This window comes from Oryzias latipes (assembly GCF_053564925.1).
Source record: "Oryzias latipes strain Hd-rR chromosome 1 unlocalized genomic scaffold, Olatipes_Hd-rR_3.1 chr1_Y".
Classification (NCBI taxonomy): Eukaryota; Metazoa; Chordata; class Actinopteri; order Beloniformes; family Adrianichthyidae; genus Oryzias; species Oryzias latipes.
In genome coordinates this window covers 5,898,104-5,969,332 of record NW_027616335.1, presented here as the reverse complement: position 1 = coordinate 5,969,332, position 71,229 = coordinate 5,898,104, and the positions used below count along the sequence as shown (strand labels likewise).

Below are 71,229 nucleotides of genomic sequence, written 5' to 3'. Positions count from 1 at the left end.
CGAAAACTCGTCCTAGGGATTTTTATCGATCTTTTTGAAACTTCTCGGGCATCAATGGCAAGCTACTGTGGACAAAATGTTGGAATTAGAAGTTGTAGAATTTGAAACGCGTGCGCGTGGCGAATTCGCAACCGTCGCCATTTTAGCTAGCTCGCACATATTTTATCGGAATAGCCTGAAACTGAAATATGCGATACCCTGGCCCACACTGAACAAAACGATGTCACATACGACAAAATCGATAAAGGAATGTGGCCGTGGTAAACAAAAAACGATCGCAAAAAAAAGTGCTGACTCGGCAAAAAATTTTTTTTTCGGATTTTATTTTTAAGAATCGGCTAACGAAACCCAGATAACTTTGTCGGGTATATCCAAAGAAAGTTTTGAAATCATTACGTGATGGCGACACGACCTACGGTTTGGCGGCCATTTTGTGCCAAAATCTGCCATTTTGAGTTTTTCGCGTTTTTACACAATATGGAAAAATGAACTTTTTTTCGAGCGATTTTCACGAAATTTGACTCGCATGTCCCTAGCGTAAGTTTACATTCACCTCTGGAGTTTCGTCGACCTTTGACCTCGGGAAAAGGCGGCCATCTTGAATTTTCTATAAAAAACACCTTTACCACCGGATTCAAACGTAAACTTGTCGTTGGAATTTTCATCAATCGTCTCAAAATTTTTTGGGCATCAATGGCAAGCTACTGTGGAAAAAATGTTGGAATTAGAAGTTGTAGATTTTGAACGGCGTGCGCGTGGCAAGCTAGCAAAGTGGCGCAGTGTTATAACTCCCATGCATTTCAATACAATACAGTGAAAATTGAATGCATGCATTAATGCCTGAAACAGAATACATTGAAAAACACTGGATATGGACATATAAGGAATGTGGGCGTGGTTAGCATAAAACCCCTGTTGCTAAGGACAACAAAAAGTTTACTTTTACCGATTTGTCCGAAACTGACGTCAATCTGTTCGTCCTCCCGAGGGGACTAAAACATAAAATGGTTGCTATGGAGATAAAATCAACAGAAAAGCGGCCATTTTGGAAAAAGTGGTTTTTTTATCAACTTATGACATGTAGCTCTCACCAATGGAGGAATGTGTTTTTCTGAGTCAGTTGATGATGCAGATCGCTTTGCTAGCAATTTTAGCTATGTTAGCATTACTAGCATAGTTAGCATAATTAGCATTTTAGGTAATGTGTTTTTCTGAGTCAGTTGATGATGCAGATCGCTATGCTAGCAATTTTAGCTATGTTAGCATTACTAGCAAAGTTAGCATAATTAGCATTTAGGTAATGTGTTTTTCTGAGTCAGTTGATGATGCTGATCGCTATGCTAGCACTTTTAGCCACATTAGCATAGCTAGCATAGTTAGCATAATTAGCATTTTAGATAATGTGTTTTTCTGAGAGAGTTGATTATGCTAATCGCTATGCTAGGACTTTTAGTCACATTAGCATAGTTAGCATAGTTAGCATTATTAGCAAATCCAGCCTTGACTAGCTTTTAATTTGTGGGCGGTGAGGGCGGAGAGGGCCGCGGTGTTGCGTAGAATTGGGCGTGGAAGGCGGGTTGCGTCTGCGGGCCATACAACGCCGCTTGCGGCTTTAATTATGGCCCGCAGCAGTCATAGACTGCAAGGACCATATTGTAACTGCTACGAGGGTCGAACACTCAAAAAGGTCCAAAACGTCAAAAAAACGCGTCAAAACGCCAAAAAATGGGGTCAAAAGTCGCCCAAAGCACAAAACGACACGACAATTGTGTAACGCAACAAAAATACACACACACACGCACAACACCATCGCACAAACCTTAAAATTGTAGTCGCAAAAATGACGACAAAAACACAAAAAAGCCCAAAAAAGCCCTCAAAGAACGGGTTTAAAGCCAAAAAGACATGCCCAGCCTATAGTAAAAGACAGGCCGCATTGAAATACATAGGCCACCTGACTGCAAAAACTTCTATATTGTTTTTCGAATGTTTATTATTATGGCCCGCAGCAGTCATAGACTGCAAGGACCATATTGTAACTGCTACGAGGGTCGAACACTCAAAAAGGTCCAAAACGTCAAAAAAACGCGTCAAAACGCCAAAAAATGGGGTCAAAAGTCGCCCAAAGCACAAAACGACACGACAATTGTGTAACGCAACAAAAATACACACACACACGCACAACACCATCGCACAAACCTTAAAATTGTAGTCGCAAAAATGACGACAAAAACACAAAAAAGCCCAAAAAAGCCCTCAAAGAACGGGTTTAAAGCCAAAAAGACATGCCCAGCCTATAGTAAAAGACAGGCCGCATTGAAATACATAGGCCACCTGACTGCAAAAACTTCTATATTGTTTCTGCTTTGTTTCATTATTATTATGGCCCGCAGCACTCACAGAGTGCAAGGACCATATTGTAACTGCTACGAGGATCGAACACTCAAAAAGGTCCAAAACGTCAAAAAACACGTCAAAACGCCAAAAAATGGGGTCAAAAGTCGCCCAAAGCACACAACGACACGACAATTGTGTAACGCAACAAAAATACACACACACGCACAACACCAACGCACAAACGTCAAAATTGTAGTCGCAAAAATGACGACAAAAACCCAAAAAAGCCCCAAAAAGCCCTCAAAAGACGGGTTTAAAGCCAAAAAGACATGCCCAGCCTATAGTAAAAGACAGGCCGCATTGAAATACATAGGCCACCTGACTGCAAAAACTTCTATATTGTTTTTCGAATGTTTATTATTATTCTTCTTTCTAACGGATCCGTTGAGCTCAAATTTGACCCCCGCCACATACCCGAAAACTCACCAAAATTGGAACACACCTAGGATAAATTGAAAATGAATTTTCGGCAAAGAGAACATCACCCCCCCCACGATGATGACATCATGGCGTGCGTTCCCGTCAAAAAAATGAATGGGCCGAAATCTGTTTATGGGGCCAAAAAAATATATTTTGAAATACAGTTACGAAACAAAAACAAGCGTGTTGGAGATATCCCAAAGAAGTTATGAAATCATTATGCGATGGCCACACGACCTACGGCTTGGCGGCCATTTTGTGGCGAACTCAGAGAAATGGCGATTTTCGTGTTTTTTCACAATATGGGAAAACGACACTTTTGTTCAAGCGATTTTCACGAAATTGCATACACATGCCAAAAACACGATTTTACAATAACCAAAGAAGTTTTGTTGACCTTTGACCTTGGGAAGGGGCGGCCATCTTGAATTTTCATAAAAAAGCACCTTTAGTAAGGTATTCAAATGAAAACTCGTCCTAGGAATTTTCATCGATCTTTTTGAAACTTCTCGGGCATCAATGGCAAGCTACTGTGGACAAAATGTTGGAATTAAAAGTTGTAGAATTTGAAACGCGTGCACGTGGCGAATTCGCAACCGTCGCCGTTTTAGCTAGCTCGCACATATTTTATCGGAATAGCCTGAAACTGAAATATGCGATACCCTGGCCCGCACTGTACAAAATGATGTCACAAACGACAAAATCCATAAAGGAATGTGGCCGTGGTAAACAAAAAACAATCGCAAAAAAAAGTGCTGACTCGGCAAAAAAAAATTTTTTCGGATTTTATTTTTAAGATTTGGCTAACGAAACCCAGATAACTTTGACAGGTATATCCAAAGAAAGTTTTGAAATCATTACGTGATGGCGACACGACCTACGGTTTGGCGGCCATTTTGTGCCAAAATCTACCATTTTGAGTTTTTCGCGTTTTTACACAATATGGAAAAATGAACTTTTTTTCGAGCGATTTTCACGAAATTTGACGCGCATGTCTCTAACGTAAGTCTACAATCACCTCTGGAGTTTCGTCGATCTTTGACCTCGGGAAAAGGCGGCCATCTTGAATTTTCTATAAAAAACACCTTTAACACCAGATTCAAACGTAAACTTGTCGTTGGAATTTTCAGCGATCGTCTCGAAACTTTTTGGGCATCAATGGCAAGCTACTGTGGAAAAAATGTTGGAATTAGAAGTTGTAGATTTTAAACGGCGTGCGCGTGGCGAGCTAGCAAAGTGGCGCACTGTTATAACTCCTATATTTTTCAATGGACTACTGTGAAATTTGAATGCATGCAATAATGCCTGAAACTGCATACATTGAAAAACACTGGATATGGACACTTAAGGAATGTGGGCGTGGTTAGCATAAAACCACTGTTGCTAGGGACGACAAAAAGTTTACTTTTACCGATTTGTCCGAAACTGACGTCAATCTGTTCGTCCTCCCGAGGGGACCAAAACATAAAATGGTTGCTATGGAGATAAAATCAACAAAAAAGCCGCCATTTTGGAAAAAGTGGGTTTTTTATCAACTCATGACATATAGCTCTCACCAATGGAGGAATGTGTTTTTCTGAGTCAGTTGATGATGCTTACCGCTATGCTAGCACTTTTAGCTATGTTAGCATAACTAGCATAGTTAGCATAATTAGCATTTTAGGTAATGTGTTTTTCTGAGTCAGTTGATGATGCTGATCGCTATGCTAGCACTTTTAGCCACATTAGCATAGCTAGCATAGTTAACATAATTAGCATATTGAGCAATTTATACTAGCCTTTATCAACTTGGGCGGTGAGGACGGTGGTGCGGAGAGTTGGGCGTGGAAGGCGGGTTGCGTCTGCGGGCCATACAACGCCGCTTGCGGCTTTAATTATTATTATTATTCTTCTTGTCCTATAACGGCGTCTTTGAGCTTAATTTTGACCCCCGCCACATACCCGAAAACTCACCAAAATTGGCACACACCTGGGATAAATTGAAAATGAATTTTTGGCAAAGAGAACGCCACCCCCCCGAAGTCGATGACATCACGGCGAGCGATCCCGTAAAAAAAATGAATGGGCCAAAAATCGCTTATGGGGCCAAAAAAAAATATTTTGAAATACAGTTACGAAACCAAAACACGCGTGTTGGAGATATCCCAAAGAAGTTATGAAATCATTATGGGATGCCCACACGACCTACGGCTTGGCGGCCATTTTGTGGCGAACTCAGAGAAATGGCGATTTTTCGTGTTTTTTGACAATATGGGAAAACTACACTTTTGTTAAAGCGATTTTCACGAAATTTCATACACATGCCAAAAACACGATTCTACAACTACCAAAGAAGTTTTGTTGACCTTTGACCTTGGGAAGGGGCGGCCATCTTGAATTTTCATAAAAAAGCACCTTTAGTAACGTATACAAACGAAAACTCGTCCTAGGGATTTTTATCGATCTTTTTGAAACTTCTCAGGCATCAATGGCAAGCTACTGTGGACAAAATGTTGGAATTAGAAGTTGTAGAATTTGAAACGCGTGCGCGTGGCGAATTCGCAACCGTCGCCATTTTAGCTAGCTCGCACATATTTTATCGGAATAGCCTGAAACTGAAATATGCGATACCCTGGCCCACACTGAACAAAACGATGTCACATACGACAAAATCGATAAAGGAATGTGGCCGTGGTAAGCAAAAAACCGTCGCAAAAAAAAGTGCTGACTCGGCAAAAAAAAATTTTTTCGGATTTTATTTTTAAGAATCGGCTAACAAAACCCAGATAACTTTGTCGGGTATATCCAAAGAAAGTTTTGAAATCATTACGTGATGGCCACACGACCTACGGTTTGGCGGCCATTTTGTGCCAAAATCTGCCATTTTGAGTTTTTCGCGTTTTTACACGATATGGAAAAATGAACTTTTTTTTGAGCGATTTTCACGAAATTTGACTCGCATGTCCCTAGCGTAAGTCTACAATCACCTTTGGAGTTTCGTCGACCTTTGACCTCGGGAAAAGGCGGCCATCTTGAATTTTCTATAAAAAACACCTTAACCACCAGATTCAAACGTAAACTTGTCGTTGGAATTTTCTTCGATCGTCTCAAAACTTTTTGGGCATCAATGGCAAGCTACTGTGTAAAAAATGTTGGAATTAGAAGTTGTAGATTTTGAACGGCGTGCGCGTGGCAAGCTAGCAAAGTGGCGCACTGTTATAACTCCCATGCATTTCAATACAATACAGTGAAAATTGAATGCATGCATTCATGCCTGAAACTGAATACATTGAAAAACACTGGATATGGACATATAAGGAATGTGGGCGTGGTTAGCATAAAACCACTGTTGCTAAGGACGACAAAAAGTTTACTTTTACCGATTTGTCCGAAACTGACGTCAATCTGTTCGTCCTCCCGAGGGGACCAAAACATAAAATGGTTGCTATGGAGATAAAATCAACAGAAAAGCCGCCATTTTGGAAAAAGTGGGCTTTTTAGCAACTTATGACATATAACTCTCACCAATGGAGGAATGTGTTTTTCTGAGTCAGTTGATGATGCTGATCGCTATGCTAGCAATTTTAGCCACATTAGCATAGCTAGCATAGTTAGCATAATTAGCATTTTAGGAAATGTGTTTTTTTGAGTCAGTTGATGATGCTGATCGCTATGCTAGCACTTTTAGCTATGTTAGCATAGCTAGCATAGTTAGCATAATTAGCATTTTAGGTAATGTGTTTTTCTGAGTCAGTTGAAGATGCTGATTGCTATGCTAGCACTTTTAGCCACATTAGCATAGTTAGCATAGTTAGCATAATTAGCATTTTAGGTAATGTGTTTTTCTGAGTCAGTTGATGATGCTGATCGCTATGCTAGCACTTTTAGCCACATTAGCATAGCTAGCATAGTTAGCATAATTAGCATTTTAGGAAATGTGTTTTTTTGAGTCAGTTGATGATGCTAATCGCAATGCTAGCTCATTTAGCCACATTAGCATAGCTAGCATAGTTAGCATAATTAGCATTTTAGGAAATGTGTTTTTTTGAGTCAGTTGATGATGCTGATCGCTATGCTAGCACTTTTAGCTATGTTAGCATAGCTAGCATAGTTAGCATAATTAGCATTTTAGGTAATGTGTTTTTCTGAGTCAGTTGAAGATGCTGATTGCTATGCTAGCACTTTTAGCCACATTAGCATAGTTAGCATAGTTAGCATAATTAGCATTTTAGGTAATGTGTTTTTCTGAGTCAGTTGATGATGCTGATCGCTATGCTAGCACTTTTAGCCACATTAGCATAGCTAGCATAGTTAGCATAATTAGCATTTTAGGAAATGTGTTTTTTTGAGTCAGTTGATGATGCTAATCGCAATGCTAGCTCATTTAGGCACATTAGCATAGCTAGCATGGTTAGCATAATTAGCATTTTAGGAAATGTGTTTTTCTGAGAGAGTTGATTATGCTGATCGCTATGCTAGGACTTTTAGTCACATTAGCATAGTTAGCATAGTTAGCATTATGAGCAAATCCAGCCTTGATTAGCTTTTAATTTGTAAGCGGTGAGGGCGGAGAGGGCCGCGGTAGTGCGTAGAGTTGGGCGTGGAAGGCGGGTTGCGTCTGCGGGCCATACAACGCCGCTTGCGGCTTTAATTACGTTTCTTCTTTCTTACGGATCCGTTGATCGCAAATTTGACCCCCGCCCCATACCCGAAAACTCACCAAAATTGGCACACATCTGGGATAAATTGAAAATGAATTTTCGGCAAAGAGAACGTCACCCCCCCCATGACGATGACATCACGGCGAGCGTTCCCGTAAAAAAAATGAATGGGCCGAAAATCGCTTATGGGGCCAAAAAAAAATATTTCAAATTAGAGCAACGAAACCAAAACACGCGTGTTGGAGATATCCCAAAGAAGTTATGAAATCATTATGGGATGGCCACACGACCTACGGCTTGGCGGCCATTTTGTGGCGAACTCAGAGAAATGGCGATTTTCGTGTTTTTTGACAATATGGGAAAACTACCCTTTTGTTCAAGCGATTCTCACGAAATTTCATACACATGCCACAAACACGATTCTACAACTACCAAAGAAGTTTTGTTGACCTTTGACCTTGGGAAGGGGCGGCCATCTTGAATTTTCATAAAAAAGCACCTTTAGTAACGTATACAAACGAAAACTCGTCCTAGGGATTTTTATCGATCTTTTTGAAACTTCTCAGGCATCAATGGCAAGCTACTGTGGACAAAATGTTGGAATTAGAAGTTGTAGAATTTGAAACGCGTGCGCGTGGCGAATTCGCAACCGTCGCCATTTTAGCTAGCTCGCACATATTTTATCGGAATAGCCTGAAACTGAAATATGCGATACCCTGGCCCACACTGAACAAAACGATGTCACATACGACAAAATCGATAAAGGAATGTGGCCGTGGTAAACAAAAAACCGTCGCAAAAAAAAGTGCTGACTCGGCAAAAAAAAAATTTTTCGGATTTTATTTTTAAGAATCGGCTAACGAAACCCAGATAACTTTGTCGGGTATATCCAAAGAAAGTTTTGAAATCATTACGTGATGGCCACACGACCTACGGTTTGGCGGCCATTTTGTGCCAAAATCTGCCATTTTGAGTTTTTCGCGTTTTTACACGATATGGAAAATTGAGTTTTTTTTCGAGCGATTTTCACGAAATTTGACTCGCATGTCCCTAGCGTAAGTCTACAATCACCTTTGGAGTTTCGTCGACCTTTGACCTCGGGAAAAGGCGGCCATCTTGAATTTTCTATAAAAAACACCTTAACCACCAGATTCAAACGTAAACTTGTCGTTGGAATTTTCTTCGATCGTCTCAAAACTTTTTGGGCATCAATGGCAAGCTACTGTGGAAAAAATGTTGGAATTAGAAGTTGTAGATTTTGAACGGCGTGCGGGTGGCAAGCTAGCAAAAACGGCGCACTGTTATAACTCCCATGCATTTCAATACAATACAGTGAAAATTGAATGCATGCATTAATGCCTAAAACTGAATACATTGAAAAACACTGGATATGGACATATAAGGAATGTGGGCGTGGTTAGCATAAAACCCCTGTTGCTAAGGACAACAAAAAGTTTACTTTTACCGATTTGTCCGAAACTGACGTCAATCTGTTCGTCTTCTCGAGGGGACCAAAACATAAAATGGTTGCTATGGAGATAAAATCAACAGAAAAGCCGCCATTTTGGAAAAAGTGGGTTTTTTATGAACTCATGACATGTAGCTCTCACCAATGGAGGAATGTGTTTTTCTGAATAAGTTGATGATGCTGATTGCTATGCTAGCACTTTTAGCTATGTTAGCATAACTAGCATAGTTAGCATAATTAGCATTTTAGGTAATGTGTTTTTCTGAGTCAGTTGATGATGCTGATCGCTATGCTAGCACTTTTAGCCACATTAGCATAGCTAGCATAGTTAGCATAATTAGCATTTTAGGTAATGTGTTTTTCTGAGTCAGTTGATGATGCTGATCGCTATGCTAGCACTTCAAGCCACATAAGCATAGTTAGCATTGTTAGCATAATTAGCATTTTGATCAATGTGTTTTTCTGAGAGGGTTGATGATGCTGATCGCTATGCTAGCACTTTAAGCGACATTAGCATTGTTAGCATAGTTAACATAATAAGCAAATGCAGCCTCGACTAGCTTTTAATTTTTGAGCGGTGAGGGTGGTGAGGGCGGTGAGGGCGGTGAGGGCGTTGAGGGCGGTGGTGCGTAGAGTTGGGCGTGGAAGGCGGGTTGCGTCTGCGGGCCATACAACGCCGCTTGCGGCTTTAATTATTATTCTTGTTTCTAACGGATCCGTTGAGCTCAAATTTGACCCCCGCCACATACCCGAAAACTCACCAAAATTGGCACACACCTGGGATAAATTGAAAATGAATTTTCGGCAAAGAGAACGTCACCCCCCCGAAGTCGATGACATCACAGCGAGCGTTCCCGTAAAAAAAATGAATGGGCCGAAAATCGCTTATGGGGCCAAAAAAATTTTTTTTGAAATACAGTTACGAAACCCAAACACTTGTGTTGGAGATATCCCAAAGAAGTTCTGAAATTATTATGGGATGGCCACACGACTTACGGCTTGGCGGCCATTTTGTGGCAAACTCAGAGAAATGGCGATTTTCGTGTTTTTTCACAATATGGGAAAACGACACTTTTGTTCAAGCGATTTTCACGAAATTGCACACACATGCCACAAACACGATTCTACAACTACCAAAGAAGTTTTGTTGACCTTTGACCTTGGCAAGGGGCGGCCATCTTGGATTTTCAAAAAAAAGCACCTTTAGTAATGGATACCATCGAAAACTCGTCCTAGGGATTTTTATCGATCTTTTTGAAACTTCTCGGGCATCAATGGCTAGCTACTGTGGACAAAATGTTGGAATTAGAAGTTGTAGATTTTGAACGGCGTGCGCGTGGCGAATTCGCAACCGTCGCTATTTTAGCTAGCTCGCACATATTTTATCGGAATAGCCTGAAACTGAAATATGCGATACCCTGGCCCACACTGAACAAAACAATGTCACATACGACAAAATCGGTAAAGGAATGTGGCCGTGGTAAACAAAAAACGGTCGCAAAAAAAAGTGCTGACTCGGCAAAAAAATTTTTTTTTTGGATTTTATTTTTAAGAATCGGCTAACGAAACCCAGATAACTTTGTCGGGTATATCCACAGAAAGTTTTGAAATCATTACGTGATGGCGACACGACCTACGGTTTGGCGGCCATTTTGTGCCAAAATCTGCCATTTTGAGTTTTTCGCGTTTTTACACAATATGGAAAAATGAACTTTTTTTCGAGCGATTTTTACGAAATTTGACGCGCATGTCCCTAGCGTAAGTCTACAATCACCTCTGGAGTTTCATCAACCTTTGACCTCGGGAAAAGGCGGCCATCTTGAATTTTCTATAAAAAACACCTTTACCACCAGATTCAAACGTAAACTTGTCGTTGGAATTTTCATCGATCATCTCGAAACTTTTTGGGCATCAATGGCAAGCTACTGTGGAAAAAATGTTGGAATTAGAAGTTGTAGATTTTGAACGGTGTGCGCGTGGCAAGCTAGCAAAGTGGCGCACTGTTATAACTACCATGCATTTCAATACAATACAGTGAAAATTGAATGCATGCAATAATGCCTGAAACAGAATACATTGAAAAACACTGGATATGGACATATAAGGAATGTGGGCGTGGTTAGCATAAAACCACTGTTGCTAAGGACAACAAAAAGTTTACTTTTACCGATTCGTCCGAAACTGACGTCAATCTGTTCGTCCTTCCGAGGGGACCAAAACATAAAATGGTTGCTATAGAGATAAAATCAACAGAAAAGCCGCCATTTTGGAAAAAGTGGGTTTTTTATCAACTTATGACATATAGCTCTCACCAATGGAGGAATGTGTTTTTCTAAGTCAGTTGATGATGCTGCTCGCTATGCTAGCACTTTTAGCCACATTAGCATAGCTAGCATATTTAGCATAATTAGCATTTTAGGTAATGTGTTTTTCTGAGTCAGTTGATGATGCTGATCGCTATGCTAGCACTTTTAGCTATGTTAGCATAGCTAACATAGTGAGCATAATTAGCATTTTAGGTAATGTGTTTTTCTGAGTCAATTGATGATGCTGATCGCAATGCTAGCACTTTTAGCCACATTAGCATAGTTAGCATAGTTAGCATAATTAGCATTTTGAGCAATTTTGACTACCCTTTATCAACGTGGGCGGTGAGGACGGTGGTGCGTAGAGTTGGGCGTGGAAGGCGGGTTGCGTCTGCGGGCCATACAACGCCGCTTGCGGCTTTAATTATTATTCTTCTCGTTTCTAACGGCGTCTTTGAGCTCAAATTTGACCCCCGCCACATACCCGAAAACTCACCAAAATTGGCACACATCTGGGATAAATTGAAAATGAATTTTCGGCAAAGAAAACGTCAACCCCCCCACGACGATGACATCACGGCGAGCGTTCCCGTAAAAAAAATGAATGGGCCGAAAATCGCTTATGGGGCCAAAAAAAAATATTTTGGAATACAGTTACGAAACCAAAACACGCGTGTTGGAGATATCCCAAAGAAGATTTAAAATCATTATGGGATGGCCACACGACCTACAGCTTGGCGGCCATTTTGTGGCGAACTCAGAGAAATGGCGATTTTCGTGTTTTTTGACAATATGGGAAAACGACACTTTTGTTTATGCGATTGTCACGAAATTGCACACACATGCCAAGACCCTGATTCTACAATAACCAAAGAAGTTTCGTTCACCTTTGACCTTGGGAAGGGGCGGCCATCTTGAATTTTCATAAAAAAGCACCTTTAGCAACGGATACAAACGAAAACTCGTCCTAGGAATTTTTATCGATCTTTTTGAAACTTCTCGGGCATCAATGGCAAGCTACTATGGACAAAATGTTGGAATTAGAAGTTGTAGATTTTGAAACGCGTGCGCGTGGCGAATTCGCAACCGTCGCCATTTTAGCTAGCTCGCACATATTTTATCGGAATGTCGTGAAAATGAAATATACGATTCCCTGGCCCACACTGAACAAAACGATGTCACATACGACAAAATCGATAAAGGAATGTGGCCGTGGTAAACAAAAAACGATCGCAAAAAAAAGTGCTGACTCGGCTAAAAAAAAAAAATTCGGATTTTTTTTTTATGAATCGGCTAGCGAAACCCAGATAACTTTGTCGGGTATATCCAAACAAAGTTTTGAAATCATTACGTGATGGCGACACGACCTACGGTTTGGCGGCCATTTTGTGCCAAAATCGGCCATTTTGAGTTTTTCGCGTTTTTACACAATATGGAAAAAGGAACTTTTTTTTGAGCGATTTTCACGAAATTTGACTCGCATGTCCGTAGCATAAGTCTACAATTACCTCTGGAGTTTCGTCGACCTTTGACCTCGGGAAAAGGCGGCCATCTTGAATTTTCTATAAAAAACACCTTTGCCACTGGATTCAAACGTAAACTTGTCGTTGGAATTTTTATCGATCGTCTCAACACTTTTTGGGCATCAATGGCAAGCTACTGTGGAAAAAATGTTGGAATTAGAAGTTGTAGATTTTGAACGGCGTGCGCGTGGCAAGCTAGCAAAGTGGCTCAGTGTTATAACTCCCATGCATTTCAATACAATACAGTGAAAATTGAATGCATGCATTCATGGCTGAAACTGAATACATTGAAAAACACTGGTTCTGGACATATAAGGAATGTGGGCGTGGTTAGCATAAAACCACTGTTGCTAAGGACGACAAAAAGTTTACTTTTACCGATTTGTCCGAAACTGACGTCAATCTGTTCGTCTTCTCAAGGGGAACAAAACATAAAATGGTAGCTATGGAGATAAAATAAACAAAAAAGCCGCCATTTTGGAAAAAGTGGGTTTTTTATCAACTTATGGCATATAGCTCTCACCAATGGAGGAATGTGTTTTTCTGAGTCAGTTGATGATGCCGATCGCTATGCTAGAACTTTTAGCCACTTTAGCATAGCTAGCATAGTTAGCATAATTAGCATTTTAGGCAATGTGTTTTTCTGAGTCAATTGATGATGCTGATCGCAATGCTAGCACTTTTAGCCACATTAGCATAGCTAGCATAGTTAGCATAATTAGCATTTTTAGTAATGTGTTTTTCTGAGTAAGTTGATGATGCTGATCGCTATGCTAGCACTTTTAACCACATTAGCATAGCTAGCATAGTTAGCATAATTAGCATTTTAGTTAATGTGTTTTTCTGAGTCAGTTGATGATGCTGATCACTATGCTAGCACTTTTAGCCACATTAGCATAGCTAGCATAGTTAGCATAATTAGCATTTTAGGTAATGTGTTTTTCTGAGTTAGTTGATGATGCTGATCGCTATGCTAGCACTTTAAGCCAAATTAGCATCGTTAGCATAATTAGCAAAATCAGCCTTGACTAGCTTTTAATTTGCGGGCTGTGAGGGCGGTGAGGTCGGCGGTGGTGCGTAGAGTTGGGCGTGGAAGGCGGGTTGCGTCTGCGGGCCATACAACGCCGCTTGCGGCTTTAATTACGTTTCTTCTTTCTTACTGCGTCTTTGAGCTCAAATTTCACCCCCGCCACATACTCGAAAACTCACCAAAATTGGCACACACCTAGGATAAATTCAAAATGAATTTTCGGCGAAGTGAACGCCCCCCCCCCAAACCCGATGACGTCACAGTCGGCAAAACCGTAAAAAAAATGAATGGGGCCGAAATCTCAAATGGAGCCGATTTTTTTTTTTTCAAGATACAGTTACGAAACCAAAACACGGGTGTTGGAGATATCCTAAAGAAGTTTTGAAATCATTATGGGATGGCCACACGACCTACGGCTTGGCGGCCATTTTGTGGCGAACTCAGAGAAATGGCGATTTTCGTGTTTTTTGACAATATGGGAAAACGACACTTTTGTTCAAGCGATTTTCACGAAATTGCACACATATGCCAAGACCCTGATTCTACAATAACCAAAGAAGTTTCGTTGACCTTTGACCTTGGGAAGGGGCGGCCATCTTGAATTTTCTTAAAAAAGCACCTTTAGTAACGTATACAAACGAAAACTCGTCCTAGGGATTTTTATCGATCTTTTTGAAACTTCTCGGGCATCAATGGCAAGCTACTGTGGACAAAATGTTGGAATTAGAAGTTGTAGAATTTGAAAGGCGTGCGCGTGGCGAATTCGCAACCGTCGCCATTTTAGCTAGCTCGCACATATTTTATCGGAATAGCCTGAAACTGAAATATGCGATACCCTGGCCCACACTGAACAAAACGATGTCACATACGACAAAATCGAGAAAGGAATGTGGCCGTGGTAAACAAAAAACCGTCGCAAAAAAAAGTGCTGACTCGGCTAAAAAAAAAATTTTCTGATTTTATTTTTAATAATCGGCTAACGAAACCCAGATAAGTCTGTCGGGTACATCCAAATAAAGTTTTGAAATCATTACGTGATGGTGACCCGACCTACGGTTTGGCGGCCATTTTGTGCCAAAATCTGCCGTTTTGAGTTTTTCGCGTTTTTACACAATATGGAAAAATGAACTTTTTTTCGAGCGATTTTCACGAAATTTGACGCGCATGTCCGTAGCGTAAGTCTACAATCACCTCTGGAGTTTCGTCGACCTTTGACCTCGGGAAAAGGCGGCCATCTTGAATTTTCTATAAAAAACACCTTTACCACCAGATTCAAACGTAAACTTGTCGTTGGAATTTTCATCGATTGTCTCGAAACTTTTTGGGCATCAATGGCAAGCTACTGGGGAAAAAATGTTGGAATTAGAAGTTGTAGATTTTGAACGGCGTGCGCGTGGCGAGCTAGCAAAGTGGCGCACTGTTATAACTCCCATGCATTTCAATACAATACAGTGAAAATTGAATGCATGCATAAATGCCTGAAACTGAATACATTGAAAAACACTGGATATGGACATATAAGGAATATGGGCGTGGTTAGCATAAAACCCCTGTTGCTAAGGACAACAAAAATTTTACTTTTACCGATTTGTCCGAAACTGACGTCAATCTGTTCGTCCTCTCAAGGAGACCAAAACACAAAATGGTTGCTATGGAGATAAAATCAACAGAAAAGCCGCCATTTTGGAAAAAGTGGGGTTTTTTTATCAACTTATGACATATAGCTCTCAGCAATGGAGGAATGTGTTTTTCTGAGTCAGTTGATGATGCTGATCGCTATGCTAGCACTTTTAGCTATGTTAGCATAACTTGCATAGTTAGCATAATTAGCATTTTAGGTAATGTGTTTTTCTGAGTCAGTTGATGATGCTGATCGCTACGCTAGCACTTTTAGCCACATTAGCATAGCTAGCATAGTTAGCATAATTAGCATTTCAGGTAATGTGTTTTTCTGAGTCAGTTGATAATGCTGATCGCTATGCTAGCACTTTTAGCCACATTAGCATAGCTAACATAGTTAGCATAATTAGCATTTTAGGTAATGTGTTTTTCTTAGTCAGTTGATGATGCTGATCGCTATGCTAGCACTTTTAGCCACATTAGCATAGTTAGCATAATTATCAAATCCAGCCTTGACTAGCTTTTCATTTGAGGACGGTGAGGGCGGCGAGGGCGGCGGTGGTGCGTAGCGTTGGGCGTGGAAGGCGGGTTGCGTCTGCGGGCCATACAACGCCGCTTGCGGCTTTAATTAGTTTTAAACTTTAAAATTTGTTTAAGATCATTTCTTTACATTCTCTTATTGTAGCTTTGGTCTGAGTCTGATGATGTAATCAATTAAAATAACTTTATTTTAAGAAGTTTATTTGTTTCTAAACAAACTTTGGATAAAAATATTTTTTATTGAAAAAAGGATGTTTTTTAGTGACAAATCAATTATGAGCAGTAAGTCACATCTAAACCAGCCAAAGACCAGAAACCTTAAAGCGCCTCATGCAGTTTCCTGTCCTCTTCCAGGGGGGATCAGAAGGTCTCTGTGGTTTGCAGACAGAGGCAGTTCAAAGATTTCCAGCCACATCCTTGCTGGAATTCAGTTTTTCCAACACGGGTCCATAGTTTAGTCAGAGGTCTTTGCTTTTGGGTTAAAAGCTTAGCTAATTGGTGTAAAATCATTCACTTGAATGGAAGTCTGGAGTGCTGCATGTGTTATCACATGCTTTTCTTTCTGTGGTAGTTGGAATTGTGAAATGACATTTCATCAAGACTGAAGTGGTGATTGTTTCAGACTCTACTGACAAGGTGACCAACGGTGAGATGAGTCCTGCAGAAAAGAAGGAAGAGATGGAGCAGGAAAAGTTCCTGGAAGACTCCTCAGCAGCAGAGAACCACAGATGTTTGATGGAAAACTTCTGCTTCCCTCATTTGAACCAAGACTTTTATTTTTGTCAAGTAAATGGTAAATTACACCTGTTATATAAAAGCTCATGTTACTTTCCAATGATTTCTGTTCCTTAAAAGTTGCATCTTTTTCTTTTCTTTTTGGTTTTTGAACTTTAGAGGCCACCTGAGCATCTGGCTCACCTGCAGAGGTTGGCTGCTGTGCTGACACCACCTTTTCTAGAACTGGGTTCCAGATAAAGAGTTACTGCTCTGAGGTTTCAGTCCATGAACCAGCAACCCCCCAATGTACATTTGTTGTACTGTATATTATCTTATACCTTATAATGCTACTTACATAGTTAACCCACAGCAGAAATTAGTGAATGTGCAGAATGTTTGTGATCAGGAACCTGATTGGTCTGTTAGAGCTGTGCACTACCTGTTTTGGATTCATGGTTTTTCCTGCGGAATCTGCTCTGCCCTTCAGTTCATATGATCTGGAATTCATGAGAATGTCTGAACGGTTGCTGGATGAGCACTTTGATGGATGTACAACTAATGGTGGAACTGCCAAAGTCAAAGTTAAGGCTATTTCTTTTTAAACCATGTTCAAGTTTTCTTTTAAACATAGATGTACTTAAGACTTGTTTGTGTCTTGCAATAAAGTCAGTTGTATTCTTCTTAATACTTTAGTTTTGCAGAGAACATTAGTTTTTAGTGTATTTATACATTAGAAAACCAAAGATGTTGGCAGTTTTTGAAAACGGGAAATTTAACAGAATTTAAATCTAACATAACCTGAATGAATGTTTTGCTGTTGTTTAACAGTTGCAGTATAACAACTACTGAGACAAAGAGGATACTAATTCAATATCTTAACTTGAAAGTATTGTTGAGAACAACTGATGGAAAACCATCTAGATAATTCAAACGGATGGAAGTTTTTAGTTTAATAACATAAGTGTGTTTTTACAAAACGTTTTTACAAACTCCAAACTGCTGTTCGGCCCGTAAGCCGAAATCACAGTCGGAGACCTGTCCCCCACCCGGAGTCGGAGGGACATGACCCTCTCGTCCACCGGGATGAACTCCAACACTTGGCAGCTGAGATGCGGGCTTACGAGTAAGTCCACACCAGCCCGCCGCCTCTCCCCATGAGCAACTCCAGAGTGAGAGTCCAGTTTCAGAGCCCAGGCTATGTGTGGAAGTGAACCCAACTATATCTAGATGGTATCTCTCAACCTCTCGCACATGGATGGATGGATGGATGGATGGATGGATGGATGGATGGATGGATGGATGGATGGATGGATGGATGGATGGATGGATGGATGGATGGATGGATGGATGGATGGATGGATGGATGGATGGATGGATGGATGGATGGATGGATGGATGGATGGATGGATGGAATTTGACAAACCTGGCAATAAAGAGATGGCAGACGGCACACTTCTGTGTGAGGACTTTGTGTGTGAGCATAGGGTACAGCTTCTTTTCCAAGCAATCGTATTTGTGGGCCAGCCAGTAATGAGTAAAGAAAGTTAGGATTTTGAGATGTTCCTTTTTCACAGAATGTGGGTGGAAATCTGTCTCACATTCATGATTCCCCAAGAGCTGCTTTCAGTTGTGGTTAAGATTTGATGTCAGCTTCACTCTGGCTTTTGGGCATATACGCACTTATCCTGCGTAAATGCCTCCTGATGCAAAAACACCACCACCAAATAAAAGTCCAATGAGATCAAAACTAATTTGCTATGTCAAAAAGATTACTGTAGAAATTCTGGGTATAAAGGTTGTGATAATAAAATAATAAGTGAAAATAATTTTTCTAATCAAAATAGATTGATTTGAGCTGAAATAAAAAAAAACATGTTGAATGTGATGACATATCAGTGAAATTACTGTAAGAATCACAGAATTGTTTGCCTCAAACTGTCTTCACTTCACAGTTTTAAAACAAAATTAATATTTAACCCTGGCAGTTGCATTCTTTATACATTTTCTTTCTAGCAAATACTCACTGCTTCTAGCTGGTGTTCTACTTTACTTTCTTAAGAGCTAACAAAAAAGGTGGCTGAAGTGGCATAAAAGTCCAGCTGTTTTGCATCTGTCATAAGTTTCTTTTAGAATTACGGTCATCTAGTCGTGCCAATATTCACTGTGTTTGGGGTCATGGGGTGTATGTGTCAATGGAGGGGACTGGGGAGGGCAAAAGGGTGAGTGGGTGAATTGGTTCTAATTTAAACTTCTTTATTTGTTTACCTGTTTGTTTTTTTTACACACAAACACATGCATATACATATATATATGTATATGCATATATATGTGTTTGTGTGTGTGTGTGTGTGTGTGTGTGTGGGTGTGTGTGTGTGTGTGTTTAAATCTAAGGTGAGAAAGTCAACCAGAAGAATCAAGTGATAAACTTTGGATTTGCCTTTCAGGGTGGAAAATGGGGACCTACGGTGTGTGCTCCATAAAAAGTTTCTGCCTACAGACAGAACTAAATTAAGCGTACACAGACATCACACAAGTCAGGACAAATGCGGGTAGAGGGATGCTCTTATGGTAAATTTGGCCACAAAGATGAAAAAAAAAACTTTAACTGAAGGAGTCTGTGGCAGAATAACTAGTAAAACCAGCAGAAATAATTGCTTGGGAGGAAAAATCACATGCCTGCATGTGCACATAAATGTCATAACACCCATGCTGTTTGAGGCAGCAATATTTATGGTTCACTGCCTTTATCCTCATATACCTGCAGATGCCAGAACTAAGTACTCCTAAAATCAATGTTCTATGTAGAAAAAAGCCTTTTTATTAAGATTTTTTAGAATTTTGTATTTGTCCTGCTCAAATTATAATGTGTCGGGGAAAAGTGCTATAAAACTTTCACATACAGTTAAAGGAATTGTTCGTCAGGGCTGTCCCACCTTGCCCTTCATAGCTTCCTGTTTGATTTCCATTTGTGCTCCAGCTGAATATTGTGTGTTCAGTCAGTCAGAAGCTGCATTGTCTAGACCAACTAATCAGCAGTGATAGAGCAGGAAGACAAAGCAGGCTGATGGTTTTTGATGACCCAAAGGGGACACCTCCTTCAGTTATAAGCCACTCCCAACTTATATTTTTTTCTACTGCTAATTCAATGTTTGACTTTGACCGCTTATTTAAAGGGATCTTTGTACAGTTTTTTGGAGGGACTTAGTGTGTTTAGACACCAAGGCTAAATAAATGGAGAAAAAAGAAGTTTCATTTCAAGAAGTGAGTATAACGCTTTTTTTTCCTCAGTTATTTGTTTTTAATTGCCTTGGGAACAATTATTAATCATCTGTTGTTTATTTTATTGTTTTTATAATTCACTTATTCTCTTCTGCACTTGGAGGCTTCATTTAAAAAGTATTTGGATCAAACTTGCTTGCAAACCATCTAAAAGTCTGCAATGTTTTAAAATGTATTTTTCATCATCTCATGTTTTTGTTAGTATTTTTGAACCTTTCTTAGTTTAATTGAAGGCTTTATGCTTCCTTGATTCTCTGTTGAATTTGCATGTTGTAAGTTTGGCTTGAAAAATGTCTTATTTTGAGAGTCAGCGACCAAAAATTAAACTTATTGAGCTACTTATTGAGAAAATTTTGCATTCAAATTTAATATCAAAACAAGTTTGGGCGGAAACTGGAGATTTTTTCTATTACATCAAGTTAAACTGCACCCAACCGAATAAATGAGGGAAAACTATGTTGGCCACACATAATATGTGCAGCCAAGATGCACATTGCTGCACTGCCCTCATGGATTTGAAGTACGTTCAAGGTCGCATTTTGTTTTTGGCCGCAAGTATTAAAATTAAAGTTAAAGCCTCTTTATCTGTCACGCACCTAAGGTGTGTGAAATGTGCTCTCTTCATTTGATCCATCCCCTGGTGGAGCGGTGAGCCGCAGAAACAGCCACGCTCAGGAACCATTTGGAGGTTTAACCCTAACTGGAACCGTAATACTAGCCTTAACCCTTCCTCTTCCTTCGTGCAGCCAAGAAAAAAATCAGGGCTGGTTGCAGAAGAAAATATACTTTGCAAAAAAGTATTAAAAGTTATGTGATGTCTTTTTCTTTTTTTTTTAAATAAATTTTTGTGACACATTTCTGTGGCGTCTCTGGCAGGCTTCAACAAGCACATAGGCTACATGATGCATGGCTTGTCTAATATTTTCTGATATTTTTTTCAGGTGGATGTTTGTGAAGATGAAACGTGAGTAAAATGTAATGCAGTGATCAACAAACTCTGAATTACAGAGACCCTACTGGAATCAGCAGGAAAATTGGACATCAGAAAAGCTTCAAAGAAGCCTCGAACATTGTTTTCAAGTTCTTTAGCATGTGTCATACGAAAGCACCTGTATTTCTCAAGAAAACTATGCATACCCGTACAGTATACTGTAGTATGCTTTTGTCATTCATGATTGACAACACTTTGTCTCGTTTTTAACACAGATCAGCACAAATTGACCTGGAAACTGCACTGGAGGAGTGCACGGTTTCCCTCTATCACTTTCTGAACAACAGGTTTGCTGATTCACTTGCTGCTTTGAAACCTCGGTGAGTCTCTGGTTATCTTAAATACCTCTGGTTTTAATTGTTTTTGTCCTGATTACAATGCATATACTACATTTAGATGTAGCTGCTGTGTGTTTATTGTGTAATTCATGTTTTATCAAGGAAACATCGGTGTGAAAAAGAAAGCATTCTAAAAAAGTGTGCAGTTTAGATTTGCGCTGGACATTTTGGCGGCTATCTTTCCAAACTATCTTCAGGGTTATGGAGAACAGCAATAAAAAAAGGTTTCCTCCTAAATAACTGCTAATAATCTGCCTTCCACGGTCAGAAACGTCATTGCAGTTCAGGTTCAACAGCTGTTAGGTGACGGAGGTGACAGCGCACATGTCCACTTTGGAAGTGATTCTGTAGCATAATTAAAAATAAAAGTCAAAACCAGAAATGCTTTTTCATTTTCAAAATGAAGTTTCATTTTTTGACTCAAAATGAAAAGGAAAAAGCAATCCACCAAAATGCTTTTTCATTTTCTTCTTTAACACTGCTTATTCTGTCACTTAATTAAAATGATAAAGAAAATGGTATTTGACATTTCATTTTAAAATAGTTCGCTGGTAAATATGTAGCAAAATTCATTTAGAAATGTGTAATTTGACAATTAAATGGATTAACAGAAATGCTTTTTAATTTTCATAATGTAGCTGCAATAAAAAATTACTTACAAAATGCATTTATTAGTTTTATATAATACATAAAATCGACCTATGTAGGTGATCTGGTTTATAAAATAAGAAAAACTATTAGTTGCCAGGAACCAAAAACTTTGGATAATTAACACTGGCCTAAAAGATTAACTTGCAAATTTATTTTCTTGTACACCCGATTGCTACAGTCGGGTGATGCCGTTTTAAGAGCATTAGCACGACAAATACAGAAAATAGATAGATAAAAACTTTATTAATCTCCCAAGGGAGAAATTCAGGTGTCCGACAGCAAAACACACACAATAAATAAAAATAAAATAATAGTTCATAAAATAACAGTTCATATCAGGCAGATTTGTTTGAACAGCCGTACCGAACCGAAACGTATCGAACCGAGCCCTATGAAACTCTGAATCACATCGAATTGAGACTTTAGCTTATCGTTACACCCCTAATATTTAGTCAAGCAATTTGTGTGTATCTCTCTATGTGTGTGCTGTAGTTGTCCTTGAATTGAAGTTGAGGCTTTTTGACACTGAGGGCTTTTTTTTCTTTAGCACTTCTGAGATTTTGTGCAGCTTTTTTTTTTACAGCATTTTGGACACACCCTACATTTACCCTAAATAAAAGTGATTTCGAATAGAAATTGACCTTGCCTGAGAGAAAACTATTCAACTCTGACCCATTGCACATTTTGCGTCACTCCTGTGATGACCCTGCTAAGAACATTAAGCACAGGAATCCACATGAAAAGATAAAACAGTAAGGACCTTGAAGAGATAACAACCAATTCTTTAAAACCAATTCTCAATTCAAAGTAGAACAAAGTGGGCTCAACTAACACTTAATGCACACTTTGAAATAATTGTTCTCCTTTATCCCCCCACCCCCTCTAGGCTGCCCTATTACCTGATTAGTCTTTTTTTATTCTCTCTATTCGGAGAAGTTGGTCGTAGCTATAACCATTTGCAGAAAATATTGCGTTAAATTCAAAAGTATCTCCACTGTGTGTTCCATAAATCTATATTCACTGCTGAATCTGTGCTGTGTGTTTTTTAGAAAGAATACTAGTATGTACCATGCAGTGGGCTACAGCAGCATTCTGCTCATGCAGGCAGCCATGACCTTTGACCCAAAGGACATGGATGCTGCTATGACGTCGCTCAAGGATGCCCTGCATGTCTGCCAGAGGTAAGGCTGGATACTTACAACAAAGTGCTACTTTTGCTTTAATGTTGTGTTCACTGTTGTGTTTTTAAAGTAAATTAAATTAAATTTCAGTTGAAGTTTAGTATTGTGTATTTTGAAATCTAATGAATCATGGATTTATTCCTAACTTTAGATTTCGAAAGAAAACTGGACTAATGGAGAGCCTAGCCAATTTTTGGTATGGACAGCAAAATGAAACCTTGACAGAAGGTGAGCAAACATGTTAATGTTTGACAATAATACTTCTTAGAATAAATATGTGGGAATCTTATGTTGGGAGGTTATAAGAATCAGATGGCGTATTTTTACACAGGAACTTTATTTTTAAGTCTTTGCAAACAGTCACATGAGGACAGCACAGGTTCTTTTTGTGCTCTTGCTATTTGTCTCACATTGACATCTATTGGTCACATCAGAACACAACAAGGAACCATTAAAACAGATTTGAGTAACTAAAACAGATTATTCTAACATGCAGGTCATCTGTCCTGGTGCCTGGTTTATTATGTGCATCAGAGAAAGGAGATGTCTTATGTCTGTGCTGTTAAAGTCGTGCATTTTTTCCCCCCAGAGGAGATGCATGCAGAAATATGTTGTGCAGAAGTTTTGATGCAAAAAGCAGCACTTACTTTTCTGGATGAGAGCATAATCGGCTTCATTAAAGGAGGGATGGGAATGCGAAACAGTTATCAGATTTTCAAGTAAGTGGCTCTGCAGACCATATGACATTAGAAAATATTGAAAAATTTTGGAAGTGGATTGTTTGTGGGATTACTGAAGACGTTATGTCTCCAAATTAGGTATTGCCAGGACATGGAAAATGTGCTGACTGATGAAGAAAAGCAGAAAAGAACTCATGTTCATTTCCGGGGTGGCGTCAGCATGGGAATTGGATCATTTAATCTTGTAAGAACATTAACCGCATTGCCCCAAATTATAAGACACACTGACCTTTGCAGGAGTTAAATGATCATTGAAAAACCTCCTTAAAGTTACAGTTGTCTACAATTACTGTTCATTGTAAAGGTTGTATATTTCATTTCTTGGAAGGCCTGCCATAACATTTTGAAACTAAACCTGAGTTACTTGGAGTTTCTCAAAACAAAATCACTTTTCTGAACTTATTCGTTTATTACCTATTTAGAATTTTGTGCATATTTTCTTCTTTTTATGTTCTAACAAACTGTATGTTTTCTGTTTGTTGTCAGATGCTATCTCTTTTTCCAGCCAGAGTCCTCCGACTGATGGAGTTCCTTGGGTTTTCTGGAAACAGGGTGGGCGCTGTGACACTTTTTTTTTTCATTTAGGCAAAGCTTTTGTCAACCAATGTACATGTGATGTACATGAGTATCATTAGAATGAAGAAATATTTGAACAAAATTGCTACATTTAAAATGTTCAATGTAAATTCTGATTATTCTACAGGAGCTGGGTTTGGCAGAATTAAGAGCAGGGGCATCTAGCAACAACCTGCGCTCCATCCTCAGCACCATGACCATGCTGATGTTTCATCTGTACATCACAGTCATTCTTGGTGAGCAAACTGCATCAATTTCAATATGGAAAAGGGTTTCAAAAGTAGGCAAAGTATTAAATGTCATGGAATAAAGGAGTAAAGAATACAACACATAAACTCACAGTCATGTAAGCACAGCAATTGGAAAGCAGGAGCATAAAAAATAGGTTTTTGTGGTCAGGTAGTTGCCTCTGTTTGTCTTTTTTGTTTAGCAGGAAAATGTGTCTGGGTTTGACAGTTTTCTAGAAAACTTTTCCAAATTTGAAGTGTGGTGGCAGCAGTTTGGGTAATCCACTACGTCAGTGAAAAAACTACAGTCCAGTCTGAGTTTGCATGATTTTGTTTTAACTGGATTTATACCAGTGCCATGTGAGATCCAGCTGAACTGTAACTGCAGGGCTGGTCATTTTTTGTTTAACATTTGGTTATCCTTCAAAGATTTTTCTTCTGCATGGTCATTGAACCCCATGTGGTGTCCAAGTGCTTCAGTTCATTCACTGTAGTCAATCTGTTGTCCATATGTATTCCCCCTTTTTATTTTGTGTAAAAAAAAACACAATTACAGCTGTTTACTTACATATATTTTTGAATTGTTCTGAATTCATCTCCTCAGGCACTGGAGATGGAAACCTTGCAGAGTGTGAATCTTTGCTAAAACCTTATGCTGAGAGGTTTCCCAATGTGAGTGGTGCTGTAAATAATCATATTGCATTTTCAACTTGATAGATCGTTATTATTTAATAGAGACTTGTTCTTTTTTATCCTAAGGGAGCCCTAATGCTTTTCTTTACTGCAAGAATCGCTGTGCTCAAAGGGAACTTCACATTTGTAAGTCATCATTTAATATCTTACGATATTTTGATTAAAGGCGTCTCATTCAGTGACTTTGGACTTCCGGGCAGGCTCAAGAGAAGTTCTTGGCTTGTATCGCAGCACAGGAAGAGTGGCGCCAGATTCACCATCTTTGCTACTGGGAGCTGATGTGGACGTATTCGTTTGAACAAAACTGGAAAGAAGCTTATCGATACGCAAATCTGCTATCCAAAGAGAACAAGTGGTCTCAGGTAATTTGCTTCATTTTAGTCTTATGTGGGTATATTTTGGTCATAAAGTTGAAAACTACTGTAGTTGCTTCTTTCTTGTAGGCCATTTATGTGTACCATAAAGCCGCCATCCTGAGCATGCTCCCTCAGGAAGAAGTCTCTAAACTGGGAGAAAATGTAGTGACTCTGTTCAGGTCTGCAACCTATTTGACAATGAATACAAATATTCTTAAGTCATGCATTATAAAATGACTTGAATTTTTTTTATGTAGGCAAGTGGAGGGCCTCCGATTAAGAATTGCTGGCAAATCCATTCCAACTGAGAAATTTGCTGCAAAGAAGGCCGAGAGATACTCGTCCCCCAGCCCTGTGAAACTGGTGGTTCCAGCTTTGGTAGGAACAAGTTTGTCCTTTCATTAACCGCATAACTTAAAAAAAAAAAGTCTTAGTAAAAAAATGTCCTCTCACAGGAAATGATGTATGTGTGGAATGGCTTCACAGTAGTGGGCAAAAGACCTGACTTGACTGAAAGCATCTTGAGCACCTTAGAGAAAGCTGAGAAGCAGCTTCAAACCGATTTGGGTAAAATATTAAAACTTCAAAGAAATAAATACAATATTTCTCTGATATAAATATGTAACAGAGAGTTATCTTGCCTCTGCAGATCCCTCTGAATACCACTTGGATGATCAGTGTGTTATCCAGCTCCTTAAGGGTCTGTGCCTCAGAGAGCTGGGCTTCTTGGACCGAGCTGAGGACTGCTTCAACCACGTCATTTCCAGGTGAGGTCATCTGTCACTACAAGCAAGAATGGTCAGTAGGTAAAGAAGGAATAAACTGTTAACTGTTAGGCCTATTGCAATGATTTTGTTCTTAAATTCTAACTGAATTATGTGTTTTAAAGTGGTTTTCCCATTGTCCTTTTTGCAGTGAAAAGGATATCAAGTATGACAACTACCTGGTACCTTTTACCATGTATGAGTTAGGCCTTCTGCATAAGCAGACAGGAGACGTCAATAAGGCCATCGCAGTTATGGAAAGAGTGAAGTAAGTGTTTTTAAAGATAGGAAGAATTCTCATTTAAATGTGATATTGTCGGCTGGGTCAAATTGACCTCGAGTTATACAGTTAGTTTCAAACTGTTAAATCTAGATTTATTAATTTTTTTTTTTTTTTTTCCAAAATTTCATTTCCTAAGGAAATCATATGCTGTGTTTCTGTGCTGCAATCCATTTCTGAAGACATTTGAACTTGAATAATACTTTGTCTCAGTGTATCAGCTGTTGTGCAGCACACAGTGAGGTTTGTTCATCACAAATGTATTATGGTCAGATAAATCAGTTTCCCAATATGCTCCTTTTAATTTTCAAAGAAATGCATGACATTTTCCTGACCAAACTAAATCAGTAAAAAACCATGAAGCATCTGCAATGGAACACTGCGTCAGCACCCAGGGTGGAGGTTTTTTCCATCTGCAGCTTTTATGCAAAAAAGAGATTGAAATCATGTAAAGTCTTCATTCAGACCAGCCCAAAAACTATACTGGTCTGACTTAAGACATCACACCGAAGTCCCACTCCAATCATCTTTTGATCTCTTCTAACGGCTTTCCCAGCGGTCTTTTTCAATTTTAATTATGCCGTTTTAGCCCAAATTAAAAAACTGTGTTTTTCAGGTCATAGTTTCTGAAGACGAAGGAGAACTTAACCGAAGGAGTTCATTAGAAATCCTTAGTTGTGAGTGGGACAGTTGTCAAGTAAGCCTGGCACTACTTCCTGGCATTAATCTGTTTACACCCTCTCTTACAGCCCCTCACACCACTAACTTAACATTACCAGTGCAACAAAAATGACAAGCAATGTTGGAGATATCCATTTGTACAGTTTTCTTTAAACCAGATACCAGCTTGGACGAACAAAAGACGGACATGGGTCTCTTCGGCCACAAGTTGCTACATCAGAATGTAGCGGAGCAGGGACCTTGTGACCATAGTAGCTTCACTGCCACAAGCTTTTTCCAACGGCATTATTGCATCTGCTACTTATTCACTACAATCTGAACAAAGACAAACTTATAAATGCAATTTTAAGTTTAATATCATCCATCGTAAGAAAAATGCCACAAGAACAACTTGAAAGCACCAAAAACAGGATTTTTATGATGTCTATAATGACAATTTCAAAAGGGAAAAAATAATAACTGCCTCTTAGATTTGCACACTATAGAATATAATCACAGGGCGGACCAATGAGAAAGCTATTGTTGGACAAGCTTTCAAAGATAACATAATCTCTTTTTATTTTCTAAAATCACATGAAATTAAAACTTTTATAAGGTTCCTTAATAATTCATCTTCCACAAATAACTAACATGCTGTCTTATTTGCAGGATGAACTACAAAAACTACAGTATGGAGTCGAGGCTACACTTCCGCATTCATGCGGCGCTCAACACCATGGGCTCATTTGAAGCCAAACTCCCTCCTTCACGCACACCAGCTTAAGCCGTCGTGGCCGGAAAATGACAAATGAGGGCGGAACGAGACAGAAGATCTGTTCTGTTTACTGTGTGCAGTTTATACTGTAACCAAAGCATTACTCATACTATCACCCCTCTGTCCTTCATTTCATTTATAGCAAGGTCAAGTTTTAATAACAATATACTGTGTTTTAGACTGGAGAAATCTATTTGAAGATTAAGACTTGTTGTATACTATATTTTGTTGGTGACTTATAAATAGGTACACTGTAACTGTTATATTTAAAGCCAGTAACTTATATGTTGATGTGTAATCCATCTGCAGCGTTTCAGTTTTAGTTTTTAAGGCACTGATGGCTTTCTGACTAATTTAAAAGCCCTAGATTAACTCTCACTTTATTCAGATCTCACCCTTATAAAGTTATTCTATCTTGACACATAGAATTTCTAGTCTTATTTTGTCTTACATTTGCTCCCTTCAGGGGATTCATTCACCCACCTCAAACATTATATATTAAATGGCAATAATTTGAAAATAACATTTTAGTACAACATAAATGAATTTGTAAACCTGTCCTGTTACAAAGTGCCTTAGCAAAGGCATTTGAATAAATGGAATGGGCAAATCATCTGATTGTCAAACTCCTTTTGTTACATGAAAACAACCATATCGATGGGTAAGGAATGACAAATGTTGGTCCGTCAGAGCTGCCTTCATGATAGTTTCAAAAACATCCACTGTGGACCAGAAGGAGCAGGTTCTCCAAAGGATATGCTAAAAGCATTAAAACAGAAAAAGAAGAAAGTTCTTTTATCCAGACCAAGCACTTTGAAGAAGATTATGCTACAAAATGGAATTGTTAAAGTCCCACTCCTATCATCTTTTGATCTATTGTAAAAGTGGTCTTTTAAGTATGATTATACTGTTTTTAGATAAAATAAAAAAACGTGTCGTTTGCTAGAACTGATTTTCTGCAGAGTGGCAGAAGTTCATTAATTAATGTTAACATTGATGTTTCCACACTCTCCCACTATTACGGCCCCTCACAATTCCACCAAAACATTAGCACCACAACAAAAATGGCTAGCAATATCGAAGCTATCGAGCTGTACTGTTTTGAGCCAGATGCCAGCTCAGACGAAGAAAACAAAGATGTACATAGATCTAGTCGTCTACAAGTGGATGCATCAGAATAATGCGGAGCAGGGAGCTTGTGGCCCCCTGATTATATTTTCTATGTATCAGCTACAAGTTTTTCAAACTGCATTTTTGCATCCTGATTCACCACAATTTGAATTAAGACATGCTATTTTGAGCTTAATTTTGTGTGTGTGTATATATATATATATATATATATATATATATATATATATATATATATATATATATATATATATATATATATATATATATATATATATATATATATATATATATATATATATATATATATATATATATATATATATATATATATATATATATATATATCCATTTTAAAATTCCTACAAAAACATTAAAAACACCATGAACATATTTTCTATTGGAGTGGGTCTTTATTTGGTATATGAAATATTGTTTCGTGGGACTTGTTTTAGAAAAAATATTCGTGCTTTAAGTTAAAATTAGATTTGGTAGTGGTGTCAAAAGTAAGATTGCAAATGGCATGGTACTGAGAATCTATGTTTTAGCAGAAACCTGGCTACATTTTTGTGGGGAAACTTTGCAACAAAGTTAATGACCGTTTGTAATTGTGCATAAAACGTAATAGTCAATAATCTGGCTTCCCACAATGCATTACACAGTACATATCAACCAATGAGTTATATCATTGATATCAACCAACCAGTAGCTACTTTTGCAAATACACCATATCTGCCCATTTAGTGCCGTCAAGTTTACATTTGAAAAATGATTGAAGCTGCTACTATTTATTAAAACCTTATTGTGCTTTATCATATCTTTATTTTATTTCACTTTATAATTATGATGATGATTCTAATTATTATTATTATTAGTAGTATTATACTCTCAAACACAGTCATCTATGTTCATTAGGTTCCTTACGGAACACTTCCACTGCCCTCGCGGGTGACCACGTGGTGCGTAGAATGCTCAGCTGACTGACTGATGTGGGAGGAAGGGGGGAAAGAAGATGGAAGGCAACCGGGACGAAGCAGAAAAATGTATCAATATAGCGATCCGGTCGATTGAATGTGGGGACAAAGAGAAAGCGCTGAAGTTTCTCTTCAAGGCTGAGAAACTGTATCCCACCGACAAAGCTAAAGGTAAGGCCTTTTTGCGATTGAACCGCCTGTTTTAGCGTCTGACTTAGCTAGCATAGGAGCGGATATTGCTATCACCAGCATTGGAATCGACAGGTGTTTTCATGTTGCCGCTGTGAAGTAATGTCAATCACATCAGCACGGTTAATTCACACTGTGGTTAGAGTATAACCCACTTAACACTATTACTTAGATCAGGAAGAAGAAACTAGAGTTTGACCATATATGCTAGCCGTACGGTCTAGGCAGCGAAGTCGCTAGCCTGTGCTGTAGCTAAGCTAGTCAGTGTCTCCTGTCAGTTGCTTCGTATCAAGAAATCTCGGGTTGATTAGCATTAGCATCGCCAAAACACCGCATTAAAGGCATATTCTTAAGCTTCTCTTTGCCTAGCTAATGCATTTATGTCTGTTTTTTTGGTCTTTTGGTTACGTGTTGAAACTGTCGTTCCGCTTTCAAGGAACACAACATGATGATGATCGTGAGAAATCCATCAAAATGTATAGAATAGAAGTGCTTGACTGAAAGTGACTTTTGGTTTGAGCTGGTATTTGGGTCAGGGAAAGGATTTAGAGGGATATGGCCACATTATCCAGGCCATACAAGCAACTCTCAATCCTTTAATGAGGCGATTGTCCAAGAGTCTTGAAGAATAAGCTAGACCAGAGCACTGACCGATCTGTCTGACCTGCCGTTACTGCGAAAATGGATTCAGTTTGGGGGGATTTAGGGGATTTAGTAGCACAATGGGGCACGAGTGATGAGATCTCAGGACTTAATACAGAAAAAGAGATGCTCAATATACTGCCACTAAATGTATTCTATTACACTGTGATACAGTTACATACTCTTGAAAGACTCATTCAGAAATGGATAAACATACTATCTTTACTTTAAGCTTCCTGCACAAGTTAATGAAAGTAGAGAAATTCAAAGGGGATGAGAAATGCTTAAAAACCTGTAGTAAAAGCCAGATAGTTAACACATTTATGTCAACTTTTTTGTGCAAAAAATGCTTTAAATTTGGCGTTTGTTTATTGTTCATTTGATTATGTTTAACACCTAATTATTCAGCACAGAAATATTGTTGAAATATTATTCATTATGGATGTGGAAGGTGTACTTAGTAGTTTCTTATTTTGTTTACATCTTGCATTACCTATAAAAATGAATCCATCCATCCATCCTCCAAACCCACTTTGGTTTCTCTGGGTTGCTGGAGCCTATCCCAGCCACTGTTGGGTGAAGCTTGGATACACCCTGCATGGTTTGCCAGTCTATTACAGAGCCATGGAGAGACTTACAAGCACACACTCCTTAGGGAAGATATAGAATCCCTAATTAAGCTCTGAAGCCTTTGGACTGTCTGAGGAAACCAGAATGCCCAGAGAGAACCCATGGATGCACAGGGAGAACATGCAAACTCCGGGATTTGAACCAGGGCCTTCTCGGTATGAGGCAAGAGTGCAAACCACTACGCCACCACACAGCCCTTTGGTCATTCCCATGGTCTCAATTTTAAGTTGCAGTGGTATTAAAATGGATATAAATGTAAAATCTTAAATGCAATTACCCCGAATTTGTAGACTCTTTTGCGTATTTTTTTTTTTTTTTTGCTTTTTTACCGGTTCGGCTGCATCAGGACAGAACAGACAATATACGAAGAAATATTCTCATAATCGTGAAAAAAATGTAGCATTTCATTTGAGGTTAAAAGGTAGCTTAATGATGAACATATTTCCAAAAATTGTTTTCACTCTAATCTCTGAACAAAATAAAATACAGGGTTGCCGTCCAGGGTAAAACTCTCTGCCAAAAGCAAATGTTCAGATCTGTTAAAGCTGATTGGCTGTGGCGATCCCTAAAGGGATATGGCGAAAGGTGTGCAGTGTTCACTCTGAACTTGGCTGAATTTAAGCCCGCCCTCTTTATAGTCAAGGTAAAAATGAAAACTATCTCAACGTAAAAGCATTCAAACTCTTTAACTACAGTTCTAAACTAGTGGCATTTCTTTTTTTGTTTTATTTTCAATAGGTTTGTCAAAAATCCTGATACTGTTGCACCCATGTTTCTCTGATTTCTTTCAGACAGATAAAACTTGAAATTGATACTTGGCTTGGAGGGAATTAGTACACAGTAGGGCTGAACGATATAAAGAAAACTTGCGATATGCGATATGAGGGATTAATATTGCGATAACGATATCATTTGCGGTATATAAACAAATAGCCAAACAACCAAAAACATCACTCCCATTTTACTGCAACAGTTTAAGAATTGTACTCCAAATGACCCTCGTTGACATAGGATGGAACATCTAACATAAAAGGGCTCCATCTGATTGGTCAACAACGCTAAAGAGTCTATCCGATTGGTCAAATGCATAAAGGGATTTATTTGATTCGTTAAAAAATTTAAGCTGCCTTAAGATTGTTTTAGCACATTTAAGGTAACCATTTATTGCAATTTTTGCTGTGTTTTGCGATATGCATATTGCACAGCTTGATCTTGCGATAACGATAAATTTGCGGTATATTGTGCAGGCCTAGTACACAGCCAGTCATCTTAAATATTTTGTCACAGATCATTTTCCCCACAATGCAGCACATGCGTTTACAGGTGCTTCAGAACGGATGGAGACCCAAATGTCACAGTACAGTTCAAGAAAAGCCATGCTCTGATGTGGCCCTTTTGTTTGGCCACATAGGACGTTTGGGGAACAAAAGCACTTGTTGTCATACTGTTTGCTTAAAATGTACTTGTTCAAAACATTTGATTGCATGATTTTAAAAGAACTTCAAACAACTTTAGATATTTTTTATATTCTTTTACATTACATACTTTTATTCGTGTAGTAATTACGTATTTTGAATAATTGGGTAAATCCTTAAGGATTTTTTAAACTGCTTATTCTGATAGATTTATTTGGATTTGATATCTGCCTGTCTAAATATTTGTGCTGAAAGCCGTCTAAAAGAGAACAGAAAAGTGTGCTGAAAGACTTGCATTTGTGGATGCTGCTGTATTCAAAATAGTGTTATTGAATTAGTATGTTCATTCAGATTTGTACTCATGTTTGATCTGTATTTATACGTGACTCTCTGACAAAAGGTAAACCAGTGTGTGTCTCCTCATTTGACCTGAGATGACGCCTTCTTGTTTCCTGCCCCTCAGCTCTTTTGGAAGCATTAACAAAGAATGGGAGCTCAGCAGGAAACGGTGCGTATCGGCGGAAACCGGCAGAACAGTCGGAAACAAACTCTTCCCAGCCAGGGAGAGGGGGTCAAGAGTCTGAAAGAACCGAAGCGACGAAAGGTTTCACGAAAGACCAAGTAGAAGGTGTACAAAGGTGAGAGTTTAGATTTGCTCTGATTAGCTTTCATAAATTTATAGTCCCACTATATTTTCACAAGTGTCATTTGTGAGAATAGAGTAGTTTTCATTAAGGTGGATTACTTTTTCTTTTTTGTCTGCAACTAAAAGAGGACACTGCAGTCTCTGTAGTGTTGTGTGCACACAGCTGTTACTATGGGAACATCTCCATCTTTGAGTCCCACGAGGAGGCGGTGAGAGACATCTGGCCATGTGAGCTAGATAATAGGAAAACACCTAATGCTGTGATTCAGACCATGCCGGATAGAAATGGAGAGAACTACATTGTCCAAAATGAAATCACGGAATCACAAGGACAGTCGTGATGCTCACACCAACTCTCGTATTGTAGTCAGAAATAATTATCGTTATTATCTTACAAAAGCCGACAAAGTAAAAAATGTTAGCCAATGTCAGTGTGCAGTTTATTTCCTCATGTCTAGATTGTTGTTTTTTTTCCTGTCGTTTAGAATAAAACGGTGCAAGGACTATTACGAAGTGCTCGGCGTTAACAAAGAAGCTGGAGATGATGATCTTAAGAAAGCTTACAGGAAACTGGCGCTGAAGTTCCATCCGGACAAGAACCACGCACCCGGAGCAACAGAGGCCTTTAAAAGTAACTCCTTCAGTCACATTCAAATACATTTATGAAAAAAAACGACATTGTCTTTGTAACTATTAGACCGTGTCAATAAAATGATTCTAATGTCTGCACTAGAGGTGAAGCAGATCCCAAACGGCTCACAAAGTTTGGATCGTGTCATGGTTTTAGAGTCACGCTTTGGATCATTTATCAGATCCAAAAAAAGGGTCGAAAGAACAAGATAAAAGTTCACACTTCATTTTTTGAAAGGCCCTAAAACCAAACATATTTAAGAAACATATGTAACGTACTTAAGAACAGACAAACTATAATCCGTGGCAAACGTGTTTGCTGCACCGTGGCGAGGTTCAGCCATGATCCGTCAACCAACCTTCCCGTTAAGATCAAATGTTGACAAACTAAGCTAGTTTGGACTTGAGCCTTTCTATATAAAATCACTTGTAGGTTTTCCGGTATTATCAGAAAACATCAGTTAAGATGTCTTTATTTTTTAACTAGGTTTTTGGGTTCTCTCTTTTTTTTTTTCATCTTCCAAACAATACATCTGGGCAACGCTGTAGTTTCAGCTTTAGTTTTACAGCTGTTGTCGGGACAATTCAACACATTAATACCAACTACAATGTTCAAACGGAATGTTTCAATGTTGTTACATTTCAATAAGAGATCATTTTTTGCCAACCTTTTTCCTTTTGTTTCTCCAGAGATTGGCAACGCTTACGCAGTTCTTAGCAATCCGGAGAAAAGACGGCAGTATGACCTGACGGGAGGGGAGGAGCCGAGCAGCCCGAGCCACTCGCACAGAGGTGGCTTTGACTTCCACAGAGGCTTCGAGGCAGACATCACACCTGAAGACCTCTTCAACATGTTCTTTGGAGGTGGATTTCCACCCTGTAAGTGAGCAGTCAGATTATATTTCTTTGACTTTTACCCAATATGGTTAAGAAGACGATTTACTCCTGGTTCATCACATTTATTAAGCAGTGATGAAAGTCTTCCGGGAATTCCCGGAAATCCGGGTTTTTGAGCAAACCGAACGTACTTTCCGGGAAATAAAGACCTGATCTCTACGAACAAATCGCTTTCCGGATTAAAAAATGGTCTGAAATCAGCTAATTTTAGCTTTATTTTCTATATTTCTCCGCAGATCGCTTCCTCTATGGTCGTGGCCATCTCTCGTCTTCCCGGCCTAATTGACCAATGACGGGACGTTTTAGTTGCTTTCGGATGCGTCGACGGGTCTGATTGGCTCTGTCTGCACCACGTGGTCAGCGTGACTCGCTTCCCTAGAGACCAAAACTAGCGGACCCACGCTAAACTTTCACAAACACATCTGAAGAGTTTGCGATCAAATTTGTGTTAAAATAATGGCAGGCATCGTCATTATTGAGCGTGGTCACGACCTCAGTTGTGAGAAGACGATAAAAAACAAATTGAAGTGGTCTTGGCTGGAAAAAAAAGATTTTTAAGGTAGTGTAGGTCAAATACTTTTTTGTGTAAAATAATCTCAAAACCACATTTTGAAAAAATTCAATTTTATGTTTTGAGTTTCAGTTTTTATTTTGAATACATTTCTCTATCTAATTTATTTGTATTTCCTAATTACCATGATTTAGTTCAGTATAGTTGACATTAATTATAAGTATTTGATTGTTTGGACCTGCACTCCCTTAAAAAATAATGTTTACAATGTTTAGTTTAGTTTGTATGTTTGTTTTGATATTTCCCAGATTACTTAGTATTGGTGTTAAAGAAATAATGTATTATGTTATAGAATTATAGTTTAAAGCAGATCCCATATTTTGATGTAGTTATAGTTTGAGAAAACAGTGCAAGTTGATGTTGTACATCAGTCATTTCTAAAGCAGAAATAATGTATAAATAACTGAGGTATTTTCATAGAATATCATAGTTACTGGTGTTCTTTTTGCCATTTGGGGCTTTGATGTTACTATATTTTAGCAATTGTATGTTTTGCAGCTTTAAGGAAAAGCGTAGATTGTAGGATTGTGTTACTTTGAGCAATTTTCCAAATTCTTTTTTAGGACCAGCAAGTCCTTAATGGAGAGTCAAACTAGGGGTTTGAATGACAAATCATGATGCTCCAATTAGTCTTAGTTTCTTGATAAAGAAGTGAATAACTAGCTGCCAGAATGCACCAGAATGCATCTAAGACCACGTATTTTTCCAAAATTTCGCTCTGTGCCCGCCATATCGCTCAAAAAAAAGTTCAGGGATTTTTTCCTTGCCTGACTTTCATCACTGTTAAGAACAGCTGGAAGTTTTCAAATTGAAGCAGTTCTCATTCATTTGGGACGGTGTGTTCCATGTTTGTTTCTGACCTGGGCTTCATGTGTTCAACAGCAAGTCCACAAACGTTCACCAACGGCAGAACAAGTTACAGCCAACAGACAGATTACCGCCAAGAAAGAACCGAGGAAAGAGGAGATGTAAGTAAATACACTTTTAAAATTATCTTTTCATATTTTTCGCAAATAATATATTTGGAAGCACATTGTGTAAATAAACATTGATTTATTTTTTTGACCCCCTGTGAGAATATTGTTTTCTTTTTTTGGATGGGCTCTTTGGAATCACTTTGTGATGCAGTGTTTTGCCCCAAAAGTACTATATTAATATAACGTAAAATACACAATTTGATTCATGCAAACAGTATAACGAATGTAACCATTTCTTGTCTGTTGACACTTTTGTGTGTTTGTCTGCAGGGTGGTTTTTCGATGTTTATCCAGCTCATGCCCATTGTCGTCCTCATTTTAGTGTCAATATTGAGCCAGATGATGGTATCTCCTCCACCCTACAGTCTCTATTCCAGGACGTAAGTGCACACGAGCATTTAATGAAGCACGCAACTTTTCTGTTGGCAAAAACTTGGTGAATGCTAAGGTAACATCTATCATCAAAAACAGATGAATTCAAAAGGTTCTACATCTAACTGCAAGAATGCCTTTTATTATTATTGTCTTTGCAGTATTTATTCCCCTCTTTTTTTTCCGTCAATGAAGTTTTTCTATCAGTTTCAAATCTTAACTTTGCAGTATCTTGATTTTTTTTTTTTGAAAGAATGCCGCTGCGGGTCAGCTGTTGCAGTAAAATTCTTTTGTGTTGCGTTCTGGGCCCCAGCATTCGCCTGCATCATGTCACACTTTATATTTCAAAATTAGTCTTAAAGATTAGGCAGTCACTTGCTAAAAAATATAGAAGAGTCCACTGTGAACTGCAAGGTACCCAACGTCAGTTCTTCAATCAAGGCTTTATGTTTTAATGACATCTTTTCATTTTTTGCACTCATCCCTCCTTTTGTTTTGTAATTCTGAAATATAAGCTTCTATCATCATTTTTCTGTTGACAATCTGACTGATTTAACATTACTTGATAGAAAGTTAACAATTGAGTTATGGAGTTTGTTTGTTTTTTTAAACAAAAAAATAGTAAATAAATAATGTGTTATTACTGTTTTTTGTTTTTGATAAAAATTGTTCCTCACTGAGTGCAAACTGGACTAGTGCAATTTTTCTGCTACTTATTTGCACGTAACTCCTCAAAGCCAGTAACCCTGTGCCCTCTTTTCCAGGTCTACAGGGCAAACTGTTAAAAGGCAGACAGAGAATCTTCGCGTCGACTACTACGTCACCAGAGATTTCAAGTCCGAGTATAAAGGCTCAGCTTTGCAGCAAATTGAGAAAAATGTGGAGGAGGACTATGTCACAAATGTTAGAAATAACTGCTGGAAGGAGAGGCAGACAAGTGAGCAACTGAAGCCCACTAGTCTACTATTCTACTTTGGTTTGCTTTTGAACTTTTCTGACATTTGTTTCTCTCGTCACTTTCAGAAACCGAACTGCTTTATGCTGCTAAAGTATACAGGGATGACCGAATGCGGAAGAAGGCAGAACTCATGTCTATGGACAACTGCAAAGAGGTGGACAGACTAAATAACCTATTCAGAGGTGGATGAGATGACAACTTTTGGGATATGTATATATGCTGTATATGACTAGATGTTGATGTTATATTTCTTTTTTTTTTCTAAAGAAGAGCAAAAATTTAAATTATTAACTCAGCTTCACAGTTGAAAAAGCCCCTCTCTTGCCGACTTCTTCCTAACTCCAGCCTGGCTGTAGACATTGCATCACCTTGAACTAATCTACTCACTGTTGACACTTCCAGATTTATTTTCTATTATACTTTTTTTTTAACTTTGTCTTTCTCCTGGGAACATGGCAGAAGAGACCCCTGATTGTAAAGGCATGTGTTTTTAGTCGTAAGCACTAAAGTGGCATTCTGTACAAGCAATACACTGTCAGAAAAACAACTAAGTGCAACAGCTTTTTGCAAAGAATGCTTATCAAATCCACCTCCTGTATGTAGAAGGAAGAATAAAAGTTTGTTTCTTTTTTTTCCCACTTCAATATTTGAAGATAAGTGAATCTTTGATTGTGACTTTTATTCTCTCCACATATTTAGTTTTGCAAATTTTAAAGCAAGCTGTTCTAACCACGAGCAGACACTGAAGCTGTTATCATTACCTGGCTGTACATTTTCGTTTTGAATGTTTAATTAAAATGTTATTTAAATAAATATAGAAGAATTAACTTTTTCTTCAGTGCTTGCCTAAATATTGAAATAAAATTGATTCCATAGATTGGATAATATTGTCATTTTACTCGTATACAATTCCATCCATACATAAATGTATATGGTGTGGGGTTTTTTTTGTGGTTGAAAATTTTCAATCATTTTATAAAGTTACATTTTTCCATCCAAGAGATTTTTTCTCATACTGAGCCTTGGACTGGTTTTAGGCATGTAGTACTAATAAGACAGGTTGAGAAACATCTAATGGAAGGCGTTCCAGAAGACTTTTGTCATTATGGAATGGTTTCACTTTTACTGATAATGCGGACACATGCATGGACATGTGCATTTGGGAACAGGAGGTAAGTTATAAAACTTCAAATCATGAAGCTCATTCAATCCCAGTTGTCATGCTGTTGTAAAACCTTTTTTAATTTAAAACCGAAACAGATTTATTAATCTGGGTATTATTAATACCTGAATCAGAATCACCGATGGAGGAACTTACTATGTGAGGGTGCATGGGTGTGTGACTGTGGCCCTGTGTCAGACTGGCGACCTGTCCCCTGCCTTGGCCCGCGAGTGGCCAGGATAGGCTCCAAAAGCCCCGTGACCCCAAAAGGGACAAAAACAGCTTTAGAAGATATAGAAGAGTGAGAGGTGTATAAAAGAGCACTCATTATAAAATCAATCAAATACAAAGTCTTGGCTCAGGGCTCCATTAATCTGGGGCCTGTTTCAGAAAGGAGGTTCAACCAACTCTGAGGTTAAACTTGAACTCTGAGTTGGTCAATCGAGAGATTAACAACTCTGAGTTTTCTGTTTCAGAGAAGCTGATCCGAGTTAGGTCAATCAATTCTGAGTGGACTGATTCGGAGGTAAGCGTGCGCACCGCGACTATAAGAAGCCATTATCAATGGAGCGCAGATATCACGAGTCACCATGGCAACTGTGGAAAAAAAGAGGTCTGCATATTTTTCGCCAGCTGAACTTGACGTGCTGCTGCAGAGTTACAGTGAATATGAGCACATATTCCGGAAGAAAAGCAACACCGCTGCATCTGCAAAACAGAGACAGTTAGCGTGGGAAAACATAGCTGCTCAAGTTAATGCCTAAGTTTGCATTTAAATCATTGTTATAAAATATTGGCTGCAATAACTTTTTAAATAGCGTAAGGAGTGAAATAAAAGATGGCGATATTTAGGTGTACTTTTGAAGTGTTATTCCTGGTGTAAATGCATGAAATGCTGCATAGAGTACAGAACCAATCTGGGGAAAAATGCATTTAACGTCGGTAATGTTTAGAGGACTTTTTTGTTAACCTTCCCCTCTTGCAAACGTTGGTCAGTTTAATATTAATACGTTCAATTGTGTTTTTAAAAGTGAGCTTATGTCTACCCTTGTATTGATCAAGTGGTATAGGTTTATATGGGATTAAGAAAGTAAGCAGTGCTAGCACATTGTGTTTCCTAAAAGTAATTGTTACATTAATCTAATTCAATGTCCCTGATTTCATTTTCATGTAGATGCAATCCTGCAGGAATTAAAAGAACATGGCAGCAGCTAAAAATGAAGTATAAAAACATAATTCAATCAGGTATAATTTGAGCATATCATGGATGTAGGCTTTGTTGACAATATTTGACATATGAAACATCTACATAGCAATATCTAATGTTGTTTTCATTGTATATATGTAATTGACTGCAACGAAAAACGGTAACGCTCAAACAAAAACGTATGGGGAAACGACAAAAAATCGAGTCTAGGTCTCAAAATCCTCGCACGACGTAAATGTAATTCTCTACGAATTAATGCAGCCTCCTCGTCTTTTGGGTCCTCCAAAAAAGGACAAGCCATTCTTGTCACTTAGACCGTCTCTGTGTGACGGAAATGTGGGCAAAGAAGGTTAAAGCGAAAAATAATAGGGAACCGGCAGAAACCTTGAGTTTAGAGAATAAAACCTGCTCCCGACCAGGTTAGGTTCACAGCGTAAGTAACCATGGACACTGACTCCGAATATAAGTTAGCCCTCTTTCAGAAACGGGTTTGACTTACTCTGCTTTCTCTGGTTTAACAAACCTCCCATTCTGAAACGGAAAACCCAGGGTTTCCCTGATTTCAGGGTTAACGCACTCAGAGTTTACACTTAACCTCCTTTCTGAAACAGGCCTCTGCCATTGTCCATATTTTAAAGGGAGAGAGAAGTTGGTATGTTAAAAGATGGCTCGGAATGGAGCAAATGGAGTAAAGACCAGCAGACCATTTTTTATGGATTGAAGCTTTTTGGAGGATTTCTGCTGTTGGTGTTGCACAAATTTAGGGAAATGCCACATTTTATTGGAATAATCCCACTGATGAGTTCTATGATTTAGTCTTTAATGTTTTATAAGACCTAAAAATAGTATTCACAATAAGTTTTTTTTAGATCTAATCCCTCTGATATGTTTCACAAAGACACACAGGACGTCACACATTAAGAAATTAATGCTAAAAATGAAGCAGGAGTCCAGCTCTAAAAAAAATGCTCTAAAAATGATAAAAGAGCAAAGAAAACGGAATTATTTGATTTGTTATTTCTTATTATTATTATTTCCAGCCTTTTTTTTGTTTTGTTCTGCAGCATGTTCATATTTGTATAATTTTGACAGAATATATTTCTATGGAGAGCAAAATATAAGTTATTTAAGCTTTAACTTGAGTTACTCTGGATTAATGTCCCTTTTTTTTCATATTTATGTTCAAAAAGTTCAGTTTAAAATGGTTAAAAGTTTAGCTTTAGTGTGTTATCTTTTTCGGCCCAAAACCTTAAGCGTGTTTTAAATTTAGGCCCCTGTTTGTGACTGAGTTTGACCCCCCTGTAATACGAGTCTAGAAAATCCATTTTTTGTGTAAAATGGCAAAATAGAAGATAGGGATCAAAACAGGATGTCAAATTTGTGTGCGGGGGGGGGGGGGGGGGGGGTTACTCGCCCAGGGAGTAAGTTAGTGTAGAACCGCCACTGCCTACGTCACTGCTATAAGCTTTTCCAACTGCATTTTTTCATTTGCCCCTGATTCAGAAAGATTTGAATGAAAAAATATCTTAAGTTTATTAACACATGACCTTCATCAAAAGAAAAAAGCAATAAGAACATGTTTAAAAAAAACCCACAGATTTCATTTAAACACCTTTAAATTTTTATGTCAAAGGTAGGAATAAATTCAGCCGGATTTTATACTTAGTGTTGCCTGCAGTAACATTTAAAAGAGTTTTCAAGCTAAATTATAGTAGTCATGTTTTCGTGTTTATGTACAGCAAATAAAGTCGTACGTTGTTTATTGGTGATCACGTGAACAGCCCAAACCCGGAAGTGACACCATAGGTTTGACAGATGAGTTGGAAGTAAAATGAAAACAGCTACCGCTTAATTTTAAGATGTTGCCGAAACAGCACACTGAGGAATAATTGACATCCCGGTTCTGTGGACGAACTGATCTGGATCCCGGACCTGAAGATCAAGATCTGAGACTATGCGTCTGGAAACGCTGCTGTGTGTGGGAGGCAGCACACGGACTATGACGTCTCCCAACCCCGCTTGGCTGCTCCTGTTTAGCTTGTTGTCGTGTGGACGTTTCGCGTTTGTTTCAGCCTGCAAACAGGAGCCCGAGACCCCAGACTGGAGAATGACACTCAAAACTATTCGTAACGGAATTCACAAAATCGACACGTACTTGAACGCAGCTCTTGACTTGTTTGGCGGGGATGACGGGCTGTGTCATTACAAATGCAGTGATGGTGGGATTTTCTTCACAATGTTTGCCTTTTTTACCCCCTTGTGCTATCCTATGGGGTCAAGATGACCATTGAAGTGTTATTCCTACCATGACAAAGGTGGATAAAGGTGGAAATATTTCATAGACACCAGTGAAGATCACAAATCATTGAAGATAAAGGTTCAGCGCACTGTCTAGTGGGTCTAGATGACCCCACTCCCAATGTTAAAGTGCCTAGGATAGCACAAGGGCTATGCAATACTTCATATTTATACCTATTTATAACTTGTCAACGTTGTTGAGCTGAATCAAACAGAATGATCTGAGAGACACATTAAGCTCCAAAATCTTCTGTGTTGTTTTGATCATCTCAGCTGTGTAAAAAGAAGAAACCTTTGCTCCCCTCTTACAGGTTACAAACCTATAGCTCGTCCTGGGTACAAACCTTCACCACCCAATGGATGTGGATCCCCGCTCTTTGGATTTCAGGTAGCATGGCTTAGTTTTAGATAATCTTCTGCACACTTTCTTGAATATTTTTTTTTGTTTCTAAAGACAATAGTGCATTTGAACAGGAAATGAAGAAAAAAGGAGTAATGGTGTTATTTCCAGTTTGATATAGGTATCCCATCCATGACCAAGTGTTGTAACCAACATGATCGCTGCTATGACACCTGTGGTCGTGAGAAGCATGACTGTGATGAGCAGTTTCAGGAGTGTCTGGAGACCATCTGCAGAAATGTGCAGAGGACTCTGGGGTTAGCCCAGTCTGTCCAAGGTAAGAGACTGAGACAGTGTTTAAAGACGCACTCCAATGAAAACAATGTTTTTTTTACATGTTCTTGTGGGATTTTTTAAATATTAAGCTTCAAATTGTATTACATTTCAGAGTATTTCTTTATTCAAATGGTTGTGAATCGGGAGCAGATGAAAAAATGCTATTGGAGAAAGCTTGTAGCTGTGATGTAGAAGCTACAATCAGCGACCCACAGGCGTCCACTTACAGCTTGATCCGTGTACGTCTTTGTTTTCCCAGTCTGTGCTGATGTCTGGCTCAAAACTGTTCGGCTGGACAGCTCCAAAACTGCTTGCCCTTTTTGTTTCACCGCTAAAATTAGGTTGGGGTTGTAAAGTGCTGTAAGCAAGTGGGAGAGCATCGTGGGGACATAATTATAATCCTGCCCACAACTTGGAGGAAAAATTTCAAAAGAACTCCTGCCTCTCTGCAGAATAGAAGCTACGTCCTAGAAAAATGATTTTTGGCTAAAACGGCAGGATGATGATTTAAAGACAACTGCGAACACTTTTAAAAACTAGTTCAAAGTCTTCATCATTGTAAATATTTAATAAACTTTATTTTAGGTTGATTTTAAAAATAAAAAGTAGTTCGCTTTATTATCAATTGTATTGGGTTAAGTCATAAGAATGTGCTTTTTTCTTTATTATAATTCGTCCAAAGTCTCTTTTGGCCAGATTTCTTTTATCTTTTTTTAAATCATATCTTTTATCTATGTAAATGGTAAATGCCATATACTGATTTAGCGCTTTGCTACCTTTTTAGAAGCCTCAAATTGTGTTACAGTCACAGTCCCTTTCACACATTTCCTCACTGATAGCAGCTCCGCTGCCAGACACTGGCGCCAACCTAGAACCACCAGGAGCAATGTGGCGGTCAGTGTTGCCGTTTTATCCGTTTCCGGGTCACAGGGCTGCCGGTGCATATCCCGGCAACTTGTGGGCAGAGGCAAGGGACACCCTGGACAGATCGCCAGTCTGTCGCAGGGCCACAATCACACACCCATTCACACTCACACTCATACCTATGGACAATTTAGATTAACCAATTAACCTAAGCATGTTTTTGGACGGTGGGAAGAAGCCGGAGACCCCGGAGAGAACCAACGCATGCACGGGGAGAACATGCAAACTTCACACAGAACCGGGGGCCTTCTTGCTGTGAAGCAAGAGCGCTAACCACTGCACCACTGTGCAAAACAAAACAGTCAAAACATTAGATTCCAAAGAGAGAAGTAATTGCTATTTGTACTGCAGCTGTACACATTTATTATTAATTTTTTTAAAACTTCCTCTACACAGGCTTACCTACTTCAGCTATATGGAGCGCCAAATGTAAAAGTTTAGCTAAGTAAAATAAGAATAGCCAGCTATCTCACATTTGTGGCTTTTTTATACACTTTTGTCAGAATTATAATAAAAAAGTGTTGTCAGAAGCATGCCTATTGAAATGCTAAACATAAATGTAAATAGTTAAGGATAAGTGAAAAATATTGTAAAGTCCAACTGGACATCATGAAAAGTTGGAGACGGCTGTTTCCAATTGTAAAGCCTTTAATGTAGTTTAAATGGTTGCTGTCGGCCGCAAACACGGCAAATACAGCACAAACGGAGAACTTGCCCTGACGCTGTCTCCTCATTCATTTCAAACTCATTCTCTAATGCTTCCTTATGTTCACTTGCTTCTCCGCCCCAACCCACACTCCTCCAATCACAGTCATCCATCTGACTAGAACAGTGATGTAAACACAGATCCCCAACAGAATCATTTAACGCTAACTGAGGATAGCAACACAGAACAGATTAGCACAGCTTAACGTCAGTCGCTACAATATATACCGGTATATAAATTGAGATTACTTTTATAAAGTAATTAATTACTTAGCTTAGTTACTGGATCAAAAATTGTAATTAAATAACTTTACTCATTACAAATTTGAAAAAGTAATTCACTATTTGTTATTTTACATTTTTTCCTGTCAAATACAAATTCTAAAGGGAAAAAAAGCACAAACTAGATCCTCTTGTCTTTCATTTAACTTTATTTTTAAAGCAATGATCTAGTGCAAAGTATGAACCTGGTTCAAGACATAACCTGGCTACATTAGAATTCAGAAAACGGTGTGAAAAATGACTGAAAAATAAGTTACAACACATGTGGTCTTTGCCACTGATCAAAGTTAGATATGGAAATAAACTGTTATGCCTATATTCTTATTCATCAAATCTGAAATTAAGCAAAGGGTTGCATGGTGGTGCACTGGTTAGCGCTCTTGTCTCACAGCAAGAAGGCCCCCGGTTCAAGTCCCGGCTGGGGGAACGTGAAAAACAACATCAATGGGGGACCTTTCTGTGTGGAGTTTGCATGTTCTCCCCGTGCATGTGTGGGTTCTCTCCGGGATCTCCGGCTTCCTCCCACCGTCCAAAAACATGCTTCATAGGTCAATTGGTTCATCTATATTTTCCATAGGTGTGACTGTGAGTTTGCATGGATGTGTGATTGTGGACACTCTACCCTGTGACAGACTGGCAAGCTGTCCAGGGTGTCCCCTGCCCATTACCCACAAGTGGCAGGGTTGGGCTCCAGCAGCCCAGTGACCCAGAAAGGAACAAAACGGATTAGAAGATAAATGAATTAATGAAATTAAGCAACTCTTTTGAAAACGAACAATTTAATACCTTCATGCTTATTTTTGCTGACTTTAGGTTTTCTATTAGAATGAATTGGACCTCTCTCTCTCTCTCTCCCTATGTCTGCCTTTTGTGCACAGTTCTGCACAGCTGCGGGTCTATCAAACTACCCTGCCACCTCTCTCTCTGGAGCACATTGAGCACTAACCCATGCAGCTTAGAGGAAAAATTTAATTAAGAAAAGATGAAATATAGAAAAAAACGACTCCCAGGAAGCAGTCAGCTCATGGTTTTCTCACTAAAGAGATATAGCTATAGAGTTGTGTCTTCCACAACCGACTCATCAGCATTCAGTTCAGGTCTCCGTTCTGCTGCTTACCTGCTGCTCCTCAGGAATGAGAGGACTCCTTGCAGCATCTCTTTTTGTCTCATCTCTGAGCAAGTTTGGAAAGCAATGTGACTGCAGCAATGAGGGCATGTCTGTTCTTTGACCAATCCCAATCCGGAGCATACATGCGTGTGTGTATGCCCCAGTTACTCCTACCTTTATTTCTTTTAATTAACCTCTGCTTCGTTTCATTTAACTGAGAGAAAATGTCAGAGCCTACAAAACCTAAGTAAAAAAGTAACAAGGGTTTCTATGGTCCAGTAATTGTAATTAACTACCAAAATTTTAACTGTAGTTTATTACGTTCCTCCATTATTCACAAAAGTACTGAAATTACAGTAATTTGTTACTTTGTAATCCTTTACCCCCAACTCTGGTACATTTTAACATGAAAATAAATTTGTTAAATCCAAATGGTAAATCTAAATGTACAGTGCAATTTAACTCGTACACATAACACATATTAAGGTTCTAAGTTCTACCCAAGCATTTTCTTTTCTTTTCTTCTTTTTTAAGATTTTTCATGTGGCTGGGTCTGGCAATTTTAGACATTGCTTTTTTCCGTAAAGCAATAGGATTGAGACTTCATGAATAACAAACTGCTTTCAGTTACAGAACCATGTTGAAATGTTGATTACATTTATTATTTTCTTGTGGTAACGTGCTAGCATGATCATACATTTTCCTTTTGACATGTTTTCTCACGTCTTGCATTCCATATTTGTCTCCACAGCATGCGAGTCTGCAGTAACGCTCCTTTTCGATGCCGTCATGCACTTGGGATGCAAGCCGTACCTGGACAGCCAGCGGGCCTCTTGTGTGTGTCAATATGAGATGAAGCGGGAGCTTTGATACTACAGAGACTGGCACAGACACACTAGGAAGACTAATTAAAGAAGACCAAGAATAAAGCTTTTTATCTAAATATGTAGATTTACCTCAGGGATACAACTCCTAATGATACTAAGTTGTGCTCTATTAGAAGAAAATTCTAATAGTTATATGTTTGTAAACTAGATGTACAATGACGTTAGTTTGTGGATGGTTTATGCCCAATTTGCTAAAAATGTGGGGCTTTTTTTCTTTGTTATAGGACATACTATTAAAAAAACACTAAACTAAGAAAACAAAAGTGTCCAGGTCTTTACCTGGTCTTTTACCAACTATTTTGCATCAATAAAATTACCTTCTTGCCAGAAAATATGGAATATTCGTATTATTTAGGTAATCATAGCCAAGAAATTGGCAGTTGCCTAATTCATAATGTGCACATGTTGATTAAAACATATTAAAGATTGAGCAGGAATTAACATTTTTAATTGTGTCCTAACATGTACATTTGTTTTAGAATACTTGTACATTTTTTAAATGCCAACATAAAAGTTCTGTTTGTCATTGTAAAGGAAGTATAAGCTTAAAAAAACAAAACAAAAAACTACCATCCCTTAGCAAAACATAGTACAACCACAATACCACAAAGTTTTTTTTATTAAGTATACCTGAGTATAAATATAGCAAGTCTACTATAGGCCATGTACGTGTAATGTAGGAAGTAAGTGAATGCTTAAGACTAAATTAGAACATTTTAAGTTCACAAGATAGTGAACTTAAACCTTAATGCAGTGGTGTCAAACATAAGGCCCGCGGGCCGTATCCGGCCCGCCAGGTGGTTAAGTCCGGCCCACACATGAAGAGTAAAAATAATAAGGATGGATAAAAAAGAAAGCAAGTTTCTAGTCCATTCTTGTGGCGAGTTATGATTTTTTAAATAAATAACCGAAGTCTGCAATTCCGCCACTAGGGGGAGCAAAGGAAAGGCAAGACAGGTGAATCGACATATCTCTGCATATGCCAAAAGTGAAACCTAACAGCTCTGTGTCTGGGTAAGATGCACTTTGGTTCCCTATAAGCCTCACCACTGTTATCTTGCTATAAGGATGATCAGTAGTGACACCCTAATGACCAAAATTTTGTCAAAAAGTGAAGTGGAGTGAAGAGCTTTCCAGGAAAAATTGACAGTTTTTTTTTTCTTTCACGAAGCTGAATGCAAAACCCCCATGCTTGGTACTCATCAACAGGTTCCAGTGTTCAAAAAATATAACATTCAGCACCACTAAGAGACTAACCATAAAGAAAAGTTTCTGGGTTCCTTAAGTGTGAGATGTAAAATATTCAGTCTGTATAAAATTAAATAGACCAACTTTTTTTTAATTGAAATTAATTTTATTTGAGATCCATTGGCCCCAAGTGATTAGGCTACCATTGTCGGTTGAGGCTTTTTTTTTTTCAAATTGAGTAAAAAAAACCTAAAACAAAGCTGTTATTTTTTTTTATGTTACTGGTCCGGCCCACTTGAGATCAGACGAGCTGAATGTGGCCCCCAAACCAAAATGAGTTTGACACCCCTGCCTTAATGTGTATAACAATGTGCATCTGCTGAAAATATTCAACCTGGGGTCAGTTAACGACCGGTAATCAATGTCTGTGGTACAACAACACTGCTTGGCTTGAATAAAAAGATTCTTGTCCTGGAAGAAACCAGACCTGTAATAAGACAGGGAGTGGGAGTCTTCTCTGATTGGCTATCACGGTCTTACGAGCCTCTGGCTCCTCTCTCCTCCTGCTCCTACACTTGGCCATGGACGTCGCCTCTGGCTTGTCTCGCTCCCCCAGCAGTCCCCCAACTCCATCTGGATGCAGGCCGTCTGCTGAACTATTTAAACATGTGGTTGTAGTCCTGGTATATCGCCTCCTACTTTTATCGAGGCATCTGATTGGTCAGTTTGACTATAACTTGCACTAAAGAAATATGAAATTATGATAATCAAGAACATGTTAAAAAATGTAGCAGAGCAAGAATGGTTAATCTGAAAACCATGACTGAGAAACAACTATTTGCTTACATTTGATCTTATCTAAATTCATGAAAAGTAAAAATAAACTAATTTCTACTTTTGTTAACAGGCTAATTAGTTTTATGAGAAATCCTAGTTTTTTTTCCCCCTTTACTTTAATGTTTTTTTTCTTATTGTTAATTGAGAAACACTTCGGTTGTTCCTTATAAAGTTTAATATCAGTCCATTATTTCATGTTTTACTCAGACTGACTGCAATAATGACAGATGTAACAATTAAAAATGTGTCAAAGTTGGACTTTTAATCAAACCAGGAAATAATGGACGATTCATTACTGCTAAATATGGCTAATTAATCATTAATATTTTGGGTGGTTTTTAAAATGTATTTTTCTTTTGGATCTGGGAGTTTTAAGAAGACTTTCATGCTGGAAAACCATGACTATTTACCAACACTGGCAGAGATTAAATGATGAGATTAAAGATTAAAAAGTAAATGATTTGAAGCGTGAGTGGTAGACAAAGAGAAAGACTTTTGCTGCCATACTTCTAAAAGGGCTAGAAGAAAGCCAAGATAGTGTGACCAAGGTACCGCCAGTGCAGAGTGGAGCCACCAGAAAAATGGTTGAGACAATAAAAGCTTATAAAAATTTTAATTTCATTAACAATTTAAAAATTCTGTTGCAGTGTACTCCGATTAGCTGCACATAAAAGCAATAAAAAGAGATGCAGGAATAAAACAGGAAGGCCGAGTTGACTGCCTATGCAGGAGAGGAGGGAAAGAGAGGGGCGGTGGACTAAGCCAGTACGAGGCAGCGCACCTCACTCCACTCAGTGCTGAAAACAAATCCGCACACAAGAAAAACGTGCCAAAGAAACTTCCACTACACACTAAAAGGGAAATAAATAAATACAGTGAGGCAACTGGAGTGAGGAAGACGCTGCCACAAGGGGCCCCCTCACCAACACCACACGCACCGGCGCCCGACTCATATGGAAGCGACGCAGCTTCATTTTGAAAATGAAAAAGCATTTCTGGTTTTGACTTTTTCTTTTTATTTATGCTACACAATCGCTTCCGTAGACTCAGACCTATACAACAATAAAAAGAAATCTGAGTCAACAACACAATAAATACAGCATCACTCTAAAAAAAACATTAAAATGTATAAAAAGGGTTGGTAAAGAACACGCAGTGGCTCATGACATCTGCAACACCTCCAGCTAGTGATAGGACGAGCGACACTGGTGCATCAGCACTGTGCCGAGAGCTCAAGAGGGAAACCTCGTATCGGTGCGTGTATTGCTTTAAGAAGGAATCACGTGACCGATACAGGAACTGTATCGTTTGGATGTGTCGCGCCAAAGTGTGTTTATTAGGGGTGTGTACTGGCAAGAGTCTGGCGATACGATACGTATCCTGATATTTTACCAAAACATGTTTTCTTTCTGTTTTTTTAATTATGACTTTAAAAAAACTCAACCTGAATTTTAACGTCTTCCACTGTAATAAAATGGTCAAATTCGGTTTAATGATCACAATGTTAAGCACTGCAATTGTATCTCATATATAAGTTGCGATTACCAAAGCAAATTCATTTTGCTTTTATTTTGGTAAGTTAAAATATAAAACGGAAACAGCCAACATTGTCTGCTTTAAAAAATACATATATTTTTGTCAGTGTAAGAAAAAACAAAGAATGAATGAGTCTTAACCAATAAGTTTCTATTGGGGAAATAAAATGCTGTTTATTTTCAGCATTAATGTATCTTATCTAGTGCTTTTAAACAGTTCAGGAGCCTGAATTGTGCTTTAAAAATAAAGGGTGGGGGACACACACTGATTCTTTCCAGAAACAATAAAGTGTGATGATGAGGCAGCATGACAGAACAAAGGAAAGTTGCTTTAATGTCACAAAAAAGGGGCTTTGTTTACATATCTGCTCTGTTGCACCTGCAGCCACGTTCTCACAGACGGAAGTAAACTGGTAAAGCTGATCACCCCAATATCAGCCTTTTTCAGAGCATCGTACACATCCGTCTGATCCATCAGGTTCCTAAACTAGAATCCTTTGCTTTGAGGTTCTGCAGAACTTTAGCCCGCTTTGCTAGCATGTTAGCAGATGCTAAGCGCATTAGCCTTTTAGCTGCTGCCGTGCTTCATTGTCCATCTTATTTATCTGAGCCGCTAAAAAGCACAGCAATCCACATTTTCATATCTTACTGGCAGCAACATGGCCCAGAGTTTCTGTTTGGTATCCATTCAAGTAAAAACTAAGTAGTTCATGTCTCATAACAACAGAACTGCCTCTGGCTGCAGTCTTCCTGTTGTCTTGTGCAGAGTAGAGCTGCTCAAAGAGGCTCCGTGTTCTCTGCTGCCAACTAGCGGTCGGAGGGTGAAGTGGACAACTAGAGTCAGACACTGAAGGACGCTCAGAAATAATTAAATAAATATCGATCTGGCAGCATTTTGAATCGATACAAGTATTGCCAAGTGACGTATTGCGATATATTGCTGAATCAATTTTTTTCTTACACCCCTAGTGTTTATCGGGGGGGGGGGGGGGGGGGGGGGGGGCAAGATGGCGGAATGAACGAACGTACTTTGCGGGCTCCGGTGTAAGAGTTTTTTTTCTGTCCTTGTTTGTGTGTTTTTTTGCATTCTATAACCAAGAACACTGTACGCTTTTATTTTTTTTTTCTATTTAAAGTTTGTGATAGGAGTCGCGGACTACCGTAAACTTCTTTTTTCTTCCTTTTGAAAATCTAAAGTAAGCTAACCGAAATGCAAATGGACGAGCACGACTATTATTCCCAGTCCGATTTTCACGAGATGAGTGAAGAAGCTGTTGAAGTCACTACAGGGGATGGAGAAAGGTCCAAAAAAAAGTTAGTGAACCTTGCACACACTCCAGTCAAAGCTCCTCATCCTAAAAAGCAACAGAAAGGGAGCGGGCAGAACTTGCAGGATGAAAGTATGTTTGAAAGAATTATGGAAGCCGTGGCCGACCTGACGGAGAAGGTCGACATGCAAATGACCAAAATGGATGAGCAGACAGCCCTTCTGAAAAAGTTTGATGAAAGAATTGATGCCAACTCTGAAGCTATTAAAAGGAATAAAAGAGTTCTAGAACATCTGGAGAAAAGAGTGGCTGAACTTCAAGGAGACAACAAGCGGCTAAGGGTGTTGGCTCTCGCGCAGCCGTTGTCTTTCTTGCTGCCTGGGAACTCTCTCCCGACGCTGCAGCCGTCAAAGACATCCTTCTTCTCCACACACAGAGTTTGCTACTTAGCTTTCACAAATGGACACAGGAAACAATTTCTGTTCACTTGAAGTGTGGTACCCACTCACTTCATCTTTCTCCTTCACTCACAGATGAAGGGTCCCGCTTTCCTTTTTATTTTTAACTGCACGTAAAAGCAACGTTTACATATGCTGACGCAATTACGTATTTCAGAACAAAGATTGTCTATAATGACAGACATCGCACTCTAAAACCCCCACTCGATGATGTCATTCAAATCAATAACATTACATACCAAATATGTATGCAGAGAACCTTTCCATTTTGGGTTTTGTGGCAGACTTTGTGAACACGTCTGCCACCATACTTTCTGTTGGACAATAAACCAGTTCAACTTTTCCCTCTAATACAGTTGACCTTATAAAGTGGTATTTAATGTCCACATGCTTACTTCTCTGGCGGTTAACAGGATTTTTAGCCAGACGAATAGTTCCTTGATTGTCCTCAAAAATTTTAGTCGTAATGTCCTGAAAGCTATAGTCCATATCTTTCAATAGTTGTGTGAGGTAAAGAGCTTCCTGGATTGTGCCTGCTAAGGCCATGTATTCTGCCTCACATGTCAACAGTGCTACTGTCTGCTGTTTCTTGGTTTTCCATGAAATGACAGCATCATCTTCATTTAAACTGAAACAGTAACCTATGGTGCTTTTCCTGTCATCTGGGTCGTTAGCCCAGTCTGCATCAGAGTAACCAGTCAGTCCCAGTTTGTTGACACTTCTTTTATAACAACTCAATGCTTTTGGTCCCTTTCAAATACCTGTAGACATGTTTCACCGCTGTCATGTGCTTCTCTCTAGGATCTGAGAGATATTGTGATTATTTACTCACAATCCAACTGATGTCTGGTCTGGTACAGCTCATGATGTAAATGAGGCTGCCCAACATTTCCCTGTATTTTCTCTGATTTGTTGGATCTCCTTCTGGAGTGAGATCACATTTTGCTTCACTGGGGGCAGCTCTGTCTTTGCAATCATACATCCCGAATCTTTCCAGAATTTTCTCAATGTATCTGGATTGGTTCATTTTGACAGTATCTGCAGTTTGAGTAAAGTCAATGCCAATAAAGTGCGAGAGTTGTCCCAAATCTTTCATTTTGAACTTTTTTCAGTTTTTCCTTGACTTCTTCCATACCCTTCTCATTGCTCGCAGTTACAATGATGTCATCCACCCATACCAACAATATTACTCTCTTTGTCAGACTGTTTGGTGTAAATACAGTTATCGGTTTGACTCTGTACAAATTCATTTTCAGTCAAAAATTCATGAAGCATCAAGTTCCAGTTTCTCCCAGATTGTTTTAGGCCATAAATTGATTTGTTTAACTTACATACCAGTTCCTCCCCTTTTTTAGACTTTACGTGAAAACCTTGTGGTTGTTCCATGTACAGTTCAAAGTCGATGGGTACATGTAGGTATGCGGCCTTAACGTCTAACTGATGCAGTTTAAGGTCATACTATGTTGCTAATTGCATTAGCATGCGTAGTGATGTCAGACTAGCAGTTGGAGAAAATGTTTCGGAGTAGTCTAGTCCTTCGACTTGTGTGTACCCCTTTGCTACGTATGTAGCATGGTATGTTTCATTCCCTTTTTCATCCTCTTTTATAGCATAAACCCACCTTCCCCCACTGTCTGTCTACCCTCAGGTAGTGGTAGAGGAGTGAAGGTGTCATTTTCCTTGAATGAAACCATCTCATCCATCATAGCTTTTCTCCACCTGTCTGCTTTCTCTGATGCTACAGGCTCCTCATAGCTCTGTGGTAGCCCAACCGTCATCCTGTAACAGTAGTCAACACTTAGTTCACTGTTCTGTACTCCACACTCATAGTCTTCCAAATATTTGGGTTTCTTTCCTACTCTGTCTGATGTACGTGTAGTTTGGGCGTCATTGTCTGTCTCTTGGTTGTCAGTCCTTATCTGTTCTGTTTCTGACTGAATGTCTTTGGTTGGTCCTGGTACGTGCTCTACAAAGTAGTCTCCCATTTGTTCTGTGTCAGTCTGCGTCTGACTCTCTGTCTTTTCTTTTGTGATGAAGTGTATCAGTCTGTGTTTCTGCACACTCTTGGTTTCTGGAAAAAACACCATGTTTGCTGGAGAATGTCGATCAAAACCAACAAAAATCCCCTTTTTGCCTCTAGAGTCTAACTTTTTCTTGTTTTGTTCGTACACAATACACTCTGAGCCAAATTTTCTCATTCTGGATAGATCAAGTGTATGGCGGTCACCGTCCATACACTTGTGTGTTCGTAGCCTGCCTGGGCCCATGACCTGTTGGCTCTCGCGCATCCGTTGTCTCTCTCGCTGCCCAGGAACTCTCCCCCGACGCTGCAGCCGTCAAAGACAACCTTCTTCTCTACACACAGAGTTTGCTACTTGACACAGGAAACAATTTCTGTTCACTTGAAGTGCGGTACCCACTCACTTAATATTTCTCCTTCACTCACAGATGAAGGGTCCTGCCTTCCTTTTTATTTTTCAACTGCACGTAAAAGCAACGTTTACATATGCTGACGCAATTACGTATTTCAGAACAAAGATTGTCTATAATGACAGACATCGCACTATAACAAAGGGAAGCGGTGGCTGAGCATGCCCGCTACAAACTGAGGTGGAATCTGCGGCTGAATGGTTTGGCTGAGAAGGATGTAGAAGACATCAGAGAAACCGTCATCAGCATCTTGACCAAGGTGGTTCCCACCGGCGCGGACCGCCTGCGAGAGGCAGTTGACACAGTCCATCCTTTGGGAAGAAAGGGGAGCGCGGCGACTTCCAACAATACGCCGCGGTCAATAATCCTGCAGTTTGTGTCCAGAGTGGTCCGGGATGACGTGTGGAAACGGTCAAGAGAGGCGAGAGTCTGCAAGGAAATGCACATCCACATCAAAGAAGATTTCTCTAAGGAGGACAGGGAGGCGAGAGCCAAGCTGTGGCCGCTGGTCCAAGAGGTGAAGAAGAGGGGTCAGAGAGCGTTCCTGAAGGAGGGGTACGCACTGATCGACAATCAAAGAGTGGACCCTCAATAGTTTACAGTCAGTGAGAGTTCTCTTTCAACATTTGTTTCGGTATCTCACTATGGGACACGCCCCCTGCGCTGTCCCCCAGAAGCTCTTTTACATTACGCCAGTCTTGACTGGCAGACAGAAGGTGACGTCTGCTCTCAGGAGGCGGGACTTCCTCCTGCTATAAGAGACGGACGGCAGGTGTAGTATCCGAAGCTAGCTTAACTGTTCTTAGAGCGAGCTAACAACTCGGTCGCTGAACGCTAGTCGGTGTTACATAGCTTGTCTGGGTAACACGGTTGGTCTGTCTCCAAACAGCACCCGGGGAGGAACTGGGTCAACCGGAGTCGACGAAGTCGTCATGGAGCCTGAACCTTTCCTCGCCATGGAAACGGTCAGACCTCTGCCTAGAGCCTGCTCATGCGGCAGCAAAATTGCGGGGGCAGACACCCATTCTGCCTGTGCTGCGTGTCTGGGGCAGCAACATGCCCAGGACGCGTTACCATCTCCGGCTAGCTGCGAGCATTGTGCACGCCTCTCCCTCAAGACTCTGAGACGCAGACTAGCGCGCCAAGCTAGTCTGCCCAAGGCAGACTCGGTCTTGGGGGTAACCAGCCCCCCACTACCAGAGGAGTCTACTCGGGGAGAGGTGGCAGGCATGAGCTGGGGCGACCAACTGGATGCGGTCGCGCCATTCGAGGGCATGGAGGAGCAGGAGGCTCCAGGACACGGTGGACACTGTGCCCGAATCCGGAGACGAGTCCATCAGCCTCGGCTCTGAGGAGGACGAGGAGGACAGCGAGCCTTTCCTTCTGCCATCGGCTGCAAAGCCACTGGCTGCGAGCGACGCGTGCGGCGGCTTCCCAAACCCGACCACCGCGATGGACCTGCATGATATCTGCAGAAGAGCAGCTGAAAAGCTGGGCATTAAGTGGCCTGAAGCCCTCACTGAGACCACCACGTCTCGCTATGAGGGAAAAAGACTGCATAAAGCCAAGTCTTCCACCAGACAGCTGCTGCCAGTGTTCCCTGAGTGCTTGGAGGAAGCGACCAGGACCTGGAGCACCCCCTTTTCAGCCAAAAGCCCCACCCTGAAAGGCTCGGCTTTGGACTGGACCAACATGGAGAACGGATTCTCACATATCCCTCCAGTCGAACCGCTGCTGGCATCCCACCTGCACCCGACTCAGAAGTCCACCATGACTTCCGCGGGCCCCGCCCTGCCCTCGAAAGCTGACTGCTTCCAGTCAACTCTCACCGAAAAGGGCCACAAGGCCGTTGCTGCATCGGTGAAAGCCCTGAATGCATCTTCTCTGCTCCTAGCCTACCAGGCAGGGCTGCAGGAACAGATATCAGCCACACCAACCCCAGACCTGTGGAACGAGCTATCCGTGGTCACAGACCTCTGTCTGCGTCTCCACAGGTCAGCAGTCCAAGCCTCTAGGCGAGCCATGGCCCTCATGGTGGTCCAGGAAAGCGCCCGGTGGCTGAACTTGTCTAGTCTGTCTCAGAAGGAGAAGACTCAACTCCTCGATGTGCCTGTAGACCCAAAGAGCCTATTTGGACCAGCGGTGGCCACTATGCAAAGGCGCTGTGAGGAGAAGAAACGGGAAGGTGAAGCGCTGCAGCTGTGTCTGCCCAGGAGGGTACCTCCTCCTACCCCAGCTGCACCGCGTCTTTCCTTCGCTCAAGCGGTAGCTAGACCAGCTTACCGCACTCCGAAACGCCAGCCTCAGCCAGGTGACCGGAGCCACGGAAAACCTGCTGAGGCCAGAGGGGCCTGGGCCAAGAAACCGTTTGCTCCCAATGTGACAACGGCAGCCCAGCCAGCGCCTCCTGTCGCTTAGAGCGCAAAGAAAAAGAGGCGTGCCACCTAGGGCGCAACCACCAGGGATGGAGAGCGGGCACAACCAGAAGCCTGCTTCCGCCCTTCCACGACACGTTCAGTTCCCGTCGTTTTTCTCCGTTCGTTGTTCCAGCCCGACCAAACGGCTTGCAGAGGCCCTGGTGGCCCTCACAGTTCACAGCCAGTTAAAAAGGAGAAAAGAGGGACCCACAGAGAGCTCAGTGGAGCCACAGTTGTGTCCCAGAAAGTGTTTGGAAAGGTTTTTAAAACAAACACAAATAAAAAATCCCTGAGGCGCGCAACCAGGCCCCGAGCCAAGGGCGCAGGCTCAACACAAAAAGACAAAACAAAAATCAAAACACATACAAATGACGGGAAGCCGGGTGGGAGCTGCGCGGCTGCTTATGAGGCCACAGGAGGGAGCTGTTGCTCCACCAGTGGCACAGCAGCCCAGCACCGTGGTGGCAGAGAGCCCTGCGTCAGCGCAGCTCGCGTTGGTCACGCCCACCAGTGTCTCAGCGCGGAAGCCGCTCGGCCCGCTCTCGGACAAATCACTGCAGTGGCGACACTGCGGGGCGCCAGACTGGGTTATAAGCACTGTTACCAGGGGTAAGAGACTCCAGTTTGCATCCACCCCTCCCCTTTTCAATGGTATACTGCACTCGTAGGCCAGGGGGCAAAACGCAAGCATTTTGCAGGAAGAGATCAAAACACTGCAAGGCAAAAGAGCCATTCAGCTAGTACCACCGGAGCAGGCTCACAGCGGTTTCTACTCCGGATACTTCCTGGTCCCAAAACGGTGTGGAGGCCTGCGTCCAATTCTAGACCTGCGGGCACTGAACAAATACCTGAGAAAGTACAAATTCAGAATGCTAACACACACAGGTCTGGTACGGTTTGTGCGTCCAGGAGACAGACTGGTTCGTCTCCATAGATTTGAAAGACGCATATTTTCACGTCCCAATATACCCCCCTCACAGAAATTATCTCAGATTTTCCTTTCGAGGGAAGATTTACGAGTTTCTAGTGCTCCCCTTCGGGCTTTCACTGAGTCCGCGGGTGTTTGTGAAATGCACGGAGGCCGCCGTCGCACCCATGAGACAGATGGGCTTTCAGCTGGCGACTTATATAGACTACTGGCTGCTCGCAGCACAGTCTCCCGAAGAACTCAGGACACAGGCCGGGTTGCTCACATCGCACCTAACTGCACTGGGCTTCACAGTAAACTAGGAAAAGTGCGTGTTGACACCAGTTCAAACGATCACTTTCATCGGCTTATCCCTGAACTCAGTCGTGTTCAGAGCGCGACTCTAAGCGGAGAGAGTGACAGCCTTCTGAGCGTGTCTGTCAAAGTTCCGCAGGGGGGCGTGGATAACGTTCAGACTGTGCTTCAGGCTCCTCGGGCTGATGGCATCGGCTCTATCCGTCATCCCTTTTGGTCGCTTACACATGCGTCCTTTTCAGTGGTGGGTGGCGTTGCTCAATCTAAGCCCCGCCCGCCATGGTCACCGATGGGTGCTTGCTTCGGTGACATGCATTCTCGCCCTACACAAGTGGAGGGATCTCTCTTTCCTCGCCACGGGTGTTGTCATGGGAACCGTGCAAACAAGACAGGTGATCACCACAGACGCCTCGCTGACAGGCTGGGGAGCCACCCACGAGGGCAGGATGGTGAACGGTCTGTGGGGCTCCCACATGCAATCAGTTCACATAAACTGCTTGGAACTCCTGGCGGTGTCTCTTGCACTGAAACATTTCTTACCCTTCCTGAAAGGGCGCCATGTTTTAGTCAGGACCGACAATACCACAGTGGTGGCATATATCAACAAACAAGGAGGGCTTCGCTTATTTCAGTTGCACACGTTAGCACACAGACTGATTATGTGGAGCAGCTCCCGACTTCTGTGGCTGCGGGCCATTCATATCCCGGGGATAATGAACCGGGGAGCCGACCTGCTCTCCAGAGGGAACCCGCGTTACAGGGAATGGAAGTTCCACAGCAAGGAGGTAGTCCAGATGTGGAGCATTTACGGTCAAGCAGAGGTCGATCTCTTTGCGTCAGCGGAGAACGCTCAGTGTCAGATGTTCTACTCTCTGACGGACCAGAGCAACCCCCTGGGGGTGGACGCTCTAGCGCACGAGTGGCCGTGCCGACTTCTGTATGCGTTCCCACCGTTGGAGTTGATTGCCCCTACCCTCACCAGGGTTCGGGAGGGGAAACATTCTCTCATCTTCGTAGCCCCTCGGTGGCCCGGGAAACACTGGCTAGCGGAAATCATTCAGATGCTGCACAGCCAACCGTGGCCTCTGCCTTTACGCAGGGACCTCCTGTCGCAGGCCCGCGGGGAAATTTTTCATCCTTATCCGGAACGCTTGGCTCTGTGGGCCTGGCCCGTGAGAGGCTGAATCTCATGGCAGCGGGACTCCCGCAGAACATCGTGGTCACGTCCAGAGTGCCAGAGCGCAGTCTACCCGCTCCGCCTACGGCGCCAAATGGTGCGTTTTTGAGGACTGGTGCGTAAAAATGGCCGTAATGCCTTTCCAGAGCTCCGTCCCAGTCATTCTATCGTTCCTTCAGGAACTGATTGAAAAAGGTTTGTCTTTTTCCACCATTAAAGTGTATCTGGCGGCCATATCCGCCTGTCACATAGGTTTTAATGACAAAACAGTGGGCCAGCATCCGTTTGTTTGTCAGTTTATGAGGGGTGCACGACGGCACCGACCGGTGTCGAAAAGCCTTGTTGCTCCTTGGGATTTACCGGTGGTGCTAGACGCACTGTCGTGCGCACCGTTTGAGCCACTGAGGCAAGTGAGCCTCAAAGCGCTCTCTTTTAAAACAGCTCTGCTTATTGCACTAGCTTCTGCTAAACGAGTGAGCGACATCCATGCGTTGTCTGTTCACCCGTCCTGTTTGCAATTCTCCAGAGGGGATTCTAAGGTTTTGTTGAAACCGAATCCGGCATTTATGCCCAAGGTTTTCAACCCTGCCATACCTTACCACCCCATTGAGTTTTTGGAATTTAACCTGCCTCCTTTTTCCTCTACGGAGCAAGAGAGGCTTCACACATTGTGTCCTGTGCGGGCGCTGCGCATGTGTGTGGAGAGGACGGCTGGCTTCAGAAAATCTGAGCAGCTGTTTGTGTTGTGGGCTTTTCCTCACACAGCTAAGCCCGTAACCAAACAACGCCTGTCACACTGGGTTGTGGGCGCTATAACCATGGCTTATAACAGCAGGGGGTTATCACCCCCGGCGGGCCTGCGCGCTCATTCCACTCGCGGCATGGCATCATCATGGGCAGTTTTTCAGGGCATCTCTCTGGATGACGTGTGCGCGGCTGCCAGTTGGGCAACACCTCACACTTTCATCAGATTTTATAGACTGCATGTCACTAGACCAGGTCTGCCTCACGCAGTGCTAGATGTGGGGTCCACACCTACACCTGTACGATCAGCCTGGTTGTTCTCTGTTGGTCTTCGGAGTAAGCTTATCTGGCAATACGGGAGTCTCTACATCCCATATTGAGATACCGAAACGAATGTTGAAAGAGAACTTTAGGTTAAGAACTTAACCCCGGTTCTCTGAAACATGAGTGAGGTATCTCACCAGATCACCCTCCTTGCCTGGAGCGAGAAGAGGTGTGCTTACTTAGACTGAGGAGAGAAGATGGCGTCCGGCTCTTATAGCAGGAGGAAGTCCCGCCTCCTGAGAGCAGACGTCACCTTCTGTCTGCCAGTCAAGACTGGCGTAATGTAAAAGAGCTTCTGGGGGACAGCGCAGGGGGCGTGTCCCATAGTGAGATACCTCACTCGTGTTTCAGAGAACCGGGGTTAAGTTCTTAACCTAAAGTTAGTGTTCTGTCAGTTCATGTTCTTGGTGAAGAATGCTCGTTGAATTGTCTGGTAAGGACAATATTGTTCATTCCTGCACATCTTCTGCAGTTTCTGTGCTATTGATATTTCTTAAATGTTTTCTTTAATTTCTTTAAACACTAGGGGGCTTAAAAACAATGTTAAGTGAAAAGCTATTTTTTTATTTTGTAAGGAGCAGAAAGCAAAATGTGTTTTTTTGCAGGAAACCCATTCAGTTAAAGAAGATGTAGACTTCTGGAAATTACAGTGGGGTGATTCTATTTATGTCAGTCATGGGACCTCTCATTCAGCTGGTGTTGATACTTTTAAACAAATTCCTGGGAAAAGTTATAAACCATTTTGGGGACAATTATGGCCATTGGTTGATATTAATAATTGAGTTTAATGGTGAAATTTTTATTTTGGTTTGTGTATATGGTTATAATGAAGGAGCTAAAAACAAAACACTCCTCTCAGACTTATGTAAACAAATTCCAGACCTTAAACACGCTTATTTAACTGATAATGTCATAGTTGGAGGTGACTTTAACTTGGTGCCAGACCTTTTGTTAGACAGACATCCACCTAGAGCACAATGTCACAAGTTTGATGATCTGGTTGTTGAATTTATGAATGTTGTCAATTTAGTTGATTATTGGAGAATTCAGAACCCAGTGACCAGGCAATATACATGGTTTAATGCTGCAGGGAATGGACAATCTTCAAAGTTAGATTATTGGTTAATATCTTCATCATTAGTAAAATATATTGATAAATGTTCCATTTCTGCTTCACCCTTAACAGACCACTGTGTTGTTTCTTTATCCCTTCAATGTAATAGGTCAGTAACTGATTTAATTCAAATTAGGAAATTCAACAATATGCTTTTGGAAGATTCCTTTTTTTGCTACAAGGTTAGAGAATTAATAACAGAAGTTGATGCTTTGGACATGTCACCTGTGAGTAAATGGGAATGGTTTAAGTTTGAAATTAAAAGTCTTGCAATTGAATTTAGCAAAAGGCCTTAAGATTAAAACGTCTAAAACAACAAAATATTTTAATAAATCTTAATGACTTATGTAAAAAGATGGATTTGTCGACTGAAGAATTATTAGAATTAAATAAATTACAACGCGAGTTAGACATTTTGTATATTGAAAAAGCTAAAGGTGCATTTGTAAGATCCCGAGCTCACTGGATTGAAGAGGGAGAAAAAAATACCACATATTTTTTTAATCTTGAAAAGCAAAGGCAATTAAGAAAGCAAATTAACAAATTATCAGTAAATAATTTTGATTATGAAGACCAAGGGGAGATTAACAAAGAAATACACACATTCTACTCCAATTTATATAAGTCTTATCATTCCGAAGCTGACTGTGAAATTTTATTCGCAAGCATTGAAGTATTGAACCAAAACATTGACTTAAATTGTATGCATTTTATGGAAAACGATTTAGACATTGAGGAAATGGATGCTGCTGTACTAAAGATGTCCTCTGGAAAATCTCCTGGCTTGGATGGTTTAACAACACAATTTTATAAATTCTTTTGGACTGTTATTAGACGTTTGTTACATGAAGCTTTTCTAGAATGTATCTCAGCAGGTAGCCTTTCTAACACAATGAGACAGGGGTTAATCACTTTAATCCCCAAATCTAATAAAAACACATTATATTTGGATAATTGGAGACCAATTACTTTGTTATGCAATGACTACAAAATATTAGCTCATGTTTTTGCGGAGCGTCTAAACAGAGGACTGAAGGATGTAGTGGATGAGTGTCAGTCAGCATTTATTAAAGTAAGAAATATCCATAATCACATCAGGTTGGTAGTAGATTTGTTGGATTATTGTGACTTTGTTGACCCAGATAGTTTGATATTATTTCTAGATTTTTATAAAGCATTTGACACATTGGAGCATTCCTTTTTAATTAAAGCCCTGAAATTTTTAGGATTTGGTGATAAATTTTGTAATATTATTAAAATGTTGTATGATGATATTTATAGTTCAGTTTCCTTAAATCCAGGAATTACTCCCCGATTTGTAATTAAAAGGGGTATCCGACAAGGTTGCCCCATCTCACCCAAACTGTTTATGTAAGCTACTCAGTTATTAACCATTCTTATAAAACATAGTCATGATTTTCAAGGTATTTATATTTTTGAAAAGCAATACAAAATTAGTCAGGTGGTAGATGTCAAGTGTTTCTACTTTTTTGTGTACTACGTTGAAGATCAATTTACTCAGACTGCCACTTGAGATCAATTTCCAAACTTTAATTAATTTCCATTTGATCTGGCAGCAATCAATAGGTAAAAACCTTAAACACACACAATAACTGTAATAAATATTTATAAATTCAACATACACATTAACAACAAACATTTATGCAATTTAAAGTGCCTCATTTAATTAGCAACATTACTCATTTACTTTTATAACATTCTTATTTAAGTTCATGTATTAATTCCAAATTTATTTAAGAATTACTTTAAAATCTCATTATTTAGCAAAAATTCACATTCATAAAGAACTTCCCAGTGTAAATTTACAAAAGTTACAAAGCACAACAACGAAATAAACATCTAATCCTTAATGCTGAAAATTCCCACTGGTACCTGAAGTACACACAAACATTTGCGAAGCGCACACTCCGGTCCCACAACACACCAAACAAACAAGGAAACAAGTGATCGCACAATTTTAGCACTTGGATAAAGTCTCTTCTTACCGGCTGCCTCTTCAACAGATAAATATGGACCACTCAATTGCACACAGGTAAGAAACAAGCTTTATGCACACGGACTGACAAGGCTTGTGTCTCGCAGGTGCTTTTTCCTGAATGAAGTGCGTGCGTCGCCATTAAATAAATGACGCAGCACGCTCAGCTGTTCAATCCATATCACGTGACCAGTCAGATGCTTTGCGCAACAGTAGACGATACTGCTTTACTTCTAAAAAACGTTGCAGAGGTTGTTAAAGCTCTAAGCGGAATTCAGTTATTTTCCAAAGCATCAGTCTTAAAACTAAATATTTCCAAATGAAAATTCCCCGTTTACTCGTGTCAGCACCAAACTATTGAAGATATTAGGGTTGTTCAGGAAGTGAAATATCTGGGTGTATTATTGTCTAAAAACACAATAAGGAGGGAAGAGGTCAACATTACAAACCGATTGTTTGATATAAAGAAAAGTTTAAGTCGATGGTTGACAAGAGATTTAACTACTTTTGGGAGAAATCTGTTAGCCAAAGCAGAAGGCGTCTCTAATGATTATTTATCCCTGCTATTCTTTATACATATCCCCTCCAAACATTAAGAAAGCTAACTCAATTATTTTTCAATTCATATGGAAAAACAAAACACATTATATCAAACGTTCCCAACTGGTCAAAAGTTATGATAATGGTGGCATCAAGGCTCTAGATTTTGAAGCTATGGTCGGTACTTTCAGAATTAATTTTTTAAAAGCTCTTCTGGTTGATAATAACTCCATGTGGTTTCATATCCCAAGATCCATTTTTAAACATTTAGGAGGCATAGACTTCCTTTTGAAATGTGATTTTGAAGTCAACAAGATTCCATTCATTTTGTCAAACTTCCATAAACAGGTTCTTCAGTTTTGGAAAATGATATTTAATCACAATTTTACCCCTCATGGATCAACATTATGGAATAACAGAACAGTATTAGTTGGTAGGAAATCTATATTCAAACAGGATTGGTTTGACAGCAACATTGTTTTTGTTACAGATTTAACTGACAGTGAAGGTAATTTATTGACTTTTTCTTCGTCATAGATAAATACAGTCTCACCTGCAGCCTTAAAGAATTAAAAAAGTATGTCGAGCTATTCCTGCTGCTTTGATTCATTTAATAAAGAACACTGTTTTCACTCCTCATAGAACAATTATCTCATTACCAAAATTACAGATAAATGGATGTAATTTCTTAGATTTTAAACTAATCTTTTGAACTGTTTAAAAGAAAGAATTTATCATGTCCATAATCGAGCCTCTTTTAGATCATTCTCTTATTCCAACAGCCAATCTCTGTTAGTTAAAGCACACTCAAAGTACATTAAATGGCCTGTTCTGCCCAAAATAAAAGAAACTCATTTCAAAATAATAAATAAATATTATCCTGTCTCTGATTTTCTTCAAAGCAGATTTTAATTTGATGTGGAATGTTGCACTTTTTGTAACTCCAATGAGGAAACGCTGGAACATTTGTTTTTTTCATGCAGTTACTCTGAGGATTTCTGGACTCACATAAGGAATTGGATTAATTTAAAACTGAACATTCCCCCTTTTGGTATTTCTGATGTCCTTCTGTTTATGGAAAATATATGATTCTTTCTCAAATATCATTAATATCATCTTACTTTTAGGAAAATACCACATCCACTGTTGAAAGTGGAGAGGTTCCAAGCCCTCCTTCCCAGGTTTCATTAACAATTTTAAATTATATTATTCCTCACTGAAAAGATTACAATCCTCGGTAGGTGTTAAAAAAATATCTAAACAAATTTCCTTGTGACTGTTATTCTAGTTTCTGTCCTGTGCTATCATTTGGCTCCTGTTATTTTTTATTTTTATTTTATTTTTACTAAGTGTTTTAACACTATATGTTGATGACTTCTGAGTATTTTGTACCCCCCCTAGTGAGTGTGTATTTTTTAGTGTGTTCATCCTCTGCTGGAGTTTGTATTTTTGTCTTTGAAAAGTTCAATTAAAAAAAATAAATAAAAAAAAAGTGTGTTTATCAGGAATTAACTATATCAACATGTCGTGGTTTTGTCGGAGGGAGTTTTGCTTGATCATGGATCGTCCTAGGAAGTGTTCCCCCGTGTGGAATAATTTTGATCTCGTGACGCCAAACAAGGTAAATCTTTTTATCCTTTATATACTATTTTTAACGGTGGTGCATTGCACTCACTTTATCAGTTTATCAAGTGGATGACCTGTGATACATATGTCAGTTAAAGAGCCTTACAGTTGCTTTATTCATGTTATCATGTAATTATGAGATCCTGATCTCGTAATCATGAGATAGGGTGTATTTTTTTTAACAAGTGAATGCTATGTTCTGGTAAGAGGTTTGAATTGTTTTCAGATAACTTAATTTTTTATGTTATTGTAGGTGAAGTGTCGGCTCTGCTCCACAGAGCTATCTTATGTCAATAACAGCACTTCAATGCTGAGGCATTATAGAGCTCGGCATGGCAATGAAGAATTGGCAGATACTCGTGAGAGTACCCCAGGTATGTTGAAATTCTCTAAAAATTGTGCTAAAAAAACAGGCATGCAAACAGACAGGCTCCAGGCCTGGTATCGAACCTCCAATCCTCTTGCTGTGAGGCGACAGTGCTATAACCACTACTCCACCATGTCGTCTTATGACTATTTGATATTGTTTGTAAAAATTACAGTCCTTTTATTAAGCTTTTGACAAAATAGTTCCTTTTGGCTTGCAGTTCCTATAAGCAAGCAGTGATCAATATGATCAAAGACTGTCAGCCACTCAGCTTTGTTGAAAATGAGGGATTCGGGGAGCTTCTGAAGCTTATTGTAGCCTTGTATGCTCTACCAAGCAGGAAGGTATGTTTAAGAATTTTTATTATATGTTTGTACTAACTATATTTTATTGGTGTAACAGTATTTGTATGGTTATTTTCAGACCATCAAGGACTTGGTGAGCCAGAGATATGAGGAGGAAAAGGAGAAAACCAAAAAGGACCTCCAGAGTGCCGTTGCCATTACTTATATGTGGACGTCTATGAATATGGAGGCATATCTAGCAGTTACTGGCCACTATGTGGACAAAGAAAGCCATGAACTCCATTCATCAGTCTTGGCAGTGCAGCATTTTCCTCAGAAACACACTGCAGAAAACATTGCCACGGTTAAAAGGAGCCTCATGGAGGAGTAGGGCATAGCAGGAAAGGTCAGGTGTCTTTTCACTGATGCAGCAGCAAACATGACTGCATGTGCTCGAATGCTGCAAATACGGCATACCATTTCTTTATAGCCCATTCCCTGAATTTAATTGTGAGAAAATCATGTTATCAAATCCCAACAATAACTGAAATACCCAACAAAACACAGCACATCGTGACATACTTTTGATCGAGCGTGACAGCTAAAGAGAAGCTCACTCAAATACAGCAACAGCTGGGAACACCGGGCCATAATTTAATAACTGAGGTGCCAACACGATGGAACAGTACCTACCAAATGTTTGAAAGAATGACTGAGCAGAAGGAGGCAGTCTGGGTGTCACTGGCCTCATTAAAACCTGACATCATTCCACTGACTCCAGAAGAATGTCAGATCATTGAAGAGATTCTCAAGGTTCTTGCTCCTTTTGACCAAGCTACAAGAGAACTGTCTGAGCAGGAAGAAGAAGAAAAAAAAAAAGAAAAAAAAGCTCTCTGGGTCGAAGGTCATTCCCATGATGAGAATGCTCCACATTGAGCTTCAACTTCAGGCCACAACAGTGACAAAAACAGCTGCTAAGCAACTGGCTGAAAACCTGAGGAAGCGGCTAACTGACGCTATTTGCAGCATGGAATCTCTCAGTGCGATGACTCTGGCAACTCTGTTAGATCCCAGATTTTAAAAAAATTGATTTGTTAGCCAGCAAAAGGCAAGTGAAGCGGTGAAGAGACAGCAGTCAGAATGTGCAGAAGAAATGAGGGGCCAAGAGCCTGACCCAAGAGAAAAAGAGCCCAGCTCTTCACATGGGTCAGAACCCAGTTCAGGTATGAAAATACATTTGTGGCACTTTGTGATATGATACATCATGTGATAATACAGTAATGATTAACCATTTTTTAGGGCACAATCTCTGGAAAACTTTAGATATGGAGGTTGCAGAGACCCAGAAGACGAGGAACGCAACAGCTGACTCCATTATTGAAGTCCAACGCTACCTGGCAGAAACAAACACAACTAGAAACTAAGATCCTTTGCAATATTGGAAATGGAACCAGGAAATATACCCACATCTTCATCAACTTGCACTTAAAACTCTCTGCTCACCATCATCGTCTGTACCATGCGAAAGAATATTTTCCAAGGCTGGGGAGCTGGTGTGCAAGAGGAGAAATAGCCTTGGAGCAAAGACACTCCAAAAACTTTTGTTTCTCAATAAAAATTCATGAACTAATCACTTTTTTGTCTTTTATTTCATATAATTTAACAGTTAAGTTGACAAATGTGCACATAAGTTAAAAATTTGTAACTGAATTTTTACTCTATTTTGCTGTATTTTACATACCAACTCAGTTTTAGCATTTACACGAACAAGGAATTTCTTTACCTGTAATGATTTTACAACTACTGCAGGGGTCACTATTGGGTGACCAACACAGCATACAGTGTTGACACAGTTTGTTTACTGTGTCAATACCCTCCTTGGGGTATCATCGTCCCATCACTACCTCCAGCTGCTTACAGCATCTAGTTAAAAGAGCAGAATATAAATGAGTAAAAAGGTGCTCTACATCCTCCCAGCAAGAGGCTCTTCAGCCATACATATCACTATTCAGGCAGGCAGCCACTGTCTGTCAACTCACTCCCTATTCCTTATAAAGGGGCCAGACACAGCTGAACTAAATCCCCAATCAAGCAGGTATGCACCTGTCACAGGCATACAATAGGAATGCCTTACAATAGGAAAAAGAACAGACCAGAACCCCCCACCCAAGCCTGCACTGCGCCGGAATTGCTGTTCAAGGGACAGGAGCGCGCAATCTGGCTGTTAGAAATTATAGAATTATACAATCAGAGCGTGGTTTGTGAAGGCAATCTTACGGGCATTTATGTGTCACGTGCACGTCCCGTGCGTAAAAGCCTTTGTGCGTTGTCATTGAGCGCGTTCTCGGAGCCAGTGCCAATAACGCGCAGCACCCGTACGTGACGAAAGCTTCAAACGTGGGTGTTTTGTGCACTGCTCGCTCCTGTAACCAGAGCTGTTACAATACTAAATAAATAAATAAAGGATTTACGCTTCTACATTCTGTTCACAAGTTAGGAAAATGAAATTTAGTGGCTTTCTTTTCCTACTGCTACTAAAGTGAGCAGAGCTTTTTGCCACAAATAAATACTAAATACATTTCTGGAAATCGAAATAGATTGTGTCTTCTTTTTGTTTAAATTGAGAATGATGAACGTGGGAATCGCGCACTGAAACCACGAGAATCTCGTTTATTGTAATTGATTAATCACCACAATCTCTGCTGGCCTAAGTTATGGATCTCACTATGTTTCTTTAGCCAGGATATGTACATTAAAAAAAACAATAGGAAAAATTTGATGTGCATTTCAGCGTGAGATAAAGAAGTGTTGCGTGAGTATTCAACCATAATCATGTGAGGGTTTCATGCCATTGTGCGTGACAGTTGGCTGCCCTGTACTAAAACAAGCATATCAGCCAATCAGCGTTGTCGTGGAGGTGGTGCAGGTTGTTTTAAAAGCAGTGTTTGTTCCCAATCACCTCTTTAGGCGAAAAGAAGTGCTGTGAACCTTACCTACTTGCGGTGGTAACGTTTTCCATGGTTACTTTGTAATATATTCAGCTTTTTACTTTGTTTCAGGCACTATAAAGTAATTTTGAGGTACTGACTTTGGCTTGAACAACAAAGTTGTGTTCACAAAATCCTTGTGGGCTTTTGTCTCAACATTTTGTCAGTTTTTATTTTTATTTAAATTAGTCAGCTAAATTTGACAAGAGCAAGTTAACTGTGGTTAAGCCGTGTGTTAAAGTCAGAACTTCTTTCTTTTTCTGTTCTTTTCAGGAAGTGTTAAAAAGGACAGCAAAACAGAAACTGCAGATGGGTGAGTAGTTGACACTGTTTTCATAACGCCGATCATGTATTGCTGGGTGTTATCAGACAAACTACTTTCAGCATAATTTATCAAAAATCAATCTCTTCAATGTGAAAAACCCAGCACACCGCCATAAGCCTCTATTGCTCTCCTCTGTTTTACATTGGTCATCCACCAATCAGCCGACTGAAGAGGGTCTATGCATTTTCCAAAAATGGAACTAAAATAACTGACTTTAAACAAAAATCTAATTGTTTCCTCAAACTAGCATTCTGTGCGCACAAGTCAGAATTTGCCTGCCGTCTGGCTGTGGCTACAAGTAGCTCATCATCACCAAGAATGAATAAGAAAATGGACACTTTGTAAGCGCTTTAGCTCCTAGAAAAGCACAAAAACCAAATCCATTGTTGTTATTATTATCATTCTTAACGTCATCGAACTGTGACAAAGCCTTGTCCAAGACGTTTCCAGAGAAAGAACCCTCAGGCTACAGCTCTGACAACAGCGTGATCCACTTTTTTCCTTCAATGCCTACTACGAATTTGTGCGCACAAAATGCTGCTTTGAGTGAACTATTTATTTGTTTATATCCAGGGTTCTGTAAGTAACAGGAGTGTATTCTTCCACAATTTTAATCCAAAGATTGAAAACAAAAATTGCATAGTATCCTATAATTCATTAATGTTGTTGTCTTTTGCAGAGAACCTGAGGGAGATTGACTCTTTCAATGAGTAAAGATATTTTTATTCTCCTATGTACTCTTGAACGGAGAACATTTACAATATTTCTGATTTCCTCTCTTTTTTGATTCATAACAGATTATGTAAAATCGGCTTGAATCCAAGAGAGGAGTACAGGATGAACCACAAACGCCGGGGCCTGGCCCTCATTTTCAACCAGGAGCGATTTTTCTTTCGGCTTGGGTTGGGTGAAAGAAAAGGAACAAATGCTGACTCCTGCA

At 40.0% G+C, this 71,229-nt stretch overlaps 4 protein-coding genes and 1 pseudogene across 7 annotated transcripts in view; all 5 read left to right on the top strand.

The window, feature by feature from the left end:
• The first annotated feature begins 19,784 nt into the window (after nt 1-19,784).
• Nucleotides 19,785-28,785, top strand: LOC101157418 (tetratricopeptide repeat protein 39B-like). The gene is made up of 18 exons (XM_078943290.1): nt 19,785-19,922; nt 20,882-20,904; nt 21,147-21,251; nt 22,970-23,101; nt 23,253-23,329; nt 23,691-23,820; nt 23,920-24,025; nt 24,328-24,393; nt 24,545-24,653; nt 25,249-25,316; nt 25,404-25,463; nt 25,538-25,699; nt 25,781-25,872; nt 25,951-26,071; nt 26,149-26,260; nt 26,343-26,460; nt 26,609-26,725; nt 28,067-28,785. Exons 1-18 carry the CDS (start codon nt 19,893-19,895, stop codon nt 28,179-28,181), a joined length of 1,743 nt encoding a protein of 580 aa, XP_078799416.1. The 5' UTR covers nt 19,785-19,892; the 3' UTR covers nt 28,182-28,785.
• A 1,444-nt stretch (nt 28,786-30,229) lies between these two features.
• Nucleotides 30,230-39,083, top strand: LOC101170400 (dnaJ homolog subfamily B member 14). Its single transcript, XM_023957452.2, has 8 exons — nt 30,230-30,445; nt 33,614-33,788; nt 34,282-34,427; nt 35,117-35,305; nt 36,777-36,862; nt 37,142-37,251; nt 38,008-38,180; nt 38,267-39,083. The coding sequence occupies exons 1-8, from the start codon at nt 30,313-30,315 to the stop codon at nt 38,389-38,391; spliced, it is 1,137 nt and encodes a 378-aa protein (XP_023813220.2). The 5' UTR covers nt 30,230-30,312; the 3' UTR covers nt 38,392-39,083.
• Nucleotides 39,084-42,364: 3,281 nt separating this feature from the next.
• Nucleotides 42,365-47,782, top strand: LOC144990416 (group XIIA secretory phospholipase A2-like). Its single transcript, XM_078943614.1, has 4 exons — nt 42,365-42,789; nt 43,180-43,256; nt 43,380-43,545; nt 47,315-47,782. The coding sequence occupies exons 1-4, from the start codon at nt 42,525-42,527 to the stop codon at nt 47,431-47,433; spliced, it is 627 nt and encodes a 208-aa protein (XP_078799740.1). The 5' UTR covers nt 42,365-42,524; the 3' UTR covers nt 47,434-47,782.
• A 10,169-nt stretch (nt 47,783-57,951) lies between these two features.
• LOC144990227 (uncharacterized) lies at nt 57,952-60,059 on the top strand (annotated as a pseudogene).
• Nucleotides 60,060-64,055: 3,996 nt separating this feature from the next.
• LOC144990414 (caspase-6-like) overlaps nt 64,056-71,229 on the top strand; it is a 10,200-nt gene continuing 3,026 nt past the window's right edge. Inside the window, exons 1-4 of one of the 4 annotated variants that reach the window (XM_078943611.1) lie at nt 64,056-64,217; nt 70,238-70,277; nt 70,969-70,999; nt 71,087-71,229. The exon at nt 71,087-71,229 is cut by the window's right edge and continues 13 nt beyond it. In XM_078943611.1, coding sequence (XP_078799737.1) covers nt 70,274-70,277; nt 70,969-70,999; nt 71,087-71,229 — 178 coding nt within the window. In that variant the 5' untranslated portion in view covers nt 64,056-64,217; nt 70,238-70,273. Of the gene's footprint in view, nt 64,218-69,523; nt 70,058-70,237; nt 70,278-70,968; nt 71,000-71,086 lie in introns of those variants that run through there. The other 3 variants (XM_078943613.1, XM_078943612.1, XM_078943610.1) reach the window with 3 other exon arrangements.

What these genes read in the sequence shown, in the direction of transcription:
- LOC144990416 (XM_078943614.1), top strand. Translation starts at nt 42,525, where the DNA reads ATGCGTCTGGAAACGCTGCTGTGTGTGGGAGGCAGCACACGGACTATG. An exon ending in TCATTACAAATGCAGTGATG is followed by an intron (nt 42,790 to 43,179) that starts GTGGGATTTTCT and finishes CCCCTCTTACAG; the next exon opens with GTTACAAACCTATAGCTCGT. An exon ending in CCCCGCTCTTTGGATTTCAG is followed by an intron (nt 43,257 to 43,379) that starts GTAGCATGGCTT and finishes TGTTATTTCCAG; the next exon opens with TTTGATATAGGTATCCCATC.
- LOC101170400 (XM_023957452.2), top strand. Translation starts at nt 30,313, where the DNA reads ATGGAAGGCAACCGGGACGAAGCAGAAAAATGTATCAATATAGCGATC. An exon ending in GAACCGAGGAAAGAGGAGAT is followed by an intron (nt 36,863 to 37,141) that starts GTAAGTAAATAC and finishes GTTTGTCTGCAG; the next exon opens with GGTGGTTTTTCGATGTTTAT. An exon ending in CTGGAAGGAGAGGCAGACAA is followed by an intron (nt 38,181 to 38,266) that starts GTGAGCAACTGA and finishes CGTCACTTTCAG; the next exon opens with AAACCGAACTGCTTTATGCT.
- LOC101157418 (XM_078943290.1), top strand. Translation starts at nt 19,893, where the DNA reads ATGGAGAAAAAAGAAGTTTCATTTCAAGAA. An exon ending in AACAGTTATCAGATTTTCAA is followed by an intron (nt 23,821 to 23,919) that starts GTAAGTGGCTCT and finishes TCTCCAAATTAG; the next exon opens with GTATTGCCAGGACATGGAAA. An exon ending in AAGAGAACAAGTGGTCTCAG is followed by an intron (nt 25,700 to 25,780) that starts GTAATTTGCTTC and finishes TCTTTCTTGTAG; the next exon opens with GCCATTTATGTGTACCATAA.